This window comes from Camellia sinensis, chromosome 14 (assembly GCF_055761805.1).
Source record: "Camellia sinensis isolate YWXY chromosome 14, ASM5576180v1, whole genome shotgun sequence".
Lineage (NCBI taxonomy): Eukaryota > Viridiplantae > Streptophyta > Magnoliopsida > Ericales > Theaceae > Camellia > Camellia sinensis.
The window spans coordinates 124,681,298-124,753,386 of NC_138974.1; the positions used below are offsets into that span (position 1 = coordinate 124,681,298).

Consider the following 72,089-nt stretch of genomic DNA (forward strand, 5'->3'; position numbering starts at 1 on the left):
ATATTCAAAGCCCCTTTTTACCATTGCAAGAACTTGTTTAAATTGCATATCATAAGGAATTCAAACAACTGCTTCAAATATAGTACTAAGAAGTAGCGCTTGTGGAACCTCAATATCCACGACCATATTAGCTAAATGACAATGGGCACATGCATTACATTGGATTTTTTCAATCACCTTAATGAAGGAGGTGGACTTCAACGAAGTCAGCCCTCTCCTTGCTAGTCTATGATACATAAATGGGTATTATCTTGGAGCAAGGGGTAAGATTTGTTCTATTTTGTTGATAATAATCATAATAATGGAAGAATTATAGAAGCAAATTTATTCTATAGTTGATAAGTAATAATGTGCAATGTTTGATTTTGAAAAATCACTACTATTATCGGGATATATACACGTAGTAGAAAAATTATATCAATCCATTGAGATATGCTATGCTGAAAATAAATAATAAATATATAAAGTAACGGAACCATCATAGTATTTTTAACTCCTCCGAAGAGAAGGTTGGTAATTTAATCATTTCTCGGTTTGAGTCTGACTCGGTTCTTTCCCTAGACAAGACTTTTAAAAAATTAAATACTTAATTGATTTAAGTCGTACTACATGCTATATGAATATTTCAAAATAGCTATAAATGCATTTTTCAATGCTACGTAGTGTTTATTTTTCTTTGACAAAGAGATATTTCCATGGATTTGCCTTGGTATCATGTTCATACCGTTGTGTTGAATGATTCCGTTCAAACAAAGCTCTTTATGTTTTTGGTTTTGTTTTTTTGTTTTCATTTTTATCACTACACCCCTTACTTATTTATTTTTATTTTTTTTATTCATTTTCTAATTTCTAAATAAAATAGCATCAAAAAGATATTTTAGTTTTAAATTGTTAACAACCTTAAGACTTTATGACAAGCCAATTTGAGCTGAAAAAAATAAAATAAAAAAGATTAAAAATTCCACAAATTCAAGATCTAAATATAGTCTAAATACATATTGCATAAGGTAATGCTATGCTTATGAGGTGCCCAATCAAATCTTAGTAATTAAAGCAAGTTCAACTTAGAGTTTTAGGATTGATAACATAATTTAATAAAGTTCTAAAAGCCACACCAGCCAACCACAACAAAGTATTGCTCGCCATCATTTTTTTAAAAATCATTCACAAAGTTACCATGACAAGACATGACAGACATAAAATCATAAAAGCCAATACACCAACATTTTATTTTTATTTTTATTTTATTGTTTCTTTTATTTTAGTTCTACTGACAAGTTAATATATCAACACTCTATGGCTCACCATCACATGTTTTTCCAAAATCCTCCATATAGCTACAATGGATCACATCCCAACAAATTTCTTCTCTGTCAAGCTTTCAACGGTTTCCTTGAGGCCCTCCTCGAGAGAAATGAAGTCGATGCCCAATGTTTTTGCTTTTTCCTTGGATACTGGTTTTGCCGGAATAAATGGTTTGTCATCCGCAGCCCTATAAAGCATATCAAATCAGGGAAGAAAACAATGCTATAACCAATCAAAAATATAATTCATAACAAAAGCCAATTGTAACAGAACGAAATTGGCCAAATTGAAGTTTCATGTGCCACTTCGAACATTCAAACGTTCTGAAACTAATTTGTAGAGACACATTCATCAATTGGAAGCAAAAATGAATGAGAAAAATGACATTTTGAAGGAATATCAGCAAATATTATAGAAAGACATCAATGCAATATGACAATAATAAATAAAATTTAATAACAATAAAAAAAACTAATAGTTAAGAATGACAATAACCTTATGATTGGAAGTTGGAACAATTACCTCCTAAAAAGCAGTGCATGCCACATTTTAAAATTCCTAATTTAAATGAGGCTACAGAAAGCTCTACAAATTTTTGGCTGCTCTTGCTAAACCAAAACCATTAGACCTGATAAATGAGTTTACTAAGAACCTTAAGTTTACCATTAATCAGTAAACTTGTTTCAACAAATGAAAAGGACAAGTCTTTTGAAAGCAGAAGTGAATTAAGCACTTGTTCGAATGTAGTAGTTATAATCAGAGAAAGAATAACGGCTAATATTAATAAAGTCTTGTTGCTGCTCGTCATGTCTTAAAAATCGTTGAGAGCACCAAAGCATCTTCGACTTATCGCCTCACTTAAATGATAGAAACCCACAATGACTCTGCTCTCGAGGACTGCTTTCTCATTAAAGATTCACCACATCTACTATATTATATTTGTCCCATGAAATGTAAATCACATCACAGCCAAAAAAGAAAAAAGAATCATGTGAACACATTAAAGACTTAGTAGATGTAGATGGAATTGCATACTAGTATAAAAACAATTGCAACCCGGCGAGATGCCAACATAAAAAGCAGGAAAAAAGACAAAAGAATAGATATGTCGACTGAGGATGTCCTGATCTGCCCATATTTTATGACACTTAATCAAGCTGAGATAGTCTGAATTTAATTGGTAAAAATATAAAGAACGTGGATAACATTTACAGAAGATTTAGAAATGCCTTTTTTTCTTTTTTTTCTTTTTTTCTTTTTTTCTTTTTTTTTTTTTTTCTTTTTTGTGAAATAGAGCTTCAATTCCAAAGGCAATTACTACTTTATAAAGGTACAATTAAAGTCAACAACAAATCACAAACACTTACTTTTCTGGAAGTTGAAAAGAAGGATAAAGCTCATGTAGAATTTTCACAACTTCAGAGAAGTGTGCCATTCTCTCCACCAAACAATATCTTCCGCTGGCTGAAGGAATTTCATATGCTTGAATGTGTGCATTTGCAACATCTTTAACATTAATCCATCCATAGGAAGCATTTGGATATGTTTGTGAACCTGCACAACAGAAAGGCAAAGTGAATGGGAAAAACATTTCAAAGAACTTCGGATGGTAAACATGTCAAACATTTTAAAAATACTTACCATTTATTAATTCCAAGATAGCAGCAGCACTTGAATTAAGCGTCGGTTGTAACAGAGGACCAACAACCACTGATGGGTTTATTACAACCATGTCAATACCTTTCTCTTTTGCAAACTTCCAGCCAGCATCCTCTGCTAGAGTCTTTGAAAGGTGATACCAAAGCTGGTAGCAAATACAAAAAAAGCCATAGGGGAGCAACGCAAATATGAACAGCCATTCAAGCTAGCTACAACTTTAATATGGTGAAAAATGCTGGCTAGGTTTAGTACAAGCTACAACTCTAATTAACAAGACTGCGAAAACTGACATGTTTAATGAGTAAAAGTTGTATAGAAACAAAGGTTAGAAGATTTCTTCAATTTCATTGGTGTAGGTCACATGGTCAAGCAAGATATAATTAATTAAATAAAAGGACTATTTAAATTCTTGACAGAAGTGATCTTAGTGTTCAAATTTCCAAGTGCAAGTATGAGCAATGGGCCATACAATCAAAAGATAACCCGAGGTTTGAGCATTCTGTATAATGTCTTAAGTTTTCAATCCCCCTTCATTAAGTCCACTCATCTGTGGGAAGCCAGTTTGGGCTGTACAGACCATTTACAAAGCTTATAAATCCAAATGACTATTTAAGAGTTTTCCAATTGTAGATCATATGAGGTGTTAATCTCTAATTAGCCAAACACATATTAAAATGCTCGAAATTGAGAGATTAACGCTGTCATATTGGCCCTACATAATAGAAGATCACCAATCACCTTATGTACTTCATCCATGACTTTCACTAGGCTACATCAATTTCAGGCTAAAATCACTATATAGGTATCCTTACAAAACTCTGGTAAGACTAAGACAACTTTAGTTATCAATGTGAGTCTTTTTTCTTAAAGTTCCATAACAGGAAACACGCTTCTTAGATCACAATGACTCCAACTTATATGAATCAATTTCACTTTCCCTCCATATTTCCCTTCCAAATCAATAGCTTATAAACCAAGATTGTATGCAATGCATACATTAATGGCTAGAAGTGGTGACAAATAATGGACGAAGCTACTATAAGGACCAGACCAAGTTAAACTTTTATTTACTGTAATAGAGACCCAAATTGTCTTAAATAATTATAATAAAGGTCCATATGAAGTTCTTTTACTTGAATTAGAACCCTATTTGGTACATGTATCTATGCGATTTATCGTCCCAATTTGCGTGCACCAGTACCCGACCCAGTCTAAGATTTGAGAGGTAGATTCTCCGAGCCCAACAGATGATATTTCTATGTTTATGTTATGGCTCCTTTTGGGAACTTGGCCTTTTTTAGTGGCCTTTTGGCTTTTTTATCAGGGGAAGAAAGTTAATGTGTTTGGGAATGGTTTTTTTAGTTGAAAAGATAATAATTGTGAGGAAAAAAAGTGATTGGTTGATGTGTACAATGTGACCCTTTTCCATTGGGATTGAACTTTTGAACTTTTTTTTTTTTTTTTTTTTTTTTTTTTTTTTTGTGTGTGTGACTTTTTGACCCCAAATGGGGCTAATTGCACAGAACACTAGTGTTAGGTCCCTTGCTTGTCAATTTCGCGAACAAACACATTTGAGTAGTATTGTTGAGCCTGTCAATTTTCTTGGACCGCTCAAGCGGTTAATTGTGTGCTCGAGCTCTGAAATGGATTATCTAGTATTTCAGGCTTAGCTCTGAGATATTGGGAGGATGCATTTACTGTGCGAGCGTGCACTCTACCGCTTGAGTGAAGTGACTTGTTTGTTCCACCGCCTCTTAGATACACCGCTCGGGCGGTATTTCCTACGCTCAAGCGATCTTCGCAACCCTGTTTTGTTTTAAGTTGCCTCAGGTGCTTAATTTAGGGTTACCTCTTTCATATCTCAAACAGTAGTCCTAAGAAACCATGGATTAGCATCTGAAGAGAGTTTATTGGTTTTTTTCCTTGATGAATTAGTGAGTGTGTCACCTCACATTGATTGAATTGCATACATTAAGGGGTTTGGATCAAATCAACCTTTCAAGAGCATTCAACTGGTGGAATCCGGACTATGTTGGAGTTTGTGGATTCCAGCTCAACCATGGACAATCCTGGATGAAGAGTGGGCGATGAAGATGTGCTAGAGTTTCCAAGTGCTTGTGTGAATTCATGGGTGGTAGAGCTTGGTGAGATCTCTTGTAATCTTCTTATTCTCTTAGTGGATTTGTTCACCCTTCTTGGGACGTGGTTTATTTATTTATTTTTTATATATTCTTTTTTTATTTTTTTATCACAATTGGAGTTGTCCAATTGTGGCTTTTTGTCTATGTCAAATCTTTGTGTCGGATTTATTAATGGCTTAGAGATAATTTAAATCACTTTCGCATTGGTTAGATGATTTAGATTATCATCTAATTTTGGAATTGCGTTGAATTGATTAGTTCATAAGTCATCAATCACATTACATAGGGTTTTTCAATTGGTATCAGAGCAGATCACTCGTTCTTTGAGGTGTTGTCAAAGCTATAGGAGTGTGATTTTGTGTGATTTGTGATAATGGATTCAATCTGCAAAGATAACTCTACTCATAGGCCTCCGTTGCTTGATGGAACAAACTACTCATATTGAAAAGCACGCATAAGGGTGTTTTAAAATACATCGATGAGAAAGTTTGGCAAGCTGTCATCTATGGGTGGAGTGAACCTACTGTGACCATTGAGGATGTCATAATTCCCAAACCAATTGATAAATGGGATACAAATGATTATCAAAATGCGAGTTAGAACAGTAAAACACTCAACTCCCTCTTTTGCTCCGTCACCTCGGAAGAGTTCCAACCTATTTACACTTGTGAAGGCTTAGGACATTCTTGAAACGATTCACGAGGGAACCACTTTGGTTAAGAGATCAAAACTTTAACGCCTCACCTCTGTTTTTGAAATCCTTTTTATGCGTAAAGATGAGACGTTCAATAATTTTTATGCAAAACTTAGTGATATCGTTAATTCCTGTTTCACTCTCTCCCTGAATCTTGTGTTGTTGGAAAAATTCTGAGATTATTACCTGATCGGTTCCAATCAAAAGTGATAGCTATTGAGGAAGCTCAAGATGTTGAGAACCTCAAGTTGGACCAGTTGGTCTGAAACTTGCAAACTTATGAGGCACACTTGATTTCTAAGAAAAAACAAAAAGAAGTCATAGTTTTTTCTAGTGGTCATGAGCTTGATAAGAATCTGGAGGTTGAGAATGATCTAGAGTCCAAAACGACAGCTTTGTTTACCAAACAATTCAAAAAAAAAAAAATTTAAAGAAAAAGAAGTCTAATTTCAAGGGCACTAGTTCTAAGGATAAAGGTAATGATAAGCTCAAAATCGTTCCACAACCTGAGAAGAAGATAGTGAGAGGTTAGGGACTCAAGTGCTATGAATGCCAAGGGTTTGGGCATATTGCTCTCGACTGTCCCTCCAAGAAGAACAGAAAGAAGGTTTACCTTCATGGCTTTCTATTCTAGCATTCCTCAACCAGTTGAATTTGTATGAGGTGATAGTCTTCATCGTTCTCTTACCTTTGATGGGACTAACTGCTTGGATTGGAAGTGTAGGATGAGAGTGTTTCTCAGAGCATGGGATTCGGAAGGATGGCGTACTATTGAAGAAAATTTTGAAGCACAATTTGTGATTGACTCAATAACTCATTAGAAAGTTGTCAAGCCTTTTGAGGAGTGGAGTGGAGTGCGGGTGGAAAGGCAAACATGGAGAGTAGCATGCGGGTCTTGAATACTATTCGAGAAGAACTTTTTGAAGGAGAGCGACAACGCATCTCTCATTGCAAGAACGCTAAAGATGCATGGGCTACTCCAATGCAATTCCATAAAAGAATGGAATCATCTTCTTAAGCATCTAGTTCTTCTCAATTCAATGCTCTTTATGCACAATTGGAATTTCTTAAGGAAGAAGAGAAACAAAAGGAGGATGTGCCTTCACTTGAGATGTTGTTGATGAATCCTCTATGAGTGGCGATAAGGTAGATGGTGAAGAGCTTCAACAAGCCTATGAAAAGTTGTACAAGGAGTCTCTTAGTTTATCTATGTTGAATGATAAACTCACTACCAAACTCAAAGTATGTGAGAGTGAGAATGTCAAACTAAAGGAAGAGATTTCCGAGGCTAGGAATGATGCCATCAAGATCTCTAATGATCGAATAAGCTCTTTGTGCAAAACTCTTGACTTGTGAGACTGAGAGGAATGAGCTACTGAAAATCTATGCGACATATGAAGAAAAGATTGAAACTCTCGAGATGTCTCAAGTTGCTTTGGATGAGCTAGTCATCAAGGAGGAAGAACTCAAATGCGCTAGGCCTAAAATTGATCTTCGGAATAGAGGATCAAAGACATTGGAAGATATCATTGGAGTTCAATAAATGGGCTTTGACAAGAATGAAATTGGCTTTTGTGATGACAACCCACAAAAATGGAATGCCTCTACATCTCATGACAAAAGGACTCAAGGGAAGGGGAAGCAAAAGATGCACCATGATGATGAGTCTCTCCACCGTCCTAAAGCTGGTATGATCAATGAAAAGAAGGTAAAACTAGTTTTTATTTGTCATGATTGTGGTAGGTATGGCCACATTTGTCCTTATTGTCATGAGTTGTTTGGTAAGGAGTCTCAAAGAGAAAGAAGATATTCTAATACCTCTTGGGTTAAGAGACAACCCTTTATGTCAAGGCGGAATACCATTGACCAAAATGGTGTTCACAACGCTAAGACCACTTCCAAGAATCATGGTGATTCCTCTCTATTTAAGACTAGAAGAGTGTGGGTGTGGAAGAGTTACTTGACTTGTTTTGTTGTTCATATTGCTTATAAAGAAGTGGTGTTTTGATAGTGCTTGCTCTCGTCACATGTCTGATGACAAATCCTACTTCACTTCCTTTGATAAGTATGAAGAAGGAATTGTTACCTTTGGGAACAGTAGCACTTCTAGAGTTATTGGTAAGGACTCTATAAGTGCCCCTGGTCTTCCTAAGCTGGACAGTGTGTTGCTTGTTGATGGCCTTAAGGCTAATCTCTAGAGCATTAGTCAAATGTGTGACTCTCATCATGAGGTATTGTTTTCAAAAGGCAAATGTCAGATTTTAGACAAAAAGGGAAATACCGTCATGCATGGTGTCCGCACATTTGACAATTGCTATGGGATTGTCACTACTAGTGATCTCACGTGTCACTCGGCCATCATAAGCAATCTAGACTTATGGCATCAACGGTTAGGTCATATCAACTTCAAAGACTTAGACAATAAGGAACTAGTGCGAGGAGTACTCAAATTGGGTAAGTCTTTAAACCAAGTGTGCGGGCCATGTCAATTGGGCAAGCAAACTCGAGCCCCTCATAAGAAGGTGAATAGCTTAACAACCAAATGCCCTCTTGAGTTGGTTCATATGGATCTTATGGAACCCACTCGTACTGAAAGCATTGGAGGTAAAAGATATATTTTCTTGATGGTTAATGATTTCACTCGTTTCACATGGGTAAATTTTTTACGAGAAAAATCTGACGCATTCGATGCTTTCAAATCCTTGGTATTAAGAATCCAAAACGAACAAGGTGTTACCCTTGGCCGTATCATAAAAATCAGAACCGATCATGGTCGTGAGTTTGATAATAGTTTGTTTTCGAATTTTTGTGATATGCATGTCATCAAGCATGAATTTTTTACTCCTATTACTCCACAAAAAAATGGAGTTGTTGAGAGAAAGAACCGAGTGGCTCAAGAAATGGCTATTTGAGGGAAAAATTTAATTGCTTTTAGAAGGCTATTTGAGCAACCAAACACGTTTTATTTGGTTCCTTCCAACAGATTTAAAGTAACATGTAACATTGTTCTTGAGAGTAACTGTAGAAATTTAATGTATAAAGAGAAATGATTGTATTATTGATTGTTGTATGATTGATGTGTATCTATTACAATTACAAGGATTCCTATTATATAGGAGTGTGTTTGGGAGTAGGTGGAGAGTAGGTGAAGTGGAGGTGGTAGTGGTGTAGTGGGTTAGGTTTAGTGGAGTAGGTGAGGTGGTAGTGGTGGTAGGTTTATGGTAAATTCTAACAGCCCCCCGCAAACTCAAGGAGGATAGAAACTAACCAACTTGAGTTTGAAGAGAGGAACAAAACAAGAAAATACATAAAAATAAAAAAGGATAGGAGACACTGTATGGTCGTGTCAGACCGTTGGTGAAGACACTGAAAGGTGGTGCCATAACGTGGTAGAGGACACTGGATGGTGGGGTCATACCGATGTAGAAGACAGTTTATGGGGTCATGTCGGACCGTTGTAGCAGACAATGTTGTGATAGTTGTTGTGAAGTAGAGGACACTGGATGGTGGTAGGTTTATGGTAAATTCTAACAGTAACAAGTAAGTTTATGCAAGTAATACTCATTCATGTGTAGATGACAACATTATACTAACATAATAACTTAAGCATTCATGAAAATAAAATCACACGTAAAAGAAAAGGTCATCGTCCATTGTTGGTTCTACCAATTGGGGAGCTAGTAGCCTGAGTTTTACTAGCCCAATATACATGTAAAAGTGAAACAGCAAAAGAACATGACTAACAATTGCACAAATAAGTACCAAATACAATAAAAAAAATAAAATTAAAATTAAAAACAATTGCACAAATATGTACCTTATTTTCCTTGCAGAACTCGGGATCGGAAAACCAAGTCTCATCAATTATCTCATCAGGAGCTCGAGGCCTACTAGTGCATTCAACTGCAGCCATAGACGATGTCAAAACCACTCTTTTGACAGTTGGGCTTTTGGCACATGATCCAAGAACATTTATTGTTCCTTTTAATGCTGGATCAATCAATTCTGCCTGAAATGGTTACGAAACAATTTGAAAATAATAATTACATGATATCAACCATCAGTGTTATGAAGCAAATATAATGAAGCTTTATGGCTCTTATAGATCATATACTTGAGATTTGTTTCTATGTCACCAGGTGAATAAGTCCACTAGCTAAGAGGACTCTAGATAAAAATACCATTCCATACAAATGATTGGAAACAAAAACTGGAAAGAAAAAGACCACTCACTCAAAGATATTGTTGAAACCAAAGTAGTTAATGATGTAAACTTCACTTGGGAAATCAAGACGATAACAATTGAGAATGTCTAGAAACCAAATAGGAGACGGATGAGCCTACCAGCAAAGGGGTTGGGTCCTGGGATGAACTATAAACCTAGACATCCTAGGTTCGACTTTCGCTACAGTCACCTTAGCTTAACCAATACTTGGGGTTGCAGGTGATTGCAATTATCCAGGATTTACTCTGCAAAGGTGGGTCCAATGTAGCCCTACCTTGGGGAGGTTCCTCATCATAAAATTAATAAATAAAGAAGAAGAAGAAGAAGAAGAAGAAGAAGAAGAAATAGTAGATGAATGAAATGACCCATCACTATTTATGGCCAAATAAACGAGTATATTAGGGACAATGGTTGCTCAAGGCATGTGAATGTGTTGTTGTATCAACATAAGAAAAATTTATGTGACCTGTGTAATTAATGAATTTTTTAATTGTTTGTATATAACCAAGTTTTGAAGAATCTTCCATCACATGTGCATGGTCGTATCCCATCTGATCGTAAATCCACCGTACTCTGTGCCAGGACTGATATCTAAATTGAATCAATTACTAATCAATTTTTTGAACCATTCTTAGTTGGGACAATTGGTACTCAAGTTGATTTAGCAATGGGTCTGTATAAAGTGGTTCTTATATACTAGTTACTATCTTCAGTTAGGGGCATCTACAAACTGATCTAGTTGGCAGAGAGGATGGAAAACAAAAGTTAGTGTCTAGAATAAGGCTCACTTTCAAATGTGGGTAAAATCACTACAAACAGAAGCCTACTTCCCAACCTACACATATTTCTGACTTATTCCCCCAATTTTATTTATGTAATAGAGCAATGTTTGAGATAAATTTAGCCATTTTTGTCAATCTGAAGGAGGTTTAAAAACAGATTACCCCAATTGGTCAATGGGTTAGAGGAGCTTAGGTTTTGATTTTCCCTGTAGGCAACAATAACTTCTTTCTTTTCTCTTTTTCCTTTTTTCCTTCTTCATTTTTCATTTTTCAATAGATCTCAGGTAGATTGGTGTGTTGAACATGTTGAATGAGTTTAGGTTTTGGTTTGAGAAGTACATTGCACAACACGGAGTTTTTACTTCTCCCTACACCATTATATGAAAGGTCCAATGGAAAGCACAACTCATTACATAATCAACAATGTTTGAGACCACAACAGTTGGCAGTCTATCACTGTATCGTGTTGATGTATGGCTGTTTAACAAATAAATAAATAAAATAAAAGAGAAAAAACATAATACGAAGTGTACCTGTGGATCAGAAGTTGTAATAAAACATGGAGATGCTGTATGAAAAACACCGTCGCACCCATCAACCACAGAATCAAAGGAACCTTCTTCCAGTAGATTTCCTTTAAACAAGTGAAGTCTCTCCTTAGCTCCATCAAGTGCAAGTAAGTGTTCCGTCTTCCTCGGATTAGCTGCATTTTATTACCAAGTATTAAATAAATGTGAAAAACTGGTAACTCAACCATAATCCATTAAAAGGTGCATTTTCAAGTAGAGCACAATATGAGATTAAAATGCGAGTCTTGATTCAATCCTCTAAATTCTACTCGAACAAATTTATATCAATTCATACATTTTCATGGAAAATTATAGTTTTATAAGCTTATAAAAAAGCACAAATAGTATAATAATTTTGCATATGATAAATACATAAACAGTTCCCAAAGTATACCATCTATTTCATTTTGGCTCCTAATCTTTAATTTGTTTCAATTACATCCCTAAACTTTACACATTGATTCAAACATGATTCTTTCCTATAAATGCAGTGGAGTTTAGACAGAATATATATGCCCAATAACATTGATCGAATAATGGATAGAAGATTAGGGTTTCATGCAGTATAGAAAAATTGAGGTTTTAGGGAGATTTTAAGGATTAACTCTGCAAATTAAAAGTGCAAGAGTCAGAAGATTTTTAGGAGCAAACGCAACAAATTAGAAATTCAATCAACAAAAAATTAACTTATTGTTGCAACATATCAGAGGGCTATGTTCCTCATTATGGTATGTATTTCAGTTCTTAAAACTAACTTTGTTATCCTCTATTAAATTCATGAGTCTGCTATTCATTTAGGCAATAAGATGAAATAAATTCCTCAATGCAATGCCTTTTAAATGCTTAATATAAGGCTTATTTAAGCATGATCCCAAAAAATTTTGTCTCAAGTTTATGGCATATATAAGAAGGGACCACATTGAATCAGTGTGTGAAGTGTAGGATGTAATTGAAACAAATTAAAGATTAGAGACCAAAATGAAATAGTAAGCATACTTTAGGGACTATTTGTGTAATTTAACCTTTGCATATAAGTGCCTGCCATTTTTCTATCTTTCTTTCTTTCTTTTTTCAAACAGGAAAAAGAACTAAAAAGTGCTAACTACAAAACATGGACTTGGTTATGTGTATATAGTGCAGTGTGTGTCTGGGAATCCACACCTCCCTAAGCCCCATAATTATCACAATCCACACTACCACTCTAACAGAGTCTACCTCCTAGTAAAGTCATCCAAATCATTGAGGTCAAAAGAGTTCTATTGTTTCCTACCGTCCAATTCACTAGATGATGAAGTGAGGTCAGACCCAATTCAGTTTGAGATAATGTTGGAGCAAAACCCTTGTAACATCCTGGGTTTAGAATGGTTATTGCTCCTACCAGATCATGAGATCAAGACAACTCCAAAAAAAAAATTATAAAAAAAAAAACAACCTTAGGCGATTTAACTAAGAATCCTGACTTCTAAACTTCAATTCCTTGGGCAAATGTGACCTAAGCTTCTCTCCTAATTTCAGAGTCCGATTTCACTTCATCAGTATTTTATAAAGATGATTTATTTTAAATCAAGTATGAAAGAATTTTGCTACAATCAATCTATCAATTAGGATACAATTTATGATGAGTTCTGAAGCTGGATTGATGATGACACATATTTTTTAGAACAATAAAATTATTGGATAGTCCTGTAGCATAATTTAGTATCGCCTATGTGGTGCTTCTGACCAATGGGAAACAACAACCCACACAAAGTGTGTCATCTCACATCTCCCAACTACCTAACAAAGGTGAGTCACCATGTCTCACTCGTAAGATTTTCTGCTACGCTATTGGTTTGGTTTGGACAATGGTTCTATTTCTTAATTTTTTGACTTGCTCCTACGGAACCAAGGTTGAAAAGATTGAAAAAGTGATTCACAACCATTGATGAAGGTCTATCATGTAAGGCAATGTCACATAGTACTCTCTGGAAGTATCCATTAATTACTTCTCTAAACATGGAGTGATGACCTAACAATATTAGAGTGATATTGGCAATTACTACACACAATTAGGAACTAAAAATTTCTGTGAGCATATACACAAATAGCATAAGAAATTCCGTAAATAGTTAAACAACCCGTTATCTCCAAACAACACAAATTCATCCAAAAATATTAGGGGTTTAATTACACTTAGTACTTCTTGCACTTTTACAAAAGTTTCACTTTAATTCCGTCTCTTTCAATTGTAATAGTCACACCCCTACACTTTAAGTCAAGTTGTAATCTCACCATTTTATCCATCTACGTGAACAAAGTTGGCAAAACCTGTCAATTGAAGAACGTGTGACATTTTTATTGTCTTGTTAAAACTTAACACTTTTACTAAAACCTCACTTTAATCCTTACCCTCACCAAAATTTCACTTTAGCCTCTCCGCTTTCAATTTCAATTTCAATTTCTTTTAACTTATTAAGGGTAGATAAATAGAAGAGTGAAATTGAAACTTGATTGAAAGTGTAAGGAACCAATGTAAGATTTTAATAAAAAGTACAGGCATGTTAAGTATAATTTACCCAAAATTATATAATGCAGAAGCCAAAAATTCCAGTAGCAATAAACTGGTATAATCGAATGAAAGATTGAAGTGCATAGGAAATGTTAGAATGATCTATTTTCAACAAAATCGAGATAACTAAAGTCACCACTACAAGAACTAAAGATTATAACCCAATATTGAAAATAACAGAGAGAGAGAGAGAGAGAGAGAGAGAGAGAACCGACAAGGGTCGCGAACAGAGGCTCGGACAGTGTAATCACGTTGGAGCAACAACTTAACCAGCCATGAAGCTATGTACCCTGACGCTCCCGTCACGCATACTGTCTTCCCTTGCCCGCTCATTCTCTCTCTCTCTCTCTCTAGTTCTCTCTCTGTGTCTCTGTGAGAAAGTGACAATTGAAATTGGTTAATGGCTCCCATGCTTCCTCTCTCAGATATTATTTGTGTGCTATATCTTAGCGTGTGTAATTTACATACGTAAAAATAAAAATAAATAATAAAAAAAACTAATATCATAATATTGTAATAAAAATAAATAAAAATTAATATCATAATATTATAAGTTGTTTAAAGATATATGATATGAGTTATTAATGAAATTTAAAATGGCAGATTCAAATCTTATTTTCATTGTAATATAATAATTTTTTATTTTAACATATAAAAATTTATCACGAAAAATAAAAAAAAATTAGAATTTTAGACCCAAATATAGGTCACATATATAATATTATACATAGTTTTTATTTATTGATGCTTGTGGGTCGTTGTTTGCGCTGCGTTTGGTCGTGTTATTGACTTTTTTTGTTTTTGGTGGTGCTACATATATTATTAATTAGTGTATCACTTAGTATTATAATATTATTATTGACCACATTTATTACACACATTATAAATATTCAAAACTTCTAAAATGATGTCATATTATATATTAGTACACTAATTGATACATATAACATTATTCTTTTGCTTTCTATCTTTTTTGAATAATGCTACATGTATAACTTAATGCACTAATTAATATACTACCAGATAGTGAGATTTATCAATAAATCCTAAAATTAGATCTTATGATCCAATTAGTCTCATTTTTTTTCTAATGAACCATTTAGTCCTGGGGTTTTTTGAAGGACGTTAATGCCCTCATTTACATGTTAGTAGATCAGTTACAGCTGGGTTAGTGGGCTTTGGGTTAGGTGTGTGTGTCACACGCGGGTAAATAAGAAAGGGATGTGTGGTGTGTGTGGCACGTGATACACAGAGGGGGTGTCACAAAAGGTCAAAGCGCATAAGGAGGTTTTGACCTTAACTGGTATGTTTGGTAGTTGACACAAGGCACACAACCCAATTGACTACATGTGACCCCAACCATCCATGTCACACTAACACAACCAATTGGAGCACTTATTCACATATACATAACCAACCAGCCCACGACATACACCACCAAATCATTGTTTACCACTATATGTGACCCCCACCATCAATGTCCCACTATCAGAACTTATTTGCCAGCTAATTCCTATACACGTCACACACTACCTTACAAACCAACAACACAAAAAAACAATAAAAAAAACCCAAACAAATTCAATTACCCCACCGTCACATTGTCAAACCATGGCCCATGAACTCAACAAAACTACCACACCAGACACACATAAACCAAAAACATATCCCTTTAATGCCCCTGCACTGTAAACAATATATAAAGCCCAACCCACACATACCTAATCCTACAAAGAAATCATTGTTTACCACTATACGTGGTCCCAACCATCACTGTCCAACTGACACAATTTCTTTTGTTGCTTATCCCCATATACACAACCAACCAATGTGTCACACAGCTGACACCAAAAACACCATATTCAAATTCACCAAACCCTAATTGTCAATGACTGAAATGTATTTGAATGTATCATTCAAATTAGCCAAACCAAAACTGCAATGTTTCCAAACAAGAAATGGTCCTGCAAAACACTTCCCAATTACCACAATGGCACAAACGTCCACATAGTGAAACCAAAAATGGAAAATAAAATCAAAAAGGACCAAATCTCCCCACCAGTAGGACTAAACGAAACAAAAGAATAAAAGTGGGACTAATTGGTATAACAGTTTGTGAAGTGGGATTTATTGGTAAATAATCCTATAAGGTTTTAGAGGTTTTAAGTATTTGTAATTTATATAATAAGTATGGTCAATAATAATGATATAATACTAATTGATATATTAATGTATACATTAATTGATGCATATTGAGAAGCAAAAAAAAGTCAATTTTTAACTTTTTACTTATTTTGAGTCATATCATTTCTCACATTTTTTAATCACAAAAAAATAAAATAGACTAAAAAAAGTCAAAAAATCAATTTTTTACTAACTTCTCCAAACACTATTAAAATAGCCGAGGGTGGTTTTCTCGGTTTGCGTGCACATCCTCTGCAGGCGGTTAAAAGCAGCAAGACATGGATGGCTGAGATTTGGGCCCAAAACGACATCGTTTTTTTATCCAAAAAAAAACAAAAAAAATTTCCTTCCCCTTCGCTTGCCTCTCTTTCCCTTCTCCTTCCCTTTCCGGCGAAACATGAGCTCTAGCGACCCTCATCTTCCCCTCCCCGTCACCCAGATCCTCTCTTTCTTTACTGTGCGGGGAGCAAATATTCAGGCAAGCCTGCACTCCTTTCTTCCAAGCTCCAGTCTGTCTGATCAACCTGTGAGCACAACAGCGGTGAGCTACCCGACAGTGTGTGGCCGGAAAACCCCTCCGATGATCAAGTTAGACACACACACAGGGATAGCGAGAGAGAGAGAGGACTGAGTTGTGTTTAGTGTAAATCTCACCAAATGTTCATCTGTCCCAGGCATGGGGGGCGCAGACTCGCTTATATACCTTCTGCGCCCCAAATCTACTCTCATTAGTCTCTCGACACGTGGTGCTACTATCCCATCTGTCAGCACAAATCCAGCAATCACCACCTAACCAAACTGTTAGGATACCTCGGCGGAGCTCGGCAGACTGGCGGAACCTCCTCGGTTTCTCCAAACCGCGCTGCGCGGTATACCTTAATGAACCATTCGCCAAGCTCCTGTACAATCGAACTCGACTGCATTCCGGCAAGCCGAGCTTGAGGTAGGTCGAACCGGTTAGCCGCCGGTCTTCCTGCCGAGCTAACGCATGAACCGTGGAACCCATGGAGATAGGCAGACATCTCGGCCGAACTCCCAGTAGACCAGCTTCCGCACCAACAAGCCAAGTAGCTCGGTCCCACATGCCCTCTGCCTTAACCAAGCAAAACCCTTGCAGATAGGCCCAAGCTACCACGGCCCAATTGTGTTCGGCCCACAATTTGCCCGGCCATTACCACGGCCCACAATTTTCCCGGCCATCACCATGGCCCACAATTTGCCCGGCCATTACCACAGCCCAATTCAGCTCATAAATCTCCCTCTCAATTGCCCTTTAATTCCGTCCGCGCAAGCGTGACTGGGATTACATGATCTGATCGAGGTAGACTCTTCTCGGTCCTTAGTTTGCAAGACATCAACCGCACTATTCCTCTTGCTCGGTTTCTTATCTTGCTTGGCTGAAGCCTCAACTTGCCTTCCTGGCGGGCAAAATCAGCTCGGCGAGGAACTCCAAAGAAGACGAGCAAGGTCCGCTCCGCGACTTCCTTCTTGCTGAGCAAGGTCAGCTCGGCAAGGAACTACAAAGAAGGCGAGCAAGGTCCGCTCCACAACTTCCTTCTTGGCGAGCAACATCAGCTCGGCAAGGAACTCCAAAGAAGGCGAGCAAGGTCCGCTCCGTGACTTCCTTCTTGGTGAGCAACATCAGCTCGGCAAGGACCTCCAAAGAAGGCGAGCAAGGTCCGCTCCGTGACTTCCTTCTTGGCGAGCAACATCAGCTCGGCAAAGAACTCCAAAGAAGGCAAGCAAGGTCTGCTCCGCGACTTCCTACATGGCGAGCAACATCAGCTCGGCAAGGAACTCCAAAGAAGGCGAGCAAGGTCCGCTCCGTGACTTCCTTCTTGGCGAGCAACATCAGCTCGGCAAGGAACTCCAAAGAACTCCAAAGAAGGCGAGCAAGGTCCGCTCCGCGACTTCCTTCTTGGCGTGCAACATCAGCTCGGCAAGGAACTCCAAGGTCGGCGAGCAAGGCCTGCACGGCGACTTCCTTCTTAGCGAGCAAGATGAGCTTGGCAAGGTATTCCAAAGAAGGCGAGCAAGGTCCGCTCCGCGACTTCCTTCTTGGCGAGCAAGGTCCGCTCGGCAAGGAACTCCAAAGAAGGCGAGCAAGGTCCGCCCCGCGACTTCCTTCTTGGCGAGCAACATCAGCTCGGCAAGGAACTCCAAAGAAGGCGGGCAAGGTCCGCCTCGCGACTTCCTTCTTGGCGAGCAACATCAGCTCGGCAAGGAACTCCAAAGAAGGCGGGCAAGGTCCGCCTCGCGACTTCCTTCTTGGCGAGCAACATCAGCTCGGCAAGGAACTCCAAAGAAGCCGAGCAAGGTCCCTCCGTGACTTCCTTCTTGGCGAGCAACATCAGCTCGGCAAGGAACTCCAAAGAAGGCGAGCAAGGTCCACTCCGCGACTTCCTTCTTGGCGAGCAACATCAGCTCGGCAAGGAACTCCAAAGAAGGCAAGCAAGGTCCGCCCCGCGACTTCCTTCTTGGTGAGCAAGATTAGCTCGGCAAGGTACTCCAAAGAAGGCGAGCAAGGTCCGCTCCGCGACTTCCTTCTTGGCGAGCAAGATCAGCTCGGCAAGGAACTCTGGTTTTTCCACCAAAATGATTGTCAATTGCCCCTTTTCCTCGGCCTTCTGACTGACGTCTTCCAAAACCAAACTCCCTAGATTTCTTCCACGGTTGTTCACACCGCCATCCTCTGAGCTTCCCACCGGGATAGAGCATCTCGGCTAGAGCCTTGAGTTGAGCAAATCATCAACTCATTTGGCCGGAGTAAATCATCTCGGCTGAATCTTCAGAGTTGAGCAAATCATCAACTCATTTGGCCGGAGTAAATCATCTTGGCTGAAACTTCAGAGTTGAGCAAATCATCAACTCATTTGGCCGGAGAAAATCATCTCGGCTGAATCTTCAGAGTTGAGCTAATCATCAACTCATTTGGCCAGAGTAAATCATCTCGGCTGAAACTTCAGAGTTGAGCAAATCATCAACTCATTTGGCCGGAGTAAATCATCTCGGCTGAAACTTCAGAGTTGAGCAAATCATCAACTCATTTGGCCGGAGTAAATCATCTCGGCTGAAACTTCAGAGTTGAGCAAATCATCAACTCATTTGACCGGAGTAAATTATCTCGGCTGAAACTTCAGAATTGAGCTAATCATCAACTCATTTGGCCGGAGTAAATCATCTCGGTTGAATCTTCAGAGTTGAGCAAATCATCAACTCATTTGGCCGGAGTAAATCATCTCGGCTTAATCTTCAGAGTTGAGCTAATCATCAATTCATTTGGCCGGAGTAAATAATCTCGGTTGAATCAGAAAAGTTCTTCAGCAAAAGTAATTCATTTCTATTACATTGACAAAAAGAGTATCACATTCAGAAGTGTAGGGGAAACAAGTTCTTCCTCAAAAAATTACTTAAGAACGATAAGAATATAGTAGTTTGAGGTTAGCCGCATTCCATGGCCGAGGTACGCCTTTGCCATCCAAATCTTCTAAGTGGTATGTCCCCTTACCCGCCAGACCGGTTATCTTGTAAGGCCTTTTTGTCTGTTGCCACCGGGGTTGTCTTCGCGGTGGACGCCGCTGCATCATCCTTTACTCGGATGTACTCATTGATGCGCTGCATTAGTTGCCCCATGGATGGCGGCTGGTTCATTGTAAGCGAGTCCTTCAGTCTATATCCGACCGGGAGACCGCGCTTGTATTAGGTGATTGCCAAGTTGACCGGGCAATCCAAGATCTCGTTGAAGGTTTCCCAATATCTGGAGTTGTATGCCTTCAGTGTGTCGCTCGGCTCCATCTTGACACTGAAAAGGTGGTCAACTTCCTTTGGCGTTTTGGTGTTGGTTTTGAAGTGCGTCACAAAGGCTTCGGCCAACTACTGTCACCTTTCTATGCTCCCCTCCGGCAGCCTCTCAAACCATTTCAAGCCCAGCACGCCCAAACATGACAGGAAGATAAGGCACACAAGAGCGTCATTCCGCCTATGTCCGGCCATGACCTGTCGGAAGTGGCTTACATGCATATAGGGATCGATTTTTCCGTTGTAGAGTATGAACTTAGGCTAGTGGAAGCCCGCGGGAAGAGGTGTTGTTTCTATCTCCACGGAGAAAGGGGTAGCGCTCAGCCTTGCCAAGTCTGTGTCTAAAAGGAGAGGTGCAGCTAGGCGAGGTGGAGGCATTCCGACCTCTTCAGTAGCGTGAACCCCATAGGATAGCCGTTGGAACGCCGGCACCCTCTGAGCCTCCCGCCGGCGAGCCGTTCCTTCAAGACTACCCGCAAATCCTCTGAACGAGCGGAATAAGAATACCTCGACATCGTCGCCGGACGTAAGGGTTGATAGGTGTTGTCTTGCGCGCTGGACTTCTCTGCGTGCAGGTCGGAATCTCCAACCTTGTAACTTCTGGTGATGGAAATGGACACAGTGTGCCGCTGACTCTGACTGCCTGGACGGCAGGGTTGGGTGCGCTCACTGTGGTCTCCCACTCCAGCTACACCCTTCCCTTTAACATGCCGCTTCAGCTCATCTATCTCCGCCGCCATTCGCCGGATAACGGCATCCTGGTCCCGTAACTTGTGTTCCAGACGTCTGGCATGTGATTCTTTCCACCGCCGATGACCGTCTGGACTCCGTGAATGACCATAACTTCTTCCGCGCTTATCCCGCGCATCCAAGGTTTTAAAAAGCGGCCGCAACCGTTACGTAACGCCGTTACGTAACGGTTTTGACGGCTACCGCCACCCGTTATAGCCGCTTTTGCAGTGTGATTGAGATTCACAGGTGTGTAGGCTGTAGTGGCTGCCATAGCGGTCGTAACGGTGCCGTAACAGCCGTAACGGCCTGTTACGCACCATTACGTAACGGTTCCAAACTGTTTCTTTCGAAAAAACACACAAAAAAAAGTTGAAAGTGGGAGAAGAAGGATAGAGAGAAGAGGGAAGATAAAGAGAGAAAATGGAGGAGCAAAAGATAGAGAGAGAGAAGAAGGAAGATGAAGAACATGTTATTGATTTTTTGAAACTATAAGACCTATGCTATTCTATTCAGTTGCTATCACTAAACTATTTTGTTTGTGTGTGTCTATTTATATATTGTTCGAAAATAATAATAATAATAAGTATGATCATTATCTATTTGGCTTGGTTAAAATATGTATATATATATATATAATAGTTATTGATTGATTTTTTGTAAAATATAAAGTCATTAATTATTAAAATAAAATGTAAAAAACTCAATTTATAGTGATTTAAAAATATGAAATATATTGGATCATACTTAAAAATTTACAAAAATTGATCAATATTTATTTTTAACCCAATAAATATGATCATGGAAAAAAAAAATGCGTATTGGTAAGTTTTTTTCAAATTGTGCGAAAAATAAAAAAATTCACGGTTCCAGTTACCGCAACAGTTACACTACGGCCTTTACACCCCGTAACCGCAACCGCGTCACCGCCACCGTTACGGCGACCGCAACCGCTTTTCAGAACCTTGCGCGCATCTCTTGAATGTCCTCCTGGAGAAGTCTCCAGGTCCGCCATCAGAGGAACGATGGTGGGATGCCCTTCTCTCCGTCTACCCGACTCCAGGGTAACTCCGTCGATGGCGGACAGCGGAATCTCTTCGTTGTTCGCCATGGACAGTGATCAGACGAGCCTGGAAGACAAGGTTTTGTCTGCAAAATTCCCACAGACGGCGCCAATTGTGCGGGGAGCAAATATTCAGGCAAGCCCGCACTCCTTTCTTCCAAGCTCCAGTCTGTCTGATCGACCTGCGAGCACAACAGCGGTGAGCTACCCGGCGGTGTGTGGCCGAAAAACCCCTCCCACGATCAAGTTAGACACACACACACAGGGATAGAGAGAGAGAGAGAGAGAGGACTGAGTTGTGTTTAGTGTAAATCTCACCAAATGTTCATCTGTCCCAAGCATGGGGGGCGCAGACTCGCTTATATACCTTCTGCGCCCCAAATCTACTCTCATTAGTCTCTCGACACGTGGTGCTACTATCCCATCTGTCAGCACAAATCCAGCAATCACCACCTAACCAAACTGTTAGGATACCTCGGCGGAGCTCGGCAGACCGGCGGAACCTCCTCGGTTTCTCCTGACCGCGCTGCGCGGCATACCTTAATGAACCATTCGCCGAGCTCCTGTACAATCGAACTCAGCTGCATTCCGACAAGCCGAGCTCGAGGTAGGTCGAACCGGTTAGCCGCTGGTCTTCCTGCCGAGCTAACGCATGAACCGTGGAACCCATGGAGATAGGCAGACATCTCGGCCGAACTCTCAGTAGACCGGCTTCCGCACCAACAAGCCAAGTAGCTCGGTCCCACATGCCCTGTGCCTTAACCAAGCAAAACCCTTGCGGATAGGCCCAAGCTACCACGGCCCAATTGTGTTCGGCCCACAATTTGCCCGGCCATTACCACGGCCCATAATTTTTCCGGCCATCACCACAGCCCACAATTTACCCGGCCATTACCACGGCCCAATTCAGCTCATAAATCTCTCTCTCAATTTAGGAGTGCGGGCTTGCCTGAATATTTGCTCCCCGCACAATTGGCGCTGTCTGTGGGAATTTTGCTGACAAATCCTTGTCTTCCAGGCTCGTCTGATCACCGTCCATGGCGAACAACAAAGAGATTCCGCTGTCCGCCGTCGACGGAGTTATCCCAGAGTCGGGTAGACGGAGAGAAGGGCATCCCACCATCGTTCCTCTGATGGCGGACCTAGAGACTTCTCCAGGAGGACATTCAAAAGATGCGCGGGATAAGCGCGGAAGAAGTTATGGTCATTCACGAAGTCCAGACGGTCATCAGCGGCAGAGAGAATCACATGCCAGGCGTCTGGAACACAAGTTACGGGACCAGGATGCCGTCATCCGGCGAATGGCGGCGGAGATGGAAGAGCTGAAGCGGCATGTTAAAGGGAAGGGTGTAGCTGGAGTGGGAGACCACAGTGAGCGCACCCAACCCCGCCGTCCAGGCAGTCAGAGTCAGCGGCACACTGCGTCCATTTTCATCACCAGAAGTTACAAGGTTGGAGATTCCGACCTGCACGCAGAGAAGTCTAGCGTGCAAGACAGCACCTATCAACCCTCACGTCTGGCGACGATGTCAAGGTATTCTTATTCCGCTCGTTCAGAGGATTTGCGGGTAGTCTTGAAGGAACGGGCTCACCGACGGGAGGCTCAGAGGGTGCCGGCGTTCCAACGGCTATCCTATGGGGTTCACACTAGTGAAGAAGTCGGAATGCCTCCATCTCGCCTAGCTGCGCCTCTCCTTCTAGACACAGACTTGGCAAGGCTGAGCGCTACCCCTTTCTCCGTGGAGATAGAAACAACACCGCTTCCCGCGGGCTTCCACCAGCTTAAGTTCACACTCTACAACGGAAAAACCGATCCCTATATGCATGTAAGCCACTTCCGACAGGTCATGGCCGGACATAGGCGGAATGACGCTCTTGTGTGCCTTATCTTCCCGTCAAGTTTGGGCGTGCTGGGCTTGAAATGGTTTGAGAGGCTGCCGGAGGGGAGCATAGAAAGGTGGCAGCAGTTGGCCGAAGCCTTTGTGACGCGCTTCAAAACCAACACCAAAACGCCAAAGGAAGTTGACCACCTTCTCAGTGTCAAGATGGAGCCGAGCGACACACTGAAGGCATACAACTCCAGATATTGGGAAACCTTCAACGAGATGTTGGATTGCCCGGTTAACCTGGCAATCACCCAATACAAGCGCGGTCTCCCGGTCGGATATAGACTGAGGGACTCGCTTACAATGAACCAGCCACGATCCATGGGGCAACTAATGCAGCGTATCAATGAGCACATCCGAGTAGAGGATGATGCAGCGGCGTCCACCGCGAAGACAACCCCGGTGGCAACAGACAAAATGGCCTTACAAGATAACCAGTCTAGCGGGTAAGGGGGCATACCACTTAGAAGATTTGGATGGCAAAGGCGTACCTCGGCCATGGAATGCGGCTAACCTCAAACTACTATATTCTTATCGTTCTTAAGTAATTTTTTGAGGAAGAACTTGTTTCCCCTACACTTCTGAATGTGATACTCGTTTTGTCAATGTAATAGAAATGAATTACTTTTGCTGAAGAACTTTTCTGATTCAGCCGAGATTATTTACTCCGGCCAAATGAGTTGATGATTAGCTCAACTCTGAAGATTAAGCCGAGATGATTTGCTCCGGCCAAATGAGTTGATGATTTGCTCAACTCTGAAGATTCAGCCGAGATAATTTACTCCGGCCAAATGAGTTGATGATTAGCTCAACTCTGAAGTTTCAGCCGAGATGATTTACTCCGGCCAAATGAGTTGATGATTTGCTCAACTCTGAAGTTTCAGCCGAGATGATTTACTCCGGCCAAATGAGTTGATGATTTGCTCAACTCTGAAGATTCAGCCGAGATGATTTACTCCGGCCAAATGAGTTGATGATTTGCTTAACTCTGAAGTTTCAGCCGAGATGATTTACTCCGGCCAAATGAGTTAAAGGTTTGCTCAACTCTGAAGATTCAGCCGAGATGATTTACTCCGGCCAAATGAGTTGATGATTTGCTCAACTCAAGGCTCTAGCCTAGATGCTCTATCCCGGTGGGAAGCTCAAAGGATGGCGGTGCGAACAACCGTGGAAGAGATCTAGGGAGTTTGGTTTTGGAAGACGTCAGTCAGAAGGCCGAGGAAAAGGGGCAATTGACAATCATTTTGGTGGAAAGACCAGAGTTCCTTACCGAGCTGATCTTGCTCGCCAAGAAGGAAGTCGCGGAGCGGACCTTGCTCGCCTTCTTTGGAGTACCTTGCCGAGCTAATCTTGCTCACCAAGAAGGAAGTCGCAGGGCGGACCTTGCTTGCCTTCTTTAGAGTTCCTTGCCGAGCTGATATTGCTCGCCAAGAAGGAAGTCGCGGAGCGGACCTTGCTCGTCTTCTTTGGAGTTACTTGCCGAGCTGATGTTGTTCGCCAAGAAGGAAGTCGCGGAGCGGACCTTGCTCGGCTTCTTTGGAGTTCCTTGCCGAGCTGATGTTGCTCGCCAAGAAGGAAGTCACGAGGCGGACCTTGCCCGCCTTCTTTGGAGTTCCTTGCCGAGCTGATGTTGCTCGCTAAGAAGGAAGTCGCGGGGCGGACCTTACTCGCCTTCTTTGGAGTTCCTTGCCCAGCTAATGTTGCTCGCCAAGAAGGAAGTCGCGGAGCGGACCTTGCTCGCCTTCTTTGGAGTACCTTGCCGAGTTAATCTTGCTCGCCAAGAAGGAAGTTACCGAGCGGACCTTGCTCGCCGACCTTGGAGTTCCTTGCCGAGCTGATCTTGCTCACCAAGAAGGAAGTCGCGAAGTAGACCTTGCTCGCCTTCTTTGGAGTTCCTTGCCGAGCTGATGCTGCTCGCCAAGAAGGAAGTCGCGGAGCAGACCTTGCTCGCCTTCTTTGGAATACCTTGCCGAGCTTATCTTGCTCGTCAAGAAGGAAGTCGCCGAGCAAACCTTGCTCGCCGACCTTGGAGTTCCTTGCCGAGCTGATGTTGCACACCAAGAAAGAAGTCGCGGAGCGGACCTTGCTCGCCTTCTTTGGAGTTCCTTGCCGAGCTGATGTTGCTCGCCAAGAAGGAAGTCAGACCTTGCTCGCCTTCTTTGGAGTTCCTTGCCGAGCTGATGTTGCTCGCCAAGAAGGAAGTCGCGGAGCGGACCTTGTTCGCCTTATTTGGAGTTCTTTGCCGAGCTGATGTTGCTCGCCAAGAAGGAAGTCGCGGAGCGGACCTTGCTCGCCTTCTTTGTAGTTCCTTGTCGAGCTGACCTTGCTCAGCAAGAAGGAAGTCGCGAAGCGGACCTTGCTCGTCTTCTTTGGAGTTTCTCGCCGAGCTGATTTTGCCCGCCAGGAAGGCAAGTTGAGGCTTCAGCCAAGCAAGATAAGAAACTGAGCAAGAGGAATAGTGCGGTTGATGTCTTGCAAACTAAGGACCGAAAAGAGTCTACCTCGGTCAGATCATGTAATCGCAGTCACGCTTGCGCGGACGGAATTAAGGGGCAATTGAGAGGGAGATTTATGAGCTGAATTGGGCCGTGGTAATGGCCGGGCAAATTGTGGGCTGTGGTGATGGCCGGAAAAATTGTGGGCCGTGGTAATGGCCGGGCAAATTGTGGGCCGAACACAATTGGGCCGTGGTAGCTTGGGCCTATCCGCAAGGGTTTTGCTTGGTTAAGGCACAGGGCATGTGGGACCGAGCTACTTGGCTTGTTGGTGCGGAAGCCGGTCTACTGAGAGTTCGGCCGAGATGTCTGCCTATCTCCATGGGTTCCACGGTTCATGCGTTAGCTCGGCAGGAAGACCGGCGGCTAACCGGTTCGACCTACCTCGAGCTCGGCTTGCCGGAATGCAGCCGAGTTCGATTGTATAGAAGCTCGGCGAATGGTTCATTAAGGTATGCTACGCAGCGCGGTCAGGAGAAACCGAGGAGGTTCCGCCGGTCTGCCGAGCTCCGCCGAGGTATCCTAACAGTTTGGTTAGGTGGTGATTGCTGGATTTGTGCTGACAGATGGGATAGTAGCACCACGTGTCGAGAGACTAATGGGCGTAGATTTGGGACGCAGAAGGTATATAAGCGAGTCTGCGCCCCCCATGCTTGGGACAGATGAACATTTGGTGAGATTTACACTAAACACAACTCAGTCCTCTCTCTCTCTCTATCCCTGTGTGTGTGTCTAACTTGATCGTTGGAGGGGTTTTCCGGCCACACACCGCCGGGTAGCTCACCACTGTTGTGCTCGCAGGTCGATCAGACAGACTGGAGCTTGGAAGAAAGGAGTGCGGCCTTACCTGAATATTTGCTCCCCGCACATTTACCATATATACATATACTTATCTCACAGATTTAATTCCTTCCTTTTCACTTCCTTAAAACAAATTTTGAATTGAATATATATAGTGATGTATCTTCAAAGGTATTTACAATCAGAAATTTAAAAAAAAAAAAAACTAAATGCTAATTTCCATGATTTTAGGAGAAGAATCATCGGAAAGAGAGAAGGAAAGAGGTACCTTAGGTGAAGAAACTTAAGGACAATCTCTTGTGCAATCTCGATGACTCGTATCTGTGCACAACGATTTGCGATTTGGATTCGCTCTCATGAAGAGCTTTGAGAAAGAGATCTCTGCCTCGTTGTCGTCTTCGCCGGTGGTGGGGGTGGTCCAGACTTCTGATTCTGTCGAGTTTTCTCCGCCGGAGTTGGTCGCATCTGGGGTATTGCTGTAGTCGCTGAAGAGTACGGGCCACCGGCGAGACGCTGTAAATCAGGACAGAAAATCTGACGGAAAGACAAACGTGAAAAACATAAAAACAAAATAAAACTACGTCGTTTTGATAATAGATCTCAGCTGTCCATTCCTTTCTTTTTTTAACGTGGTACGCTTTAAAAAAAAAAAAAAAACTACAGATTGCACTAAACACTCACACGGAGGAATTATTCAATATTTCTGAAAAATTGCCAAGTGATGTTTTAAAGTAATAATTATTAATTTAAATTATATGACCCATCATTTTTGTGTAAAATTTATAGGAGACAATTAATTATGTGTCTAACCTATAACTAAAAAAGAGTAATGTTCTAAAAACATTGAATAATTTCCCCATATTATAAAGAAGATTGCTCTCAATTTTGTGGTTTGTTCAAAAAAATAAAATTAAATGATGCTAAGCTCACCAAGGAAAGAGAAGTTATTTAGTTGTCGAGGAACATTCCTGTACATCACACAAATCATGACACTTATCATGTTATCTCTTTGTAGGATACAAAAAGTGGTGAAACTCACTATTTTAGCCAATAAAATATACAAAAATGTTTCAGACACCCTCCAAATAGTGACCCCACGACTCCCTTGGCTTGTAATTGGTCAGATTTTTTTTTTCTTCTTTTTTTCTCTTCCTCCAATCACCAACCCCCACGTGTGTGTGGGGGTTGGTGATTGAGGGGGTCTCTATCAAAGTTGTAAAATATATATTGAAGCACCATTTGAATTTGTTCCTAGAACAAATTATAATTTCTCCCAAGGAAATGACAAAGGAAAGGACTCACTTTATTATTATTATTATTATATTATTATAAAAGAAATTACAGTCATATTATTTTTAAATTTAGACAAATTACAGTCATATTATTTTTAAACTTAGATTTAAATACCAAATATTTATAAAATTATCACGTACTAACTTTAAGGTTCTTTTTCATGTTTACCTTAATTCATCTGTTCTGAACATTTTTCAAATCTTTTAACGTGTAGATAAAAGCTTAATCTCCTACTCTCTGTGAATATTATTTTATTTTTATCACTACTCTCAAACATCTAAAAAAAATTAAAGGCATGAGATAAAGTGTTTGTGTAAAACGAAAAACAAACTTTTATTAAATACTTAGAGATTAGAAGAAAAATAGAAAATAATTCTTGCGCACTTATAAGATTCTACTTCTTGACTCTGATTTTACAAGTAGTCAAATCCTTTCATAGGTAAAAAGCCGAGTGTAATTGCAAAATTAAAATATGCAAAATTAAGAGATACGGTAAGATTCTTGCAACAAGATAAAGAAACCTTTACATATCTCAATTATTAAAACTAAAAGATAATAGATTTTTATTGGTATATGCATCATGTGATTCATTTTGTATTTAGTTTTCATGTGATCCAGTTTGTTGTATTTCTCTGAGTCTCTTTTAGCTTCATCATCCTCTTTTAGTTTTATCTGCCATGCGAGTCCTCCTTGGTTTCGTTCCTCATGTGAACTACACGCAAGATTCTTGCTTATTTTTCAGAAGTGCAAATATTCATTTTCTTGCGTTCACTCATAATTAAGTTGTCCAAATATTTTTCACTCCTCACGACTACAACTTTCTTTCACTCATAATTAGACATGAGATAAATATTTTCACTCCTCACGACTACAACTTTCTTTTCATATCTTATCCAATGTATTATGAATAAAATAAAATTATGCCTAAGTAAACAAACATGAGATAAATATTTGGACTATAATTAAGTTGTCCAAATAAAATTTTTAGAAAAATTTTTATGCCTAAGTAAACAAATTTTTAGACTTTACAAAATAGGCGATGAGTAATTAGTATATAGATAAACTAACATTACACAAAACTAAAGGACAAAATGTATATATACATTTAATATTTCATCGTAAATATAATTTTATAATTTATTGTAATTATGACATGTATTTTCTATAAAGAACTTCAAACATGCAATTAATAACTGTTGGTGATAATTACAAATAAAATATCAAAATACAAATAATAAAAATTACAATAACTATTGTAAGGGCTGAGGTGCGGGAAAATCGCTCTCTTTAAGGAGATTCAAGCCCTCTGCGATTAGGCAAAGTCTCACACCGGTGCAGCAGAAAAAACCTTGACTTATCCCCTAGGATACAACAGTCCGACTAAGTTGTATGGTTCACCAATACTGCACAATTGGTTGAACCCAAAACTTTATCACATACACCTTTTTTTATTTGTCTGATAATCTCATACAAGACATAATAAAGCAACCAAAACTACTTCACTCCACCAAGATAAGAACATAGCTCAATATATATAGGAGAGAAGGCTTGGAGGGTTTTTCTTGGTGGATAAGAAAATGATGAAAACTTGATGGATAAGAATGAGATGGAGACTTGACTAAGACTTGGCGAAGACTTGACTTGGACTTGGAAGACTTGATTGGTGGGCAAGCAAACTTGGTAGAAAAGAAAAGAAAATTAAACCTATAACACATTATAATATTAAAATATCTGCTAACATTCCCCCACCTATTTTAATATTATAGGTAACAAAAACTGAAATTATTAGGCAAACAAGAATATTATGCATCATAGTAGGTGTGCTCTGCATTGAACCTCCATTAGTGAAACAATAATATCTACTCTAGAGCCAATAGTATGCTGAGCATTGAACTATGACTGTTTAAGGGAAATAAATAATTATTGTACACACATAATATTCCAGGTGTTCACATAAGCTTTAAGAGCTAGCACATTACGGCCTTGTGCGATCCCAAGATTCATGAGTGTGTTTGAGAATTAGCCTAAATCTCATAGGTAGCGGCCCCACTACCACACTCACATAGGTGAATTCTGTCAAGGGTGCTCCTGTAACTATGACACCCCACTCAATAAGAGCTACAGAAATTCATTAAGAGTTTTTTTAATAACTCAACCTCTACAACGTTACAGGATAAATGCATTTACATCATAGGGATGGGTAAAAAGTAATTTAGTGCATTTCTCACGGCCATCATATGATCGTTTTTCTCATTGAACCTAGTTACAAGATCTCTGGTCCCTGGGTTGAGTATCCTCATACATGGCTCCTGCTATATTTAATGGGCTTCAACTCCATCCCCCTCGAAGTATTCCAGACTCTATTTCTTGCTAAGGCCTTAGTTAATGGATCTGCAAGATTATCACCAGATTTAATATAATCCACATTTATGATGCTATTATTCATATAAGATCTCATAGTACTGTGTTTCCTTCTGATAGGTCTGGATTTACCGTTATAATAACGGTTATTAACTCGACCAATTGCTGCGGTGCTATCACAATGAATCAATATAGGTGGAATCGGTTTTTCTCAACAGGAGATTTCATTTAACAAATCTCTTAACCAATTTGCTTCTTCACTAGCTGTAGCTAAAGCAATAAGCTCAGCCTCCATTGTTGAATTAGCAATAATGGTTTGTTTTTTCGATTTTCAACTTATAGCACCACCTCCCATTGTAAATACGTAACCAGTGGTTGATAATGAATCATCTGGCAAGGTATTCCAATCGGCATCACTGTAACCTTCAAGTACTGCAGGATACTTATTATAAAACAAGCCATATTTTATGGTACCAGATAAATATTTCATAATTCGCTCAATGGCTTGCCAGTGATCACTACCAGGCTTGCTAGTAAACCTGCTAAGTACTCCAACTGCATAGGCAATGTCAGGTCTAGTACAGTCAGTCGCATAACGCAAGTTACCAATCATACTAGCATATTCCTTTTGATTAATTACATCCTCATCATTTTCAATAGGAAATAAACGCACATAAGGATCAAAAGGAGTAAGAACATGCTTGCACTTTTAAAAATTATATTTTCTCAAAGTTTTCTGAACATAATGCGACTGATCAAGAAATATACCATCACAGGTTTTGGTAATTTTCATTCCCAAAATATAATTAGCCTCACCAAGATCTTTCATATCAAAATGGCTACTAAGCATATTTTTAGTTTCCACGATGATATGCAAATTAGAGCCAAATATAAGTAAATCATCTACATAGAGGCTAATAATAACATGTAAATTTTTTTCAGATTTATAGTAGATGCATTTATCACATTCATTCGTTTTATAGCCATTCTCAATCATGCAGGAATCAAATTTCTCATGCCACTGTTTAGGGGCCTGCTTTAAGCCATATAGGAATTTAACTAGCTTGCACACTTTACTTTCTTGATCGGGTTCCACAAAACCCTCAGGTTGATCCATATAAATTTCTTCACTAGGTCTCCATTTAAAAAGGTTGTTTTAACATCCATTTGATGAATTTTGAAATCATGAATTGCAGCTACTGCAATTAATAATCTAATGGATGTAACTCTAATAACCGGAGAAAATGTATCAAAAAAGTCAAGATCTGCTTGTTGTTTAAAACCTTTTGCAACAAGCCTTACTTTATATTTATCAATAGTTCCATCCGGTTTAAGTTTTTTTCTCAAAACCCATTTACAGCCAATAGTTTTACAACCTAGTGGTAAATCTATTATTGGATAATAATGATTCCATCTCATCATTTACAGCCTCGTTCCAAAAAACAGAGTCAGAAGATGCTAAAGTTTCTTGTAAAGTTAATGGAGTTTCCTCCACATTAAAAACATGATAATTAGGGCCAAAATCTTTTTCTAATCTGGCTCTTTTACTCCTTCTAGGTTCAAAAACTACAGTATCTTGGTTTTGTAAAAGAGGAGTAGAGGAACCGATTTCAGATAAAATATTTTCTTGATAATTTTGACCCCCACCATTTTTAGATTTAAAAGGAAATTTTTCTTCATGAAAAATTGCATCACCTGATTCAAAATTTATTTTGTTTTCAATATCAAAAAATCTATAGGCTGTACTATTTGTTGCATATCCAATAAAAGCACAAGTGGCAGCTTTCACACCTAATTTAGGTCTTTTAGGGTCCACCAGTCTAACAAAAGCTAGACAACCCCAAACCCTCAAATATCTCAAATTTGGCTTATGCCCTTTCCACAACTCAAAAGGTGTAACTTTTGTTTTTTTTATGTGGCACTCTATTCATGACATAACATGCAGTTAAAATTGCTTCTCCCCACAAATTTGAAAGAGCACCTGCTTCAATTAGCATAGCATTTGTTAAATCAATTAAAGTTCTATTTTTCCTTTCTGCTACACCATTCGATGCAGGTGAATATGGTGGAGTAGTTTTATGGATTATTCCCAAAGACTGAGCAAACGAGTTGAATCCAAAAGATTCATACTCCTGGCCTCTATCATTTCTATATCTTTTAATCTTTTTACCGAATTGATTTTCAACTTCAAGAAAGAATTCTTTAAATTTTTCAAAAGCATCACTTTTATTTTTCAACAAGTATACATAAGTGTATTTTGAAAAATCATTAATAAAAGTGATAAAATATCTATTTCCACCACGTGTTAAAATTCCTTCAAATTCACATAAATCAGTGTGAATTAATTCTAACAATTCAGTATTTCTCACCACACTTTTATGAGGACTTTTAGTTATTTTTGTTTGACTGCAAACTTTACATTTTTCAAACTTATTTGTTAGTCTGGGAATTAATCCTAAACTACTCATGACTCCCACATGTCGGCTATTAATATGACACAAACGAGCATGCCAAAAATTCATAGAAGACAACATGTAAATAGAAACATGTGCTTTCTTATTCTCAATATTTAATTTAAACATTCCATCACAGGCATACCCTTTCCCCACAAATAAGTTTTTTTTTAGTGATTACATATTGGTCAAATTCAATAGTCTGTTTGAAACCAGCTTTGTTGAACAAATAACTCGACATCAAATTTTTTCTCATAGACGGTGTGTACAACATATCTTTTAAAACAAGCACACGTCTAGAGGTAAAATTCAGCTCAACATCCCCACACCCGAGCACCTTGGTTAAACTAGAGTTACCAAGCATAACAGTTCTCTCCGCATTAAAATGAGTGAAATCTTAAGCATAACAGTTCTCTCCGCATTAAAATGAGTGAAATCTTTGAACCAATCTTTATCATAGCAGACATGCTTATTGGCACCAGAGTCTGCCCACCACCCTTCCACAGATTGAACTATAAAAATATCTGTAATCATAGCCACAAATGGTTCCTCGGTAACATTAGCCTGTGGTCGAGACTATTGTTTCCGAAATTTGCAAGTTCGAGCAATATGCCCACTTTTGCCACAAACAAAACATGTCACATTTGTCAGATCTTGTGAAGGAGGTTCTTGGTTCCATTTCTTTTGCCTCGGGTAATTTTTATTTTGTGGTCTTCTAGTATTTTTTCAAATTTTCTTAACTGGCTTCAAGTGGCTATTTTTATGAATTCGACCTTTAGGTAAAGTATTTCCAGAAGTTAAATTTACCTTTGCAGTGGAATGCTCTTGTGTCATAAGCGCATCTTGTCCTCGTGCTTCCCCCTCCACTCGAATTCGTGTGATTAGAGTCCCCAAGGATGTCTCTTTTTGCTTGTGGCGCATTGACTTCTGGAACTCCCTCCAAGATGATGGTAGTTGTCAACAATACCTGCTACAACAAGATTGTCTCCCATTTTGATGCATTCAGATCTAACTTCAACTACTAACATCTGAAAATCTTGAACTTGCTCCACTATTGATTTTTCATCTATCATCTGATAACGAAAAAAACGGCTTGCAGCATATTTTTTAGCGTCTGCCTCTTCAATGTCATATTTGTTCTGCAAGGCTTTCTAAATTTTCTTGGCAGTAGTATAAGTAGTATCATAATAATCATAAAATTGATCTGAAAGACAATTCAAAAGATAGTATCGACATTTATACTCATCTGTGTTGTATTTCTCGATTTTTTCAAGATGAGCAGCATACTCCTCGTCGGTCATCTTTTCAGTGGGGACTCTGTTTGGATTTTTCTCGGTCAGGATATAGGCCACCTTGAGGAGACTGGGGTAGAAAAGCACCTTGCCTTTCCATCTCTTGAAATGAGCTCCCTTGAATTGGAAGGGCTTGTTGAGATCGTCGGTATTCTCGTTGGGCTTCTCCAGTACTGGCTCCATGGATTTTTGCTATTTGAATCTCCTTAAAATTGTTGGTGATAATTACAAAAAAAACACCAGAAAATACAAATAATAAAAATTACGATAACTATTGTAAGGGCTGAGGTGCGGGAAAATCGCTCTCTTTAAGGAGATTCAAGCCCTCTGTGATTAGGCAAAGTCTCACACCGGTGCAGCAGAAAAAACCTTGACTTGTCCCCCTAGGATACAACAGCCCGACTAAGTCGTATGGTTCACCAATACTGCACAATTGGTTGAACCCAAAGCTTTATCACATACACTCTTTTTTAGTTGCCTGATAATCTCATACAAGACATAATAAAGCAACCAAAACTACTTCACTCCACCAAGATAAGAACATAGCTCAATATATATAGGAGAGAAGGCTTGGAGGGTTTTTCTTGGTGGATAAGAAAAGGATGAAGACTTGATGGATAAGAATGAGATGGAGACATGACTAAGACTTGGCGAAGACTTGACTTGGACTTGGAAGACTTGATTGGTGGGCAAGCAAACTTGGTAGAAAAGAAAAGAAAAGAAAATCAAACCTATAACACATTATAATATTAAAATATCTGCTAACAATAACATTACAACACAAAAGCTTCTTTTTATGTAACTCTCCTAAAAATAGTTATTTTTCTTATATATTTTAAACATAATTTAAGTTATTATTCAATTTAAAAATTTAATTTTAATTATTTATATATGACTAACCGTGCATAACATGGATATTAGGCTAGTTATCTTTTAAATCAATTGACAAATGTAATTCTATTAAAAATTAGTCCCCGCACTAAAGTCTAACTTTGCGCAATTTCATAAGCCAAAGTCATTAAAAATTGGACAAAACTCTTTTATTAACAAACATATATATTTGTTCACTTATTTTTTATTTTTATTCACTTTTAATTAAAAAATTGGGCCATATATTTACATGCAAGTGGTCACCCCCTCTAAAATTTAAGCGTCCACTCCATTGTATCTATAGAACATGGGTGTCGAAGTATGAAATTAAAAGTTTTGGGCAATTTAACAACAAAAATAAAAATACCCTATCAGTATCAACTACTAGTATTATCTTGCAAGAAGAGAAGATAGTGACAGAAGATTCAACAAGTGACTTGATATTTATTGAGAAACACATATTTGGAATTTTAATTCGATTCTATCATAGATGCCATAAATAACATGAAAGATCGTCGAGTACAACTCAAGATATCTCACTTTAGTAAATAAACTATTTTATAGTTATTATCTTTTGTAACTCAACCTGGATATAAAAAGACAAACTTATTTATATATGTTTTCATATTATTTTTCGCTATTTATGTCGGTAGAAATTATTATTGTAGTCCATGATAGTATATATGTTCACCTTGTCTATGTCAAAATCATTGGTCCGTTCCACTTAATTCATAAATTCAATTTTGAGACATATGATGCTCCAAAAATTGAGAACGCCAATGAATAGATTAACAAATAAATATATGGTTTATCTAAGGTTACAAGAGTAGGAAACATCACTAATGAATCATTTGGTTAATAACCAAGTAAAATCCTAAGAAGGTCGGATGAGTCAATATAGCCCCCCTTCAAACTCTAACCTCTTTAAATAGCAAGCCACCCTTTTAACAGATTTTAAAAAGGTATTACCACAAGGTCTACATGAGTCAACAAGAAAAATAAAGAAATAGGTAATATAGAAGATATGTATAGATATATAATTATTACAAAATCATATCTTTAATACAACAGGAGATTTTATCACTTACAATCTCAAAACATGTTTACAAAACTAGTTTCTAATTCTCCTAGGGTATAGCCGTACATCCTCAAATGCTTTAGTTTCACCTTCTTCCGGTCTAATAGTTTTCAATACCTGGCATTAAACATCATGAGCTTTGAATGCCCAGTAAATGCATACACACCCTGTCCATTTTTCCCAATTCAATACACAATAATGATATAATCATAACACATATAGTGGAAATAATAATCAAGCAAAGTTTATAATAAATTTCAATTTTCAAGAATAACAGTCAATAAAGTTAGTTCTAGGCAATTCCCTGTGGAGTGTCGTTCCTATACAACCACTAACACTGGCCATGGGCAATTTGACTCCCCCTTGGTTAAACAATCGCCAATGATGCCTACACACTGAAAGTTACATACTCAAGTGGTGACATCACAGTCTACCCCAAGAGATCAGACTTCCAGGGCTACTCTTCCTGAATGAGACCCTCACTACCACCTTTATACCTTTCAATTTTGTTAAGCAGCCAAAATACCACCCGTGTCACATTAGGGTTCGAAAACACACTTGTACAAGACTTTACTTCAAATAGGGAACACTTCCCACCAATCAATTCAATTCAAATACAATATTTTCTCATAATATTATTCAAATGATTGAAACCCAGTTACAACCTTAATTAAATTTTCCATTGAGTTAGATGTTTTAAATTAAAGTTAGAACAAACTTATCAAGACAATAATATCCACATAAGCCTGAGCATCATCAAAGGACTATGGTAAGAAACATAATTATAACATATGCAAATATCATACCAAGTCATGAACAAGTGATAATAAGCACATCCATGAAATTAAGAACATAAGTTCATCAACAAAAGAAAATTTTCCGCTTTGCTACACTTTAAAGATTGCAATTACATAGACAATTTTAAATTTTTCCTAAACTTGGCTTGTAGATAATTTTATCTAGTTTTCAAAACATTTTTTAGAAGTTTCATAGCTTTCTTAGATTTTTAGTTATTTATGAAATATTTCAGCGTTGTCCAAATTCATCAACTATTACAAAAATTGAGTTTTCTCTCAAACCACTCAGTCTTTTTCAATAATTCCCCCCCCCCCCCCCATAAAATCTAACACTTAAAGGAAGGTTTTGACATAAAAATGAGGTCAAGTATATTTTTGTTCATTTTTCTAGAATTTTTGCAAGTGAGCTTTAAATATCGATTCTTTGAGCACAAAGTTTGAAATAAGAGAAAAGGTAAGAAAGAAGGTAACAATGGATGATATTTCACTTATATTGTGATGAAAATATGCTAAATAATTTATATTAAACTCAGAAATTTGGATTGACGTTGTGCCTTTGGAAATTGCGAGAGATAGATGTAGAAAAAGATAGTTTTGAACATATTAAGAGAAAACACAATTAAGGGTGGAGTAAGACTCAATTCTTTTCGTTTTTTAACACAAGAATACTATTAAAACAAATCTGAAAATAATGTTTAGAATCTCTAAGAGCATGTATTTGAAAGAGGAAAATAGAAGAGAGAGTTGTGTTGTGGCTTACTTAAATACCTATGAAACTAGTTTTGCAAGACTTGCACTCTTTCTCTTCTTTGTCCCTCCACAAGCTCACTCTCCACTCCTCTCCCTCTCTCTATGTCATGTGGCTGTGTGGGTGTGATGTTTGATGTTCAAATGGATGGAGGATGGTGGTGTATTTATAGGAAAAATTGTTTGAATTGTCTAAAATGTCATTTGGTTGAAATGGAATGGAATTGAGTTATACTTAGTTGAAATGAAATGGAATAGTGAATAATTAGGACATTAATTATGTACTTAACTAGTTAGGTTTAAGTGTAATTTAATCCATCCTAGTTACATGTACATTAGATATATGTATGTGTGTGTATAGAATTGGTACCAAAAGTCATAATTATTTTCACGATTCAAAGGGTTTGTCTCTAAAATACAATGATTATAGCCTAGGGGAGGTATGATGGCTGGCCATGTGTTCAAGATTTAGGGAATTTTCCTATTTATTTTGTGTACAAAATCCATAGATATTGTGTACAAACAAAGATTGAATTAAGGTACAACATATATATAAAGGTATTAATTTGGGTCAATTCGTAATTCAAGTAAAATGTGAGGGCTAAGACCTTAATTTATGAATTGGAACATTTATTTAAGTGTAGTATTTAATTTAATTAGGATTTGGAACTTCAATTCGAGTAAAGTTTCTTTATTTCGAATTAAACGGCGAGTCGTAATGAGAACAGGAAACCAAGGGTTTTGAGTGGCAAATATAGTTAGGCAATTAATTTAATTATTATTAGGGCTTTGGAAATGATCCCTGAGTTCCTGGGTTCAATCAAGGTTTGCGAGTTTTCGATTGGCGCGCGTTTTTGACTCTATGGCTAAAATTGAAAATAAATAAGGAATCGAGTCTTTATTGAAATAATTCAAAAGTAAGCATCTAAATAAAATTACAAAGGCCAAGGGTCTCATAGTTAAATAATTAATATTAGCGTGTAGAAATGATTACTAAGCTATCAGGGTCGATTAGGATTTGTATGGTTTCATTCGCGATGCGTCTTTGTTTTAGGGTTAAATTTGCGAATAAACGAAGAACTAAGAGCTTTATTATAATAAATCAAAATTTGAATACTTAATAAGGTTTACAAAATTTAGGGGCCTTACAACCTATCCCCCTTAAATAAATTTCGTCCACGAATTTTCAGCCATTCTACATGTCTCGAAATATTGTAGGTAATTTGTTCACATTGTTTCTTTCCACTTCTAGGTAAGCCTTGCCATGAACCATCTCCTTTTCTTAAGTTCTTCTCCCTTCGGTCTAGAACCACCATTGGTCTCGTTCTAATAGTAGCATTTGGAATCGAATTCCTTCCTAATTAATGACGTGAGGGGTATGTTAATCTTTTACGTTCTTTAAACATTCTGAATTGCTCATCGTACAGGCAATGACGTTGTTGTTTTAGTGTGAGGGCTTGAATTGCCAAATTCCTAATGTAGTGATCTATACTCTTGTTAAGAATTGACTATTTGGTAATTTGTTGATGCCATTGTGTAATAACTCAGATTTTTAATTATTCTGTAGAATTTATATTAAAATTATTTAATCTCAGTTCGGAAAATATATAATTTATTATATATTATTATGCGTAATTTTGTAGAATAATATAATTATTAAAAGTTTAGGGGTCAAAATAATAATAATAATAATAATAATAGTAGTAGTAGTAGTAGTAGTAAAATAAATAATTAATTTTATGTTGGTATACGATAAAGTATAATTTAATTAAGAATTAATTTATTTATATAATTATATTAAAATATTGGGTTAAAATATAATTATCTTAAATATCTATTAAGGATAAGAATAAATCTATAAAATTATAAATTAAATCTGAGAGAAAGAGATGCCTAGCCACGCGTTGGCTGATGAATGGCCTCACCTCCCTATAAATAGGGAGTAGGCGTTTCACCTGGGCGAAGAGGAAAGGAAAAAGAAAGAAGAAAAGAAAGAAAGAAAGGAAGGGAAGAAGAAAGAAAGAAGGAAAGAAAGAAAAGAAAGAGAGAAAGAAGGAAAAAAATAATGGAAGTTAAAAAGGTTTTTGATAGTGGAAAGAAAGAGTAAAGTATTAAAGTTAAGGTGAGGTTTATTATACCTTGAGTCACCAAAATATATTTTATGTATGTTTTGACTTACTAAAATCTGTTTTACACAAGTTATGTTTTATTAATATATTAATAAAAGTGATGTTTTATAAAGGTTTCAGTTACGTTGTTTTATTTTTGAACACTATTTACTTAAAAGAAAACTCATGGATATGTCTGTTTATATTTTAAAAAATATTTGACTATGACCTTATGATTTCAAGGTTAAAATGCATGTTGAAAATGTGATTTCAAAAAACAGGTTAGATACCTAAATAGTTGGAAAAATGGATCAATTCTTTAAATTGTTTTTTTTTATATATATATATATATAGAATATTTAGAAAAAAAAACTCCCAAATGAGCAATTTTTTTTTCTTTTCTTATTTTTACTTTTTTGTTGAAAATAATTTTGCACGTAAACAATATAATCGAAGGGTGAATCACCAATAAATCTCAAATAATGGTTTTATAAATTACTTGGTCCTTCATTTCTTCTTATAGACCTGAAGGTCTCGTTCTGGTGTAAAATTCCTTCTTTCTCATAATGGTAAAATTATTAAACATAACACTTCAAAAAAGGAAAAAAATAATAAAAATTTAGTGTACTTTTTTCAAACGTAACACTCCAATGTAATATACTAAAAAACTTATTAGTATATTTTTCTCAAACATAACAACGTAATATTCCAAAAAAACTCATTAATGTATTTTTCCAAACATAATACTCCAATCAATGTAACACACAAAAATTCCTTAGTGTGCTTTTCCCAAATGTAATACTTAAATGTAATACACTAAAAAAATTTCGTAGTGTACTTTTCTCAAACGCAACAACGTAACATTTCAAAAAAAAACTTATTAGTGTATTTTTTTTTTCAAATGTAACACTCTAATCAATATAACACACAAAAATTCTTTAGTGTGTTGTTCTCCAACGTAACACTTCAATATAACACACTAAAAAACTCCTTAGTATACTTTTCTTAAATATAACAATATAATATTCCAAAAAAACTTGTTAGTGCATTTTTTTCAAACATAACATTCCAATCAATGTAACACATAAAAACTCCTTAGTGTACTTTTTTCAAAAGTAACCCTCTAATGTAACACTGAAAAATCACACTAATAGAAATGTAAATTTCTACGCTCGACAACCAGCACTTTAGCCACCAATCCCTCCAAAAAAAATCTTCCACACATCACATTTCTATTCTCATCCCCAAAACAAATAAGAAAATTATAAAAATGAATCAGAAAAAGACATTCACTTAAAATCAAATGGCACCAAATCAAATAAATATAATTTTTCAAAATAAAAATGACTAATTAGTTCATAAGAAAACTCTTAAAACTAAATGAATCAACATCCTCCCATATAAATTTATGAATAAATTTTCCATAATCGAACGACAAGTGGATTTGAGAAGGGATAAAAAGGAAAAAGGAAAAAGGAAAAAGGAAAAGAAAGTGCCCTCAACAAATTTAAAATTCAAATATAGTCTAAATAATTAAAGTTTAAAGCAAATTCTCTCTTCAATAATCTTTCTTGCAATCATATTTTAAGGAGTGTTTTAACCCTCAATGGTTGGCCTAGTGGGTGCAACATGACCTAAAGTTATGCTCCCTCCTAGTCTTAAATTCAACTTTCACGAGCTGTTATCGACTCATTGAGGCCATGATCGCGGGTCCTACCCGAGATTTGCTTGATCCACGTGGAGAGGACGCTTTGCGTGGATTCCGAGATTAGTCGAGGTGTTGGGTAGTCAAACCATTGTCAAAGAATCTTACGAGTGTATTGCAAAGATTGTTGCATAGAGGTTAGGATTTTAGGCTTGGTAATATAATCTAATAGAAGACAAAGAGGTTCCCAACCCTAACATAAGTATTGCTCACCATCAATATTTTTAAAATTCATCGACAAAGTTAACATGACAGATATGACATAAAATCATAAAAGCCAGCACACCAACATATACATATATAATTTTGGTTTCTTTCAGGTTAGTTCTTTTGATAAGTAAATATGTCAGAACGATGTCTCACCATCACATGTTTGTTTTCAAAATCCTCCACATAGCTACAATGGATCACATACCAAAAAATTTCTTCTCTGTCAAGCTTTCAACAGTTTCCTTGAGGCCCTCCTCGAGGGAAATGAAGTCAATTCCTAAAGTTTTTGCTTTTTCCCTGGATACCTGGTATGTTGGCATAAATGGTTTGTCATCCGCAGACCTGCAAAGTGTATCAACAATAATATAGCTAATTAGAAATAGAACTAATCATAAAAGAAAATTCCTAACAAAAAGAAATTGGTTGAATAGAAGTTTCACATGCCACTCCAAAAATTTAAATGTTCTGCAACTAGTTGATCATTATGCATATCAAATATATGCTCAATCTTTAGAGACATTTTATCAATTAGAAGTAAAAATGAAAGAGAAAATTGATAATTTGATGGAATATCAGCAAAGTTATAGAAAGACATCAATACAATATGACCATAGTATTTTTTATTCTATTTTCTTTAGAAAATAATGATAAAGAATGACAATAACCACTGCAAGTTGGAACAATTACCTCCTAAAAAACTTACATGCCACATTTTAAGATTCCTAATATAAATCAGATCACAGAAAGCTCTTCAAGTTTTTGACTCGTCTAGCTAAAAACAAACCCATCAGACCCAAGAAATGAGTTTAATAAGAACCTTAAGGCTGTGTTTGGATAATGGATTTGGGTAGCAATTTGGAAAGGAAAATGAAAGATTTGGGTAGGAATTTGAAAAGAAAAAGGTAAAAGATTCCCTTTTCCTTTCCAAATCCCTACCTAAATCCATAATCCAAACACAACCTAAGGGGTTGTTTGGGGTGATCTACTGAAGATCATCTTTTTATCTTACTTGGATCATATTACCTCTTATTTGGGTCACATCAATTCTCTATCACATTGCACGACTTTTCATAAAAAGTTAAAAGGTATATTTATTTAGATCATCCCAAACAACCCCAATGTCTAAACTTGTTTCAACAAATGAAAAGAACAAGTGTTCTAAAAGCGGAAAGAATTAAACACATGTTTGAATGGAGCAGTTATAATCAGAGAAAAGAATTAAACTGCTGATGCATCATTTTAAAAAAACCAAAAATAAGCAAAGATGTTGGCACAGCAGATAACATATGAATAACCCATTAACACTGACATGAGAAAATTCAACAAAGTTATTCAAACAATAGGAAACCAAAATGATAGAAACCCACATTCCAGTACCAGATAAATTAGGTTAAACACCTAGGATATTCTTAACTAGAACCTTGTTTGCAGAGATTCATTATCACTAAGAGAGCACCCAACACTTAAATGATCCCAAACTAAATGCTACTTAAAAGTTCGGAATTTGACAGTCCAACATGCGGAATACCAGTTTCCTCTTCAAAAGGATCCTATGTCGAATCTCAAAATTTTCAAAATGTCATGAACCATTCCAAAAATTGACAGTAGAATGCCAGAATTTCAAAACTCCAACATTGAAATGGATTCAAATGAAAATAAGATGTCAAAATTTTGATACTGCAAAGTGCTGCAGAACAAACATGGTTACGTTGGATGAAAAATTGAACTAAAATGAACAAACATAAGTTATGTCCTCAGCAGCTTCCACTTTCAAAACATGATAAAATGATGTAGATTTCAACAACTCTGCTCTCAAGTACTTGTTGCAACTCAACTTTATACAAGGACGGACACAACTCAATTTAATAGTCGAAAACATATGATTCTTCATATAGAATTTTAAGAAGACAGAATACATTGGAGAACTGCTTTCTCATTAAAGCTTCACAACATCTACTTAATATTTGTGTAAGTCACATCATAGCCAAAATGGAAAAAGAATCATGTGAAAAGACATGAAAGAATAGTAGATGCAGATGGAACTTCCATACAAATGTCATAACAAGCAAGGTAAAATAGTAATTAAAAAACAATTTGAGCCTGACAAGACACCAAAATAGATGTCTGGTAGAAGAGAAATGAACAGATATTTTGATTGAGGATATCCTCATAAACCATATCTAGAGGTGACAAATGGGTGGATTTCGGTAGGTCAAAACGGGTAATGCTTAAAACAACCCAATCCAAACCCGCCCATTTAATAAATGAGTTGGGTTGAATTGGGTTAGACAAATGAACGCAACCACCCCATTTACTTCATAGAATTTTTTTCCTAATAGATGGCAGCGGCGGTGGAGGTGGTGATGGTTATAGTGGTGGAGTGGCAACGGCAATAACGATGATGGCGGTCAAGGTGGAAGAAGTGGTTACCCATTTAAACAGGTACTCATGTCCTTAGTTGCACGAAACGGGAGTTGGGAGTAGGAGCAAGAGTGTGGCCACTTAGAGGAGTCATAGGTTAGGAGCGCTTATGTATTATTTTTATTTTTAATATTTTTAATTTATTTATATGAACCTTTTTAAAAAAAAAAAAAAAAAATTGATTGACATATATATATGTTATAAATGAGTTTTATTTTTTTTATATAATATTTAATTAATTAAATACAACATAATTAATATTTGTTTAAAAATGAATAGCAAATAAACATTCATTTTAAACAAAAAAATTAATTAATTAGATGGAATTTAAAAGTAATGGAAATATAATATAATATGTAAGTATGTATTATATTTTTGAGCTGGTCAACACAAGATAATAAATTAGTTAGGTGGAATTTATATGTATTTGTGCAATGCACAGCAAGGCAGATTTCATTAATCGTAAAAAGAGAAAGATTAAATAAAAAGTCATTATGTATAAATATGATATTAAGGCACAACTTAAATGAAAAGATATTAATTTATAATAGGGGTGTTTGATAGCCCAATTCAGCTCTTAAAATTGAAAATATTAAGTGATTTCTTAATTAAGCTGGTTTGATTGTACATATATGGTGTCACTTAAAAAATTAAGTCCCACTTAAAAATAGGCTAAAATTTTCAGTAAAAAAGAAAAAAACCTACTTTTCACTTATAACTTAACGCGTTAAGTGGAGGGAAAAAAAAAAAGCAGAGCCAAGTGATATAGGTTTAGAAAAGCTATTTCTCAAAGCATTCTTCCTCATGGTTTTGGCTGCTTTGGCTGCTCTCCCTCACGATTTTGGCTGCTCTTTCAAGGAATTCAATTTTATCTATTGAGGCAAGCACGTAAGTCTAGAAAATTACTTTTTTATTTGGATTTAACTTGCATGTATATATGTGAATACATTATTTATAGTGGTGTTTGGGAAGTTTGAGACTTGGGTTTTTTTTGATTTTTTTCACAAAAAGACAAACTTTTTGCAAAACAAAAAAAAACACATCCAAACAAAATATCACATCCAACCCCATAATCATTTCACTTTTTCTCTCACAAACATCACATCCAACTACAAAAAAACCCAACTGTCTTCCCAAACACCAAAATTTTTTTGTCCAATAATATTCTACAACTAAAAAAACCTACATAAAAACTCACTTCCCAAACACCTACTATGAGTTTTTTTTGTTTTTTAGTTTATATGCATTAACTTGTTTATGTTATAATTGTGATTACAATAATTTCTTTACCAATTATATTAGTGTGATAAAAGAATTTAATTAAATATTTTAATGTAAAAACTAAAAAGACAAATTTTTAATTTTAATTATTTTTCAGAGTTCAGCTGCTTGTATAGATCAAACACCTTAATTGAATCAGTACTTAAATTTCAGTACATATCAAACAGCTTTTTAGATTAAAAAATTCAACATTCAGTTTTTTGTACTTAATTTTCAGTTTTTAGTTTTATCAAACAGCACCTAAGAGTTAGACTTTTCAATCTCTTATTAGGAACAAAGAAAAAGCTGTGAGAGAGAGAGAGAGAGAGAGAGAGAGAGAAGTTGAGAGAGACAGAAAGGGAGGTCTAGCAGCGATTGAGAGAGGGAGAGGGAGAGGGAGAGGTTTTGCTTTCCACAATCGAAGAAGATGAAGGTCAAAGAGCCTACGAAGCAAATACATGGAAGAAGCTCCACTTTCGTAGCCCTAATTGAGACCAGATCACGTTTTTCTTTTCCTCGCTTCTCTCTCAATAGAAACACGATTCTTACACGTTTCTCTCTAAGAAGTGCATAATCGCGTTTCTTAGAAAGAAACGTAACTTGTTTGTGTGATTCCTGCTACTATGCTCATGTCCAACCCATGTAAACCCAATTTTAATTAGGTTTGCAAGGAGCAACCCATTTAAAATTTTGTACAGGTATAAATGGGTTTTACATGGATATAATTGGGTGGGTTCAAGGGTTCGGATTGAGTTTGTCACCTCTAGCTATATCTTATGACACTTAATCAAGCTAAGATAAATAGTTTGAAATTCATTGGTAAACAATATGAAGAACATGGATACATTTTGAGAAAAAGATTCGACAATGTTTATTTTTTGTGAAATAGAGCTTCAATTCCAAAGGCAATTACTACTTTGCAAAAACACAGTTATAGTCGACAACAAATCACAAACACTTACTTTTCTGGAAGTTGAAAAGAAGGATAAAGCTTGTGTAGTATGTTCACAACTTCAGAGTAGTGTGCGACTCTCTCAACCAAACAATATCTTCCACTGGCTGAAGGAATCTCATATGCTTGAATGTGCGCATTTGCAACATCTTTAACATTAATCCATCCAAATGAAGCATTTGGATATGTTTGTGAACCTACACAACAGACAAGCAAATTCTATGGGTCAATATGTCAGAAAGGAATTTTAACATAATATTTGACGTGGATATCAATTACTTCCATTTAATTTAACTGTCATTTTTAATTTCAAATCTAAACGTCAAGTCACTGGTAGGATATTACAACGCTTTTACTAAATTTACATTTGCAAAGTACAATATATAGAAATATTTTATGTTTTATTTTTATCTTCACTAAATAAGCAAGGATCTTGAAATGAGCGAAACATAAATACAACCTCAAGATACAGGGAGCTTCTATTTACCTGCCACACATTCTCATACACACCATCTTCCAATTTTTTTTAATTGCACTTTTGTCCGCCAAGCAAATTACTCTTTTGGACAAAAACCTATCTCTTGATACACACCACCTACACTACCATCTCTCAGTACACACCACCAGCCTCCACCAGCCACCGCTACCACTGCAACCTCCTCCCTTCTCTGCCCCCTATCCTTGTTGGCCCTCTCTAATTCCTCTCAAGCTTCATTGGCCCTCCCCATCTTGTCCCCAACCTCATCGCTCCTCCCCAACCCTCCATCTACTGCCACCAGCTACTCCTCGCTACCTCCGCCGACACCTTCACCGCCCCAGCTCTCCTCCTTCTATCATCTTTTTCTTCCCTCCTATCTCGCCCCCTCCCCAGCCTTCTTTTCTTCTAAGGTTTGAAGGAGGGGCTGGGGAGGCGACAGTGATGGATGGGAGGGTTGTTGTGACAAGGAGAGGATGCGGTTGTGGAGGGGGTGGCAGCCAGTGATGACGATGGAGATGGTTAGCGTTAGGGTTAGGATAGGGTTTGAAAGTTGGAGAAGATGAAAGCATCTTGGTTATTACTTGAAAATTGATGGTCTGAATTGAGAAAATCAAAAAAATTCAAATTGAATAAATAGTACTGAGTGAATATGTGGTGTGCATTTAGAGGCTCCCAAAGATACAGCATCTTGGCCAACAAGACATTCTTCCTTTCAACATATGTAAAGTTTTATATAGCTTGCATACCATTCCATACAATGCCTAATTATTAGATAGAGAGAATGCCGATGCAGTTACTCACAAAAGATAAAAGGAAGTATAAATGCACATGGATTACTCCTATATAAAGAATACTTACCATTTATTAAGTTCAAGATAGCAGCAGAACTTGTATTAAGTGTTGGTTGTAACAGAGGACCAATAACCATTGCTGGGTTTATTGCAACCATGTCAATACCGTTCTCTTTTGCAAACTTCCAGGCAGCATCCTCTGCTAGAGTCTTGGACAGCTGATACCAAAGCTGGTAGCAAATACAAAAAAGGCGACGGGGAGCAATGCAAATTATTAACAACCATCCTCTGCTAGAGTCTTGCAAAGCACTCCTTATTTTCATATGATTCTCTCTTTTTTAGGCAATATTATTTTTGAAAATTGGAAAATATCATTTTGGATTTATTTTTGTCAAACTATTTCCTCATCTTTCAAAACAAATTCAAAAAACAAGTCCGCAAAACTCAACAAATAGAGTCCTTGTAAATGTTTGAATAGTTTACACATTAATTATGCCCATGTTATGCTCCAAATTTGTTTGCACCTGGTCAAAATAATTGTTTGAATAGTTTACACATGAATTATGTCCTGATTATGCTCCAAGTTATTGCACAAACGAAAAATCTTCTGATTGAATCTGAAGCTCAGATTTGTTGGGGATTTAAACATCACAAACAATTAAATATATAGTAACTATCACAAAAAAATAATAATAGATAAAATCAAAAAACAAGAAATCAATGAACAAAAAATAATAATGAAAGTAGGGAAAAAAAATTGTCTGTGAGATTTATGAGAGGTACAACAAGTTGATGTCCTAAAGTCGTATTGTCCTCCCTTTGTGCAAGTATTGACAACCTAATACCACTCCAAGGTACAACCTAGAATCTCACAAAATGTGTCACATTGCACAATCGATGTTAGAAAGGAGTGTGAAGTGTTTTTCAAATTGCCTAGAAATAAATATGAGAATATAGAGGAAAAGAGAGATGGAGAGAGTACAACAAGCGAAGTTGATGTATGGGGTGGTCCTATATTTATAGGACTCTAGGTACCCTTTCATAAGATATACACCCTTTAGTATTTAATGTTGTGAATTAACAGGCGTGACTCCTTAGGAATCAACCATGCATTAAATTTTGAAACTTAAATTTCCAAGAAGATCTGTGCTTCAAAACAACAGAAAATTGGACAAAGAGAATCAAATTATTTTAGTGTTGAAACTGCTCATGGTTCTCTCTGTTTGAAGCTTCTTAGTTGAGCATGAATTTCGAAAAGATGCTAATTTGTTGAAAGATACAACCCTACTTTTTTTTTTGCCAAAAAAAAAAAAAAAAAAAAAAAAGGAAGAAGAAGAAGAAAAGAAAAGAAAAAAGGAAACTGCTACTCTTTCTCTTTGTGTAATTTCTCGTCTAACTAGTTCCAAACAACACCCCCAAGAAGGGCAATGACAACAAAAAATGCAAAGAGACTTTTTATTTGGTTCCATCCAAACAGACTTAGAGTAACAATGACACTGTTCTTGAGAGCTGCTTATACTTTATGATCCTAACTGATTGATAAGAAAATTTGAATTTGTAATACATTATACACATCTAAATGGCACGTAAAACTCAGTTTGTGCAAGTAATACTCTTTCATGTGCTGATGACATCATTATATTGATACAGTAGCTTGAGTATCAACAAAAATATAATAAAATAAAAAAGAAAGGGAAAAGAAAAGTCATTGCCCGTTGTTTGTTCTGCCAGTTGGGGAGCTAGTAGCCTGAGTTTTACCAGCCCAAGGTTGAGCCTCCATATACATGTAAAAGCTAAATAGCAAAAATACATGATTAGCAGTTACACAAATACGTACCTTATTTTCCTTGCATGACTCCGGATCAGAAAACCAAGTCTCATCAATTATCACATCAGAAGTTCGAGGCCTACCATTGTATGCAACTGCAGCTACAGACGATGTCAAAACCACTCTTTTGACAGTTGGGTTTTTGGCACATGATCCCAAAACATTTAGTGTTCCGTTTAATGCTGGTTCAATCAATTCTGCCTGAAATGAGGAAGACATACTACGTAAATCAATTGAAAATAATAATTACAGGATATCAACCACCAGTATTTTGAAGCAAATTTAATGAAGCTTTTAATCTACTATCAACAAATAGACAAAAGAATACCATGATGGCTCTTATAGATCATATGCTTGAGATCTTTCTGTCACAAGATGAATAAATCCACTAGATAGAAATAACATTCCATTTAACCAATTGGAAACAAAAATCAGAAAGAAAAATAATATGCTGGTTATTCAGACCAAAAGTCAATGTCTTTTACTTCAGAAGAGAAGAATCATGAAAAAGAAATCAAGAAAAATCCATACAATATATATAAAAACACCAATTAGCAGGATTATGAGGAACAAAATTTGGGGTCAGAGTTTATAAAACTCATCCAGAAAGTGTTTGCCTGTAAAAGGTCACACTCATTCAAAGATAGTTCTGAAAGCAAAGTAGGTAGGAGATGGATAACACACACAAGTAGCCTAGTGGCAACGAGGTTGGACCTTGGGATGAACTTTAAACCCAAACATCCTGGGTTTGACTCTCACTAGAGTCACCCTGGTTCAACCAATAAACTGTGTTTGCATGTGATTACGGGTATTCGGGTTTACTCTGCAGGGGTGTGTCTAATGTGGCCTTGTCTTGGGAAGGTTCCTTGTCACAAAAAAAGAGAGTAAGAGATTGATGAAATGACTCTTCACTATCTATGACCAAATAAGCAAATATATTAGGGACAATGGTTGCCCAAGGCATGCAAATATGTTGTTCCATCAACATAAGAAAAAACTTTGTGACTTGTGTGTAATGAATGCTTTATTTTATTTTATTTTTTGTGTGTATATAACCAAGTTCTGAAGTACCTGCCCTATCACCCATGCTTGGCTATATCCCACCTCATCAGGCCAACACATAAAAGAGAGGGAGTACATGTTTATTTATTTTAATGGAAGGGAGTGAGGAACCTCTTACCTCAATTGGTTAATGGATTAGAGGAGCTTAGGTTTGATTTTCCCTATATATATATTTTTTTCTCTTTTTTCTTTTTCATTTTTTTCTTTGTGGGGGGGGGGGGGGGGGGACCAGCAGACCTCAGCTAAATTGGTAAGTTGAACAGGTTGGATGAGTTTAGGTTTGGTTTTGGTTTGTCCTTGCAGGGATTGGTACCATATACAATAGTAACTGAGAAGTACACTGCGCGGTACATAGTTTACCTCTCCCTATCATTATACAAAAGGACCCAGTGGAAAGCACAATTCATCACATAACCAACAATGAATTGGTAAGTTGAACAGGTTGGATGAGTTTAGGTTTGGTTTTGGTTTGTCCTTGCAGGGATTGGTACCATATACAATAGTAACTGAGAAGTACACTGCGCGGCACATAGTTTACCTCTCCCTATCATTATACAAAAGGACCCAGTGGAAAGCACAATTCATTACATAACCAACAATGTTCAAGAACCCAACATTTGGCTAAATCCACTGACAAGTACTCTTGAAAACTTCGGCAATCTATCACCCGTTGTGTTGATATATGGCAGTTTAAAAACAATACAAAAGCAGAAGAAGAATAAGAAGAAGAATATAAACAAACACAATATGAGATGGACCTGTGGATCCGAGGGTGTAATAAAAAATGGAGATGCTGTATGAAAAACACCTTCACACCCATCAACCACAGAATCGAAGGAACCTTCTTCCAATAGATTTGCTTTAAACAAGCGAAGTCTCTCCTTGGCTCCATCAAGTGCAAGTAAGTGGTCTGTCTTCTTCTGATCAGCTGCAATTTATTACCAAGTATTAAATAAAAGTGAAAAACTGGCAGCTCAGCCACAATCCATGAAAGGGTGCATTTTTAGGTAGCACAACACCGAATGACCAACACATGAGATTAAATTGCATTTCTTGAATTAATCCTCTGAATTCTACTTGAACAAATTTATGTCAATTCGCACATTTTCATGGAATATTATACTTCTATAAGCTTATAAATGCGCACAAATAGTATAATTTGCATACAAGTGCCTATCATTTTTCTTTTTTTTCTACAAAACATGGACTTGGGTAAGTGTATATAGTGCAGGTGTGTGTCTACGCATTCAAAGCTCCCTAAGCCCCATATTTCTTGCTCATTTTAAACTCGATATTTCAATATACTAGGATACATGTCTGAAAATTAGGTACAGTACATGCACACATCCTGCACATGCAAATACTTGTATTTTTATTAAATATTATATCCAAAAGTACAGCTAAAAGCTTGCAATGTGGTTCTAGCCAATCCACACGGAATTCCACATGCCCCAACTAATTGAGTCAAAGCTTAAGGTAGTGATGCTTTTTATTTCTCGACTCTCACCATCTAGGGTGGAATAAAGTCGTTAGACTGCATGATAGAAGAACACCCAACACACAAATACACACTCTATTTGAAGTAGTTAATACCTAAACCTAGAAACGAGAGCTTGGCCATCCTTCATTTGCAATCACAGTTCTGGTAAAGTTTGTTGGTCAATAGCTGAATTATTCAATTCGATTTACAGTAACAAGTCACAACTACAAGATAAATTCTTATGAAACCTCTATATAATAAATTGTTAACGACATGGTCATATTCAGATTGACCAAATTATTCCAAAATATACAAGTTTCAATCCAAACAATGCCCATCTTGATTGAAAATAAATTCTGCAATACTTCATAAAATAAAAAATAAAAAAAATTACAACAAAATTTTCTTTTACAAGGAAGCCTAGAAACTATCAACATGGCTAATTGAGTATCAATTACTCAATTAGCCAAGCCAAACCCGTATTGGCTACATGATGCATAGCAGTAAAAGAGAACATCTTCAGACTTCAAACAAGTGGTGTCCACAATCTTTGGAAACTGCCAAAGGTTTTTATCCTAAAGTAAGCACACAGTGAAAAAAATATAGTCCAAACTGTCTTACCTCATAGGAAAATAGAAAGACAACAATATGTGTCTTAGTAATAGAGAAAAGTTTGAATTCACAAACATTAGAAACATAAGAAGCATGATTGTATTGGGCATTTCCTAACAATAGAATTCGGATTCGGCTAAAGAGTATATGATCTTGGTAAAAAAAAAAAAAAAAATTGAATTTGTATCCTGCATTATTAAATTCTTGAATCATGACCATTAAGTAAACTAACAATCATTTCCATAGGATGTACTATTATAAATTAGTTATCAAAGTTATATTTCACCTTAGCGAATTCACAGTTAGAGAACAGAGGTAAGAAGATATTTATTACCAGAGAGAGAGAGAGAGAGAGAGAGAGAGAGAAAAAAAAAAAATCAAAGGTAGGTCAATATGCCAAAAAAGAAGCAGAAAAATCATCATTTTCATCATGACTGAAATATTAAATAGTACAAGCCCTTGCAATTTTTTTCCACTCTACAAATTGATTATGAAATGTGAGTTGGGTCATAAATAGATAAACTAATTGTTGTGTGAAGCTTCCTCCTGGTAAAGTCATCCAAGTCATTGAGGTCAAAAGAGTTCTACTGCTTTATTTTTCTTGGATATATGTTGTCCATTTCACTTGGTGATGATATTATTGTGAGCTCAGACCCAATTCAATTGGAGATAATGTTGGCGCAAAATCCTTGCAACATCCTGGGTTTAGAATGGTCACTGCTCCTACCAGATCATGAGATCAAGACAACTGCAAAAAACCCTCAGGCGATCTAAATAAGGGTCCTGACTTCTAAACTTGAACTCCTTGGGTATATCTATGGCCTGAGCTCCTCTCATAATTTCAGAGGTGCTCGCTGTATCAGTATTTAAAAGATGATTTATTTGAAATCACTTCTGGTCAAAGAATGTCCAAAAAGTTAACCTAAAATTTTTACAACCATCTTGGATCTTAGGCCTTGTTTGATTACCAAGATCAATAGTGAAAGGATTAATAATCCTATGAATTAGTGTAGAATTAGTTATCCAATTAAATTAGTAAGATAACCATTTATTATGTATTTATTTATTTATTTCATATTTGAAATTATCATCCTCAGCCCCCTTCAATATTAAAAATTCGCCAATTTTATCGAATTGAATATCCTCTCTACATGTAATATGGTTAATAAAATTTGTAATCAAACATGAGATTGTGAGTCCATGGACTAACAATCTCAATCCTATAGTATAATCCTTGTAATCAAACATGGTCATAGGAAAAGAAAAGAAAAGAAATGATTGTAGTCTCTCATTTGATAAGAAAAGAAAAGAAATGATTGCATTTTCTCACTATCACGTTCGGATGAGTAAGAAAACAAAGCAGGTGAGGGAGAGATATGTTGGAAATTTTGGTTTTATAGGATTATTTTGGGCCAACTTTGAGCCCAAATTTAAGCAGCGCCCACATGTCTTTTGGGGTGGGTCTAAGTGGTGACGTGTTCCTTGCCGCATGGCAAGTCACATAGTGAAAACGGTTCGTCAAAACCATTTATGGGTGAATGGAAAATTAACGTCATTTTCGATTTCGTGAAATAGAAAGTTGAAGTATCAAATGTGGATTACCTTGTTTTGGTTGTCCCACATAAACAATAAGAGAGCTTGTATGAGTATATAAGCTCTAGGTTGACATATTTGGGATGGGCTCTAAGGGTATCCCAAGTTTGTAAGAAGGGGAGTTATGGACAAAGTGGGCTTGATCCAAATCTACCACACACACGTCGTCGCCGACGTCCGGCCGAGCCGTGCGCGGGCGTGGTGTGGGTTGGGTCAGGTCCTAGTTTTAATTTTTTAGACAAAATTCGTTTGAATCTTTCCAAATTCTTGCGGGAAAAATTGAAATCCTAAGCACATTAATTCAAACTTTTGGGCCAAAATTCGAAATTCAAATTTTTCTATCCGAACCAATGTCTCTCTGATCACCTTTCTTCATCTTTTCCAGCGGTTCAAATTTGCACCTGTTCGGAGGGTTTTTCTATCCTTTGGAACATATACCACAATGCCTATAAACACAGACCTTTTCCAGTAGATTCATTCATTCAATTCCTTCCCCTTTTTCTTCCTTTCCTGCATCTGTTCGTCATATTAGTTATAGAAATTTAGAGAGTGCAGAACTCGGGTTCTGGTTCTCAAGACAAATTGTTTGTAGTGCTACTACAATGTGTGAGAGTGATCATTGTATCCTGGGAGATAGATACTAATAATCCATGAGCACCTGTGCGGGGACGAATCTATCTTAAAAACAGAGTGTCACACACTCGACTTGATCTTGCTGTTCTAAACTTTCCGGTGATTTTGTTGTTCTAACTTTCCAGTGCAAGAATTTCTTGTGAGTAATTTATTTATTTTGTTTCAGTTTTATGTTTTTTTTTTTTTGAGTGATATTAAGGGATAATCATGGTATTATAAATATTTAACAACCAATCAACTTGTTTCTCATCAAATTTCATCACTTCTGGTGAGAAATGAAATAGGCATAGTAAAAAGAGTTCTCTTTCTCACCATTTCTCACTTAACGTATAAACCAAACAAAAGAAAAAAGTTCTCATTCTCATCATTTCTTATCATCTCTCACCAAATCACCACATCCAAACTGAGTGTGTAGTTACTTATGTCAAAGGAACTAATTACAATTGACAGACTAAAATCACCAACTCTGAAAGTTTTTTTGCTACAATCAATCTATCAATTAGGATACAATACATGGTGGGTCTGAAGCTTGTTTGGCAATCACTTGACACAATTTTACAATCAATCTATCAATTAGTGATGATGACCTAACAATATTAGAGTGATATTGGCAATCAGTAGACACAATTAGGAACTAAAATTTCTAGGGACGCACACGCACACAAAGAACACAAAATCGAAATGATCTGTAGCTAAAAATCCCAGTCCGAATCAACTGGTATAATCGAAATGAAAGATGGAAGTGTATAGAAGATGTGGGAATGATCTGATTTTCATCAAATCGAAATAAGCAAAAATGACCACTATAAGAAGTAATTATTAGAACCCAATATTGAATAGTTGAAGACAAAATTATTATACAATAACCAGAGAGAGAGAGCGAGAGCTGACAAGGGTCGCGAACAGAGGCTCGAACAGTGTAACCACGTTGGAGCAACAACTTGACCAGCCATGAGGCTATGAACCCGGACGCACCCGTCACGCACACAGTCTTGCCTTCCCCGCTCATTCTCTCTCTGGTCTCTCTCTGAGAAAGTGACAATTGAAATTGGTCGATGGCTGCGATGCTTCCTCTCAGTTACTCGTATGTTAGATACTGGTTGCGTTGCGTTGCGTTGCGTTGCGATTCGCTATTTCTAGTCTTTCTTTCGCATTTGTCAACACAAAATTACCACTCTCTAGTTGGGAGTCAAGATTTATGCTATTTTAATATATTTTTAGTGTTTTTTTTTTTTTATAATTAAAATAGGACAAATTACACTTTGGGATTTGTATCATTTTGATATTTGATTTTTGAATTATAATAAATTTGATTATGAATGATAATTAAAGACATTATTATTACATTTCAAAAGTAAAGTTGTTAAATTGATAAAATATAAATTAGTTTGATAAAAATAAATGTTAAAAAATTATTTCAATTCACCAAAGATAAAATTATATAAAAATGATAAATCTTTTCCATTATTATTTTTTTATTTTTTCACCACATTAATTTTTAGTATGTGTTTGAATGATAGTCATATAATGGGTAGTTGTTTTTGTTAATATTTTTTTTTAATGGTTATTATATGATAGATGGTTGTATTTGTTGTTAAGAGGTATTCTTGGATGATTATCATGTAATGGATGGTTGTTAATTTGATAATGATACTAAAATTGTCGCCATATTTGACTTTCGAAAAAATAAAAACTAATTTAATGAAAATAAATATAAAAAATTATTTCTACATTTCCAAAAAATAAAATTATATAAAAATGATGTGTTTTTAATTTTTTTCACTAATTTTATTTTTAAGTTCTTAGAAAAAAAATTTGAAATTTTTTTTTGAAAACCAAACTAAACAAAACTTTATAACAAAACAAGTTCCAACATTATTCATTAAAAAAAAAAGGCCATTATATTTCAAATAACATATAAGTTAATCAACACAAAATAAATTGTATGACAGCTTTGTCCTTTAAATGGAGCAATAATGCCTTCAATTGTCCTTATTTGGAGCGAGATTCAAATTTTAAGATCAAATGTATCACAATTAAAAGATTATGGACCAAAGTGACACACAAGTCCCAAATTCTAGGGACTATTAGTGCAATTCGCCCATTAAAATATGAAATAAATATAAAAAAAAATGTCCAATCATAAGTTCATTTTTTAATCTTTTAGGGCTCAAGATCTAATCTCTTTGGACTAAAAGGACATTTGTTCAAAAGGACATTATCTGTTGAAATTCACCAAAAATCTATCTGTTGAAATTCACCAAGCCTATTTCCCCTATCTGTTAAAATTCACCAAACTTATTTTTCATATCTGTTGAAATTCACCAAGCCTATTTTTCCTATCTGTTGAAATTTACGTAACATACTTCCCCTATCTGTTAAAATTTATTCATCTTTCTTTGTTTTTTAATCATTGAAATTTACCAACCTTTGGCTTTATTGTTTTTAAAGTATCAACTGTTGTTGCACTCAATTCATCAACTTTTCAAACATCTGCATGTGATTGTGGGACAGTATCATCATTTACACCTTTTGTATTTGGAACAACAACAGTCTCTAGATTTGGACCGATAGCTCTAAACCTCTTTCCGATTAGAGGTAGAAGTAAAAGGCAATTATTCGACAGCGGAGGTGACTGGAGGTTAAGGCCCCACTACTAGATGTGGTACGGATGTCTGGACGTTGAATAATCCGAGAGTTAGTTCTGATTTGGTGTCAAGTACTATATTTGAAATTGTGAGGGATAAGCTATTAAATCGCCCATGTGAGGTAGTGACTATTTTGAAGGTGGGATTATCGGTTGGATGTAAGTTACCACATGGTATGGTTGGGTGTGGAGAAAGCAAAGACTATCATTCATGGAGATCACTCATTGTTGTTTGACCAGTTGCGGTAGTATTCGGATACTGTGATGCGTTACAATCCGGGAAGTTATGTCAATATTGACTACGACACAAGTAGTCAACAGTTTTGTCATTTTTTTGTATCATTTGTTGCATGTATTTTTGGGTACAATTTTTGTCAGCCTTTGTTATTCCCTGATGAAACGTTCCTTAAAGGAAGGTACAAAGGTCAACTACTTGTGGCAATGACAAAAGATGGGAACAATGGTTAGTATTTTTTTTTGTATCTATGTATGTCCATATAAATATTCACATTGACTAGCGCAATGTGGATATCTGCCTTACCATTACACAGTGTGAATATTCACAACCCTTGTTGGCTTTCAAGTGTTTTTGTAAACTACTTGTGTTAATATGCACATTAGAATATTGTGTTCAATTGTTTAATGTTGTTATGTTTTAGGTCTATTCCTTGTTACATTTGTGATTGTTAATTTGGAGACCACGCCCCATTGGTCATGGTTTTTACATGAACTTGGGAAGGTTGTTGGTGGTAAGTGCCATATTACTTTTATTTATGACCGTAATCTTAGTTTGTTAGAAGCAATGCCGAAGGTGTTCCTATCAACTCACCACGGTTATTGCTTACAATATTTGAAGAACAATTTAAGAGATTGGATGAAGGGGATTGATAATGGATTCAGGGACCACCTGGTTAGTAGTTTGGGTGACTGTGCTTACGAGCCAACTGTGGTGGGGTTCCAAGAAAAGCTTGAGAAATTAAAAGAGGAGGGTAAGTAATGAGCACATAGTTTTTTTCAAGGAGTTGGCACCTGAGCACTGGGCAAATTCATACTTCAGGTAATAGTAGTTTTCTAATGTATTCCATTTGTTAAGGTTAGAATGGTAGCTTGTAGGAATTTCAGTCATGTGTTGTGGCGATGTGAAATTTCATATTCAGTTTTGAAGAAATTAACTTCAGTGTTGTACAATGTTGTGATATTGTGCAGGGGTATGCATTATGAGGAGATGACATCCAATGCAACAGAGTCATTTAATAATTCGATTAAAGAAGCATGTAATCTTCCTATCACTCAATTAGTGGACACAATTCGTACTTAGTTGATGCGGCAACTGTTGGCGCGGCGTGACCAAGCAAATAAGTGGAAGGAAACAATATGTCTTACATTTGAAACTATGTTTCTTGATTCGTTTAACAACGGCAGGTCTTGGCAAGTTAGCAAAGCCAATGACGATGTATTTGGGATTCACTCAATACTATCTGTTATAGTTGATATTGCAAGGCGTACGTGTTCTTGCTTCTAATGGCAGATCAACGGATTCCTGTGTGACCATGTTGTTATTACTATTCAGAAGAGTCGGTACAATCTCAATGATTGTGTAGAACATTATTTTCATGTAGAGACGTATCGTGCTGCCTATTCGAGTACCATATTCCCCATATCGTCGGTAGAAAAAGTCGTCTTTTGATCCCACGGACTTTACCATATATCCACAAACTGTGAAAGGACTACTCGGCAGGCCGAAGAAGAATAGAATCCCATCAAGGGGTGAGAAACTGAAACAAATAAGGTGCAGGAGATGTGATAAGTTGGGAAGCCATAATCGGAAATCTTGCAAAAAGTTGATACAAGGTGTACAATTTTCATTTCAATATTATGTTTTACGTGGAATTTTTTTATTGATGTTTGAAATAAGATTGCGTTATGTTGGCAAACATTGTGTTGAAATAAGATTACGTTATGTTGGCAAACATAGTATTTGATTTGTGTTGTCTATATTTTGTTTTGTTGTATGTTTTTGGAATGAGGGTGTAAACCAAGGCGGACATTGTTTTTTTTTTTTTTTGGGGGTGGCAAACTGACATTTGTTGGTGTTTTAATGATTAATACATAATGTGAACATTCACATTTGTGTAGAAGATTCACATTATGTGAATACTCGCATCTGGGTCGAACTTTTCACATTATTACTGTGAATGCTAACATGAATATAATCCGGGATGTGAACTTTCACATGCATACAATTTGACATGATATGAGCATTACAACTGTTGTGAATAAGGTGAATATTCACAACTGTTGTGAATAAGGTGAATATTCACACGTGTCTGTCCTTTGTAATGATGTCGTATAGACAATGTGAACATTCCTACACACAATATGTGTATTATAGAACAATTTGGTTCAAACAATCGCATAAATAAACAGAACAACACCAAATGTAGATCAAAATGCACAAGTGGCATATCAGAACATTAATAAATGTCATATCGCTGATTTATAATCAATTTTTGTTTGTTAAAATGTCAAATCAATTGATATTAACATTCACATCGAGCGTTGGTTAGTTTGTAGGTGGACATGGCGCTTTGTTTTTCTGTGATTCAAAAAACTGTGTACTAATAAGTCTCGTAAGTCACACCATTCAGAACAAGTGAGGCTACCAACAATTTCTTCATGGTATATGTGTGTCTGCATGATGTAACACATTGCAGGCTCGCTGTCCACCCTGTAAATGCAAAATGGTTATGATTAGCACTTGACATTTATGTTTGCATAATGATTGTGGAGGATTTATACAAAATCTTGTGAGGCTTACGAGGTGTCGGCCTACTGAGGACAGACATCAACTGATATGATTTGTTGTAACAGATCTTAGCCTGCAAACTTAGTCCATAGTGGTGATGACTCGCCAATAACGTGCACAACATTCTTAATGTAGTCCCCCTATGTAAAGAATTTCACATTAGGCACCAACAAACATATGTGTGTGTACATTCATTTTGGAATTTAACACATTACAACAATTCATATTTGTGTACAATAAGAGTCACTAACAACTTGCTGTGCTTGGTCGACATGTGGGTCATGTATGTTGGGCCTTGGTCGCAATGAGTTATAATGCCTCCACAGATTGTCTTTAGCGTCGTACACAACGATCGTCCACTATAAGTTATGCTGCAATGAGAATAGTAGATATCTCTCCTTGGTAGTCTTTCATATGTGCATCAATATGTTTACTTATTTTGCAAAGAGGGTACTCTCATATCACTTTCTGCACACATTGGACATTCAATCATGTAACGGTCACATTAATGGACTATGAAGATTCACATTCACATTAAAAAAAACGGAATGTTAAAGCTATTACCAAACACATGCTCGTGAAGATGAATGAGGCTTTCTCTGAAGTTGGGTTGACCATCTCTTGTTGTTGATATAGTAGTTCGGCATATGCATCTATCACCTGCACAAACATAGGGTCGTATTATATTATTTGTGGTAGGTGAACCGTGTGTGTGTGTGTATGTAGTTGTGTGTGTGTGTGTGTGAACAGTGAATACTTTTGGTAATGGCATACATTGTTGTGTATAAATTCCTCCCTGATAAGGTACACGATGTCATCAAAATAAACGTATCTAGACTTCGAGTCTCCTTTCCACACAAGCAACCTGTGCATTTTTAGTAAACCAATGTGAATATTAACATTGCACATAAGTAAACTAAACCAAATCAATAAGTATAGTTGTAAATATTTACATTATGAAAGGTGTATGTTCACATTGGTGTTCATATAGTCACTTACTCATTGCCTCCACTCTTCTGTAAAGTTTGGACCTTCTGGTTGTCGTGATTGGACATCATGCTCCAGACCTTGAACTTGTTGGTCAATGTCAATAATATTTTTGGGTGCTTCGCCGGTGGATGTTTGTCCACATCTTCAACAATGTGGACTGTATGGGGCTGGTTTGGACCTCGATCATGCTCTTTTTTTATTTTAGCCAGGTAGGTTTGGGTACTGGAAGTCAGGAAAGCGGTGCTCTTTTTGATCTTTCTCTTTGATACGCTTCACCTAGAAGGTGGGTTGAGATTGTGTTGCATTGGAGCGGGGGCTTTCTTGCTAAGGTTGTCATGATGCTTCTGCCCCTCAACCTATATGACAATGTGGACAGACTGATCATCGAAAAGGTCCAAAAGAACTGTTTTCTCGCATTCTAAGTCGATGACCAGTTACGTTAAGCGCCTAATTTCTGCATCCTTCTGTTCCATGCACTTTTTTATTTTAGTGTTTATGTTGGGTGGGCTTGACTGGTTGGACAGTTTATCTTCAAGATCAGTTATCACTCTTGCCCTTAACCCCCATGAGAAGTCAAGATGCTTGTATTTTGCTTCTTGCTGCCTTGTAATGCCCCAAGCCTTCCGATTTTCTTTGACAAGCATATCGATGATGTCGGGTTGGCTTATGCTTGCTATGACAATAGCTCTCGCACCAGGTGGGCTACCGAAGGGAATGTTGATGTCCTCATCACTATCATTTAGGTCAACTCCCTCCTCGAGAAATTTAGAGTTGCTGCCATTATGTTGTTCTTCCTTGATGTTAGCGAGTTCGGGTGATGTGGTGGCTGGTTTATAACATTGGGGCTTTACCTTCAATGTGGTATGCTTGAACTTTTGGAATTTTGTTTGGGTTGCGAAGAGCTCGTTGACATTAACCTGAAATGAAAAAGTCATTTTAGTTAACGTACATATTTGGGTGGTGTCATGATGTAAATGTTTTGAACAACATTTGAAGGTCATTCCTCATTAAAACCAAAGTTAGCCAAAGATGTGGATTTAATCTTCTTGAGTAAAGCAGTCAGGTCTCACTTGACACAACGAGGAATAGCATTGGACTTGTAGGGTTGTAGGATGGTTAAGTGTTCACACAACCAGTAATTCAACAAACAACAAAGACATATGTCATTTTTCCATTTCGGAGCAATCTCAATAGATGTAAACATTCACAACAGTGGCACAAATGTGAATGTGAACATTCACAGAAGTGGCATAGGTGTGAATGTGAACATTCACAACAGTGGTACAACTATGAATGTTCACAGTTGGCAGAGATGAACAACACTCAAGAACATGTGAATGTTAATATTTGAGAACATGGGTACTTACCATCAATAACATGACACAACCGGTGACTTTTGCTAGCTTTTTGTCATTTTGGAAAATGGAGGATGTCAGCGTTGTTCTAATTTGTTTGGCCCAATCATATTCTTGTATGTTTTCCAATGGGACCATATGTGCATAGTAGCCCCATCCTATTGTCTTGCTGCTTGTTGAGAATTTTTTTTTTTGGCATGCATACATGTAGACTAATCGCGCAACTTCTTCGTTGTTATCTTTATTCTTGCCATTCAATGCCTCAGTCAAAAGAGTGTGTATCCATTTTGAAGTCAACTGGCTAAAATTTTTGCATCTTCTGTTATAATGTCAGTCTTTGGTTTCTCACCGTATGATATGTCCATTAGTTTGGTGCCACAGCCTACACCAAAAGTTAGCTTAATGTCGTTGTCGTGTATGTTCATCTTCTTCTCCCCAATGTAAAAGGCATCTTTTGATGCCTTGTACATCTGTAGGACAGGCACAATAACATCATCGTACTTCATGCATTTGTCAAGGTTGATCTCGCCAATTCTCAATGCATCTAATAAATGCCAAAAATGTGTTTGTCGTAGGTAGCCGAGATGTGCTTGTGTGAATTTGGTGTTTTTCATTAATTTCACCGGACCAGTCATGTTAGATCTATAGTTGACATGGCGCATGTCAACATTACTGTTAGTGTTTGCATGTAGGCTTTCTTCCTTAACATGATATTCATCTCTTTTTTGTTTTGAGGGTTTTTGTGTGTGTGTGTGTGTGTGTGTGTGCAATATCTGCAAAATAGAGCATAAAATTTAAGAAAATACTCATGCGATTAGAATAAGTAACAAGTGGTACATGTTGCCAACAACATCAGTTATATGAACATTCAACATGACGATGTGAACAATGACAGCTGGGGGATTTGAACATTCACAACAGCGGCACATATGTGAATGTCCACAATTGTGTCCACAGATGGATGCGAATATCCACATCTGTCCATAGATGTGGATGTTCACTATGTCAGCATAAAGACAGTGTGCACAGTGTGTGTGTAAAGATCAATGTGTGTTGATACAACCATGAACAACATTTAAGAACATGTGAATGTTAACCCAAACAGTTCAAATTATGTTGTGAACATTCACACTACTAATTTGGATGACAATGCACAGACTTAGTACAATTATGCAATGCTGATGTTATAGTTCAACCTCAAAATTGAAATACAGTTTCAAACATTGAATAACAAAAGTGATATATTTCTCTAAACACAGTGGTGAATGTTCACAAAGTGTCTAATCAATTTACACATGTTATGAATGTTCACAACATAATCATATATAACAACAACATCTGACACAAGCAAGTTGGATCATGATTCTTTGTTTTCATGTGAATGTTCACTACAGTTAACAACAACAATATTAGGGACAAGAACAGTAACAATATAAAATTACACACATTGTATGAATAGAACCAAGGGATATGTGTGGAAATTCATATTGGTGCAATTTGAATAGGACATTCACATGATTAAAACATACAACAACAGCAAGAACATCTGCAATAATTGGCTTGACCCAACATGTTGACTTTGATGTAAATGTCTACTATTATTAACATCAATAATATTAGGGGCAAGAACAATAATAATATGAAGTTCACACATTGTAAGAATAGAAATAGGCATTATTGTGGAAGTTCATATTGGTGCAATTTTAATAGGAAATTCACATGATTGAAACATACAACAACATCTAAAACAATTTGATTGGGCCAACATTTTCAATTCCATATGAATGTTCATAGCTTTTAACACAACGTAATGGCCAGTGCAATATTTCTAGGTGAAAAAACCCATATAATTGGGGATTGGGATTGAGGGATTCACATTTACGATTAGGGCCTGAGCAATAATAATATGAAGTTCCACACATTGTATGAACAACAACAACCTTTGTAAAAGTTCACAATGTTGTATTTTGAAGAAGAGATTTAAGGTTTACATACAAGATTGGTGAGATTACTGCTTTTTGCCCATCTTTGCGGTTAGGTTGTCACAAATGGTCGTCAATGGTGATTTTGATGAAAATGAAACTTCAGGATGTTCAGCAATGGTGATTTCCACGATTTTGGCGACGGACGGCGGAGGGATGATGAAGAAGACAATGAGACGCTGCGACGATAGGACAATGAGAGGCGTGTAGGTGTTGAGATGATATGGAATACGGTTTTGGATTTTTGGAAGGGTGGAGATATTGTGCGTGATTTCTGCAAAATGAGAGGGGAAGATGACATGATGGTTATTTGATTCAAAGATGAGGCGGGTGTTTGTGTGAGGGTGTTTTGGTCTTCTACTATGATATAGGACCTAATGGAATAGTAAAAAACACTATGGGTTTGATGGAATAGGACTCTTAAAGAGTGGATTTACTAAAAAAGCTCCCTAAATAAAATAGAACAAATAAACAAATGAGAGAGAAGAAAGTCAAGAAAACAAAAGAAAAGAAAAAGTAAAAAAGGAAGAGAGAACCACGCATACCACGCATCCCTACTACATAAATATTCTATATATAATATATAGTATTATTATATTTTCTTATTTGTTTCCATGCAGGTTGAATTGCCTATAAAAGGCAAGCAAAGGAAGCAAAGCAAACAGGGAGAGAGAAGCGAGGTAGAGGCTTTGGCCCAGGAAGCCAAGGAAAGAAAGAAAGAGAAAGTGGGTGAGTCTAATTTGTATGTATTAGAGTGGTAGTTATATGAGTGTTAGGAAATAATTTTTCTACTTAGGGTAGGGTTGAAACCCTGACCATGTAATTGGGGTTTATTGTATTTAGTATTTTCAGTTTTGATTTGATTTGGATAAATTTTATGACTTTTAGATATTTTTGTGCAATGAATGATTTATTCAAATCATGTTATACAATTGTTTTCACTGCTGTGTATTAAAATTGTTAGACAAGTCATACCTAGTAGGACGGGTCGTGCATCAACCTTAGTTTAGTTTGGTTTAGTTGTGATGGTCTGTACTAAGCAAAGATGATCTGTGGTTTTCTGGTTTTAATATACAAATCATCTTGATGATGTATTTCTGATCAACTTACATCATTTTATCCAAATTAATGATTTTCTAAAAACTAATACAATAACCCCTGATTAAAAGGTTAGTGGTGGATTCAAAACCCTAAGAAATTTCTTATTTTATTTTATGGTTTATTAATTTTTGTTTTATTATTTTCAAAATTAATTTTCTTAAATTACTTTAATTATTATTTTTGTATCAAAACAGCTCGATTTGTCCTTGAGGATCGACACCTGGTCTTAACCACTATACTTTGGAATAGTAGTTATTACTTGGTTTTAAATAAAATATTTTGGTGTGCAAACGACCATATCATGACCCAAGTAAGATCTATCTTGCACTAAATCGGAATAGGACAACTGAACCGAATGAAGATAAACCAATTGAACATGGACAAGTCAGCAAGTAAAAATAAACCAATCAAACATGGATGAGACAAGCAAGATGAAAATGGTTGGGGTCAAACTCTAAGATACAGCTACCTACGTATCCCAGAGATAGGAATTAGGCATTAAGTAGTTTTGGGGTAAGGCTCATTTGGGTATTAACACTCTCCTTTTGTGCTATAACTTTTGCCAACGCAAGGTTCAGTAGAGAATGATACTTGGAAGGAAGTTTCCTTAAATTCTTGGAATTTTGTGAATAATCACGATGTAGAGCATATGGGTATTGTTGTTGAGTTGAAATTTTGACTTCGAAATTTGTATTTCTTGAATATGATTTTCTTCAAATGTTTCATTTAATGTTGAATACTTGTTTGCTTGAAAGAAAGTTTAACAAAGAGGTAAATTGAGCATGAGTTCGTGTTGGGGGTCGATTTTGAGTTGTGTATTGTATTTGGTACTTGCATAGGGAGTTAAGGTCCCAAATTGTCCTGTCTTGAGCTTATCGCCGGACGAATGTGGGCAAAATGTTTTTAGGTGTCCAATGGTCCTGCCGTATAGTAGTCAGCAAAAGTGGAAAAACGGATGATTTTGGGTGCCCACGTCCTGCCGTATAATAGTCGGTAAATGTGGGGATAATTTTAGTTAGAAGCGAATAAGTGTGTGTTATATGACCTCTCACCAAGGACTCATTGTGTATTTATCTTCCTGGTATTGATCATGGCTTCTCAGAAAGACATAAATGTGCTTTGCTCTTTGCTTATTGATTTTCTTAAAACATAAACATTCAATGTTGTTTTAGTTGTAACGGTGCCATGTGAATGTTCAAATGATCAGATGCTTTGTTAAATGTATCTCTACTGGGCATATAGCTCAACCCTATCTAACTTTTACAGGAACAAGTGATGTACCACCTCAATGACACACCTCATGCCCTTTTTGTTTTGTGGGAGTGCTAAAGTTCAAAGATGTTTTGTTGAAGAACTTAGGACTCACGTGTGAAGAGTCATGTATAACCACTTTGTTGTTAGAAAGCAATGCCTTGGACTTTTATATGCCCCTCAAGCGATTTATCTTACCTTGCCTTCTACCTTATTGAACTTTGTAAGAGGTGTGAATTGTAATTAGCATATTAATCTTAAGATTGTAATTGGATACCTTAGTTTAATGAGAAAGAGGACTTTATGGTAATTTGTTATTTGTGGGTGTGGTATGTTTATGTACAATATTTTAGGGCATTACATGATGTCTTGCTGGAAGGCGATCAATGAGAGGTCGAGGTTTAAAGGGTTTGAGATGGCCTAGTTTTATGAAGATTTGGAAAGCTTTGGATGGAAACATGTGAAGGGGATTAAAAGTGCGGCTACCAGTCCTAGAAGTATTAATAGAGGGGTTGGCGGATGTTGACTGGGTTTGGAGATCTTTTACAAGTTTAGGATTGAAGTTGCGAGGGGTATTTCTGGTAAGGCATCCCTTTTCATGACTTAACCCCTGATTCAAAGTGCCCCTAACCTGAGCAACAAAAATTTTATCTACAGCCTTTTCAATAACTGTAAGGACTAGTTGTTTGTTAAGCCCTTTGATCTTCAAAGTCTCAATAGCCCGTCAAAGCTGTGCATAAGGATCAATGCTTACCCCAACCTTGTTCTTGCCACTTGTTTTAGCTTTGCAAAGGGATTGGGTCACTATGATATTATCCAAGCTTGAGATGGCATCAGGTTGGCCCATTCCAATTTTAGCTTGCCCCAAGATTGGGGAGCTTTTTGACGAAATTTCTGGCATGAGATGTAGTCAGTGATGGAGCCAGGATTCCAAAGGTTAAATCTGCCACAGTTCTTTGAAGATCCTCAATCATGCTTAACATCTTAGAAGTAGTGGGTTCGACCATTAGTGCCCGTGGTGTATTTGAACTATCTTGGTCTTGATGGATTGGTTGGGTTAGGCTCTTTAGAGTGTGTTGGACTTGAATTAGGCTATTTTGGAGTTCAATTTTTGGGGTTTGGGAGGATTGAGGTTCAGTTGCATTCATCATACATAAGTCCATACTTTTTGGAATGAACACCTCAGGCTTAGGTAAATGGATTGGAGTGATATATATATGATGGGGTTGTAAGTCGGTGGCAGTGTATGGATTAGGTTGAGACTAGGAGGTGGTGGTGCATGGTCATGAGCCGACGATGAGTTAGTGGTGGTATGAGGTCTTTTTGGTGGAGCTATGATCTCATTGTCAATAAGATCCTAAATCTTATGATGGAGAAGGATTCGATGGTTTGTGTCATAACCGTGTTATTGATGATAGGTACAGTATTTAGCTAGGTTGTGTCTTGGTGGAAGAGGATTTGGGAGAGGGCGAGGTTCTATGAGCTCTAGGTGCCCTTTTCCTAGCAAAAGTTTCAAAGCTTGAGAGAGATCCATGTAAAGAGGATGGAAAATTCAGGCTTAGGGTCAAGTTGAAGTGGTTGGTTTTAAGCTATTATCAGCAAAAAGGTTTTTGGTGGGAGTAGTGACAGTGTTTAGTTTTGAGAATTTCGTAGCTGTGCTACTACCAGTAGTAGCATTGGAATTGCGAACAACATTCTTCCTCATAGGCTCATTACCTTCCACAATGATCCTTTATTTGATGACATCCTCGATTTGAACCCCAATTTCATGGAGGTCTTTAAAGTTGAAGAGTGAGAGAACTATCATTTTCTGCAATAGCCTTCCATGCAGATTTCTAACAACTATATGGACTTGATCTTTATCTAGAGGCCTGTTTACCATCATAGCCGTCTTTGCCCTCCATCTAGCAATGAAGGCCACAAAATTTCCATTGGGCTCTTGATGGGTTGCTTCTAACTCCCTGGTGGTCACTTTAATTTGAGTGTTATAGGCATACTGGGTGATAAAGGCCTCGGCTAATTCTTCCCAACTTTGTTTGACTGAGTCCTCTATCTTGGCATACCAAATGGTAGCCACACCTGACAAAGTTTATCCATATAGGGAGAGTTTTTGCAGATGAGTCAGTCCTATAGGCTTCAAAACATCAGAGAACAGGCGGATGTGAACCATTGGGTCGCCGGATCCATCGAATTTATTAATATGCGACATTTTGAACTGTTCTGCCAACTTCACAGCTGTTTTGATGTACCCCATCTTCGATGTCTGAGATTGAATTAATTCCTTGTGACCTTTTAAATAGTTTTTCCAACTTGGTCAGCTTCAACATAGTTGGGTCAAACTCATTTGTTTCCAAGGGAAAAAGCCCTCCCGTTGGTTGTGGAAGAGGAAGTGGTCCTTTTGATGACTGCATGGGAACCCTTAGTTTTCTGGTAGAATGAGCTCAGGAAGCTGCTCAGCTGGTGGAGGTGGGGTTGGGGTTGGGATTGTGTGAGTCACCAGAGATGGTTAGGTACTAGACGCCCCAGATGGGCATTGCAATTCAGCGAGAGTGTCACCCTGGTTGGCAACCGTATAAGCAATAGTATCCATGCTTCGTTGAAGAGCCAAAACCATGTCTACTATATTTTCCAGAATCTGAGCCATTGTTGATTCTGGTAAGGACGATTGGTTGGTAAATCCACAGTTTTACAAAGTCTACCATCACAAATTCACAAAACTTAGGGGATATTAGACTATTCTGAAGCTATGGTGCTACAACTACCTAACAAAAACAAAATAGAACTCCTAATCAGAATTTCAACAGCATTTTAGCTCAACTGTTCATTACGCACGTTGAACTTTACCCCTCAAAATGATATGCCTGACCCACTAATCAAACTTGAAAATCCCAGATCCCATACATTACACATAGCAGGAAAGAGAACAAACACCACTATGGAGGATAGGATTATCCTGTCCTAGCTTTGAAATTATCTAGGGTTCCATTATTCAAACAAACGACATCATGCCTCCTAGAACAGGGTAGCATCCTTGTCACGACCCCATCCCGTCCCAACATGATAGTAGCCATGACCAGCTAGTAGTGCTCGACTACCAAAGGCCACACAAAACAAAACAAGGTTGGACTAAAAACATTGGGGCTTAAGCGGAAAATCAACTAAAGTCTATTAATTACCAAGAGTCCATCCAGATCTGTGCTTAGGTCACATGAACATATAAGCACACTTTATTTATTTACCTTTAACTATTACTGTAACACCCCGTATTTTGAGGTATTAATATTTAGTGAGTGGTGTTGATGGTTTGTTATTTTAATTTAGTGGTGAGATTTTTAGATAAGAATTTCATTTTAAATTATTTATTTGTATTTATCTCATCTTTTTTATATCTATCATATTGTTATTTATTCTGATATAATAATAAATAATCTTTTCCTACAAATCCCCATCACGAGCCAAAAAAAAAAAAAAAAAAAACAAACAAACAGCACCAAACCGTGGGCAACACACCCACAGTACTCCCAAACCCACCATTTCATCATCTCACCTTTTCATTTATTTAAAATTTTTTTTTATCTTCTTTCATTCCCTCATTTCCTCTGTAAATCAATCAGCAGAGTGAGACGAGCTCCTCACAATCCTCCTTCATTCGGCTCTCCCCCTCTCATAAATTGTGTAGAGTAAAAATATTAAGTTTAGATATGGAAGTGTTTAGAGTGAAAATGAGTAAGGAAGGATTGTGAGGAGCTTGTCTCACTCTACTGATTGATTTATAGAGGAAATGAGGGAATGAAAGAAGATAAATTTTTTTTTAAATAAATGAAAAGGTGAAATGATGAAATGGTGGGTTTGGGAGTACTGTGGGTGTGTTGCCCACGGTTTGGTGCTGTTTGTTTGTTTGTTTGTTTGTTTTTTTTTTTTTTGCACGTGATGGGGAATTGTAGGAAAAGTTTATTTATTATTATATCAAAATAAATAACAATATGATAGATATAAAAGAGATGAGATAAATACAAATAAATAATTTAAAATTAAATTCTTATCTAAAAATCTCACCACTAAATTAAAATAACAAACCATCAACACCACTCACTAAATATTAATACCTCAAAATACAGGGTGTTACAATCTATCCCCCTTAAAATAATTTCGTCCTCAAAATTCCAATCCGTAATGCTCCAAAATTTAATCTCAACTAAAACTCCAAATAACACGGCTCCGCTACACACTCTGATATAAAAATGATTTTTTTTTTCACCTTAAATATCAACTTCTTTTTTTTTTCTTCTCGTTCTACTCATCACCCAACAGATCCCATGTAAGACCTAATCCCTACGCTTTGATACAATTTTGTGACGCCCCACTCCCGGGTCGTTAAATACACTAAAATAGCCTAAAAAAAAAAAAATACAAGTTTTGCTCCCAAAAATAATAATTACAATATCATCTCCAAATGGTCCAATATCCTCCAAATATTCTAATTACCTCCAAAATAAACAATATTACAACTATCTCTAAATTTAATAATTACAGTGGTGGGCCCCAAATCTCTATATTAATAAATCTTTTTAATCTCAATTTTGAGCTCCGCTAAAACCTGCTCCGCACCTGAAAAATAAATTAATTTGGGAAGTATACAATACGACGGGAATACAAGGCTCGGATAAAGAATAAATTAACAAGAATCCAGCAATTTATGACATTAAATCAACGATACGATAATCAAGCAATTTATCAAATTGCACAACAAATCAACTATAATTTATCTGGGCCAAATACCCGGTCCTACTCAGTACATGACTAGTGAATAGATTCATTTATTCACCCACCTCACCCAAGCTCCACGCTTATCCGGGCATATTGGCGTAAACAATTAATAAGATTCACTCGAGGGTGTGTTGCCCACGGTTTGGTGTTGTTTGTTTGTTTGTTTTTTTTTTTTTTTTGCACGTGATGGGGAATTGTAGGAAAATTTATTTATTATTATATCAAAATAAATAACAATATGATAGATATAAAAGAGATGAGATAAATACAACTAAATAATTTAAAAT

General features: G+C 36.9%; 2 protein-coding genes across 3 annotated transcripts; both read right to left on the bottom strand.

The window, feature by feature from the left end:
• Positions 1-1,135: 1,135 nt before the first annotated feature.
• On the bottom strand, positions 1,136-14,356 carry LOC114268545 (phenylacetaldehyde reductase). The gene is made up of 6 exons (XM_082907358.1): positions 14,139-14,356; positions 11,340-11,509; positions 9,617-9,808; positions 2,947-3,109; positions 2,673-2,859; positions 1,136-1,492 (listed from the first exon to the last, which is right to left on the bottom strand). The coding sequence occupies exons 1-6, from the start codon at positions 14,332-14,334 to the stop codon at positions 1,348-1,350; spliced, it is 1,053 nt and encodes a 350-aa protein (XP_082763484.1). The 5' UTR covers positions 14,335-14,356; the 3' UTR covers positions 1,136-1,347.
• A 27,421-nt stretch (positions 14,357-41,777) lies between these two features.
• LOC114305155 (phenylacetaldehyde reductase) lies at positions 41,778-56,111 on the bottom strand. Of its 2 annotated transcripts, XM_082907360.1 has the most exons (7): positions 55,795-56,080; positions 51,344-51,513; positions 49,533-49,724; positions 47,763-47,925; positions 46,437-46,623; positions 41,962-42,135; positions 41,778-41,931 (listed from the first exon to the last, which is right to left on the bottom strand). In XM_082907360.1, exons 1-6 carry the CDS (start codon positions 55,910-55,912, stop codon positions 41,991-41,993), a joined length of 975 nt encoding a protein of 324 aa, XP_082763486.1. In that variant the 5' UTR covers positions 55,913-56,080; the 3' UTR covers positions 41,778-41,931; positions 41,962-41,990. The 2 variants fall into 2 exon arrangements, with proteins under 2 accessions (XP_082763486.1, XP_082763485.1); XM_082907359.1 differs by having other exon boundaries at positions 41,778-42,135; positions 55,795-56,111.
• Positions 56,112-72,089: the final 15,978 nt, after the last annotated feature.

Coding starts and splice junctions, on each gene's coding strand:
- LOC114268545 (XM_082907358.1), bottom strand. CDS start 14,334: ATGGGAGCCATTAACCAATTTCAATTGTCACTTTCTCACAGAGACACA. Junction 11,510..14,138: donor AGCCTCTGTTCGCGACCCTT/GTCGGTTCTCTC, acceptor AATAAAATGCAG/CTAATCCGAGGAAGACGGAA. Junction 1,493..2,672: donor TCTTTTCAACTTCCAGAAAA/GTAAGTGTTTGT, acceptor TATGCTTTATAG/GGCTGCGGATGACAAACCAT.
- LOC114305155 (XM_082907359.1), bottom strand. CDS start 55,912: ATGAGCGGGGAAGGCAAGACTGTGTGCGTGACGGGTGCGTCCGGGTTC. Junction 49,725..51,343: donor TTACACCCTCGGATCCACAG/GTCCATCTCATA, acceptor TCCTCATTTCAG/GCAGAATTGATTGAACCAGC. Junction 47,926..49,532: donor AGTCATGCAAGGAAAATAAG/GTACGTATTTGT, acceptor ATTTGCTACCAG/CTTTGGTATCAGCTGTCCAA.